At 32.5% G+C, this 72089-nt stretch overlaps 4 protein-coding genes across 4 annotated transcripts in view; 2 read left to right on the top strand and 2 right to left on the bottom strand.

The window, feature by feature from the left end:
* Positions 1–5063, bottom strand: part of LOC114379251 (putative multidrug resistance protein) — a 7191-nt gene extending 2128 nt beyond the window's left edge. Inside the window, exons 1-6 of the mRNA XM_028337879.1 lie at positions 4448–5063; positions 3607–3661; positions 3275–3462; positions 2547–3004; positions 1912–2452; positions 1–1282 (exon numbers count right to left, since the gene is read on the bottom strand). The exon at positions 1–1282 is cut by the window's left edge and continues 670 nt beyond it. Of these exons, the coding sequence (XP_028193680.1) occupies positions 1–1282; positions 1912–2452; positions 2547–3004; positions 3275–3462; positions 3607–3661; positions 4448–4627 (2704 nt within the window). The 5' untranslated portion in view covers positions 4628–5063. The remainder of the gene's footprint in view (positions 1283–1911; positions 2453–2546; positions 3005–3274; positions 3463–3606; positions 3662–4447) is intronic.
* Positions 5064–14410: 9347 nt separating this feature from the next.
* On the bottom strand, positions 14411–23412 carry LOC114378219 (trafficking protein particle complex subunit 3-like). The gene is made up of 5 exons (XM_028336775.1): positions 23252–23412; positions 22918–23015; positions 22383–22482; positions 15363–15545; positions 14411–14710 (listed from the first exon to the last, which is right to left on the bottom strand). The coding sequence occupies exons 1-5, from the start codon at positions 23306–23308 to the stop codon at positions 14588–14590; spliced, it is 561 nt and encodes a 186-aa protein (XP_028192576.1). The 5' UTR covers positions 23309–23412; the 3' UTR covers positions 14411–14587.
* Positions 23413–43944: 20532 nt separating this feature from the next.
* Positions 43945–46590, top strand: LOC114380305 (protein translation factor SUI1 homolog 1-like). The gene is made up of 5 exons (XM_028339315.1): positions 43945–44169; positions 44900–44986; positions 45313–45518; positions 45597–45650; positions 46350–46590. The coding sequence occupies exons 2-5, from the start codon at positions 44950–44952 to the stop codon at positions 46392–46394; spliced, it is 342 nt and encodes a 113-aa protein (XP_028195116.1). The 5' UTR covers positions 43945–44169; positions 44900–44949; the 3' UTR covers positions 46395–46590.
* Positions 46591–53510: 6920 nt separating this feature from the next.
* On the top strand, positions 53511–56935 carry LOC114380540 (thiamine thiazole synthase, chloroplastic-like). Its single transcript, XM_028339648.1, has 3 exons — positions 53511–53982; positions 55413–55901; positions 56522–56935. Exons 1-3 carry the CDS (start codon positions 53575–53577, stop codon positions 56675–56677), a joined length of 1053 nt encoding a protein of 350 aa, XP_028195449.1. The 5' UTR covers positions 53511–53574; the 3' UTR covers positions 56678–56935.
* Positions 56936–72089: the final 15154 nt, after the last annotated feature.

Below are 72089 nucleotides of genomic sequence, written 5' to 3'. Positions count from 1 at the left end.
ACTGCCTAATACTATCCTCTTTAGGCCCCACCATTGTGGATTTGAAAAGTGCCAACATTCTTTTCTGAGAGCTGAAGGCAGTTATGGTTCTGTGGTTTATAACAGCTTCACTTGCAAGTTGGCTTCCCTCCCTTTGTGCTTTACGAGCTTTCTCGGCCATACTCTTCATCAAGACACTTCTCGAGTAAAAGCTTCCAATGACTAATGGCTGCACTGCAATCATCACAAGGGAAAGCCTCCATGTGAGCACAAGTCCTAGAGTGTAGGCAAAGATAGACCCGAAAATTGCTTGGGCCAACAAAGACATTCGATCACCAACAAGGGAACGAACCAAGTTGGCTTCTGAGGACAATCTTGCACAAATGGATGCACTTGTGTTATCTTCATGATCAAACCACCCTATTTCAAAAGTCATCAGCTTCTCTAGTATCTTCTCTCTTATTCTTTTGGTCAACCTTTCTCCCATGACTGCAAAGTTATAGTGTTGGAGAATACTAGTGAAGAAGTTGAAAACACCAATTCCTAAGAAAACAAGGGCCAGCACTTTAGCTTTAGACTTCATCTCAGAGCTATCAGTTTCAAAATAAACTGATATAAGTGTTCCTACACAGTATGCATTTACAGGTTGTACTGCTCCTGACCCTATTGCTCCTAAGATTCCTAGCATTGCTCTTCCCCACTCAGGGGTATTCATTTTCAGCAAACGCCACTGCGAAGGAGCTGGATGATTTGTTCTTTTCAAGTTATCTTCAAAACTATCATCATCAGGGTCATATTGGATAGAATAGGAGTAGGGTGTTCCCATGGAAAATCCCTGACTGAAGGGATACAACATGGGAGTGCCTACAGTGCTTGATCTGAAACTTACAGTTGGACTTTGTGGAACGCTCATTCTGTGGGAGCTCTTTCCCTCTGTTAGAAGATTGGAAGGTTTGGATTCATCATTCTGAGTTGTTATTTGCTGCAACTCTACCATGTGAGCATACTCACCATCAGTCAATTCCATGAGCTCATTATGTGTACCTAATTCAATGACTCTCCCTGATTGAAGGACTGCAATCAAGTTAGCTGTTCGAATTGTAGACAAGCGGTGAGCAATGATGATTGTTGTCCTTCCTTTTGAAGCTTGATCAATTGCTGCCTGTACCACTCTTTCAGATTGAGCATCTAGTGCACTGGTAGCTTCATCAAGCAAGAGGACCTTTGGATCCCTTAGTAAGGCTCTTGCTATGGCAATGCGCTGCTTCTGCCCACCAGACAGTTGAAATCCAAACTGCCCTACCTAGGAAATCCATTGTGGTTTGCAATAACAAAGCTTTAATCAAAGCAGATTACATAACAAAAAATTGATTAAAAGTTTGTTCTCTACATCTCACATTGTTTTTTATTTTAGCACATGAAAAAAAATTATATTTTGGTCCTTACATGAAAAAAATGCTTGTATAATAGTACTTGTCGTTTATTGAAGGTATGATGGTGCATGATTTTGCTCAGTTTTCCACTAAGATAACATGGGGATACATGGGATTAAATTTTAGTCAACTCTGCAAAGTCTGACACTCTAATAACTTTGGTAAAAAGTAAGAATCAACTCGTAAACATTTTTCATGTAAGGACCAAATTGTAGAGTTTTCTTATGTAAAGATCAAAATGAAAAATGGTATATAGTCTTGTTTAATACAATATTCAAGATCAAACCATTTTGATGAGCTCAGGTGAAAAAGTATTAGTTGGAAACCTTTAAATAGGATGATTAAATTTCAAAGAAGCATACTTAAACTAACTGAAAATTTTAACTCGAACTTAAACAAATTTATAGAGATTTTGTTCTGTTTCCTTATTTTCTCTTCCATATATAGTGTTAATCTGTTTCCACACTTTTTCTGAGCTAACAAGTTGAGATCAACTTACTTGAGTTTCATATCCATCTGGTAACTTGACAATGAAATCATGTGCATTAGCTGCTTTAGCTGCACTAATCACACTTTCCATTGAGGCTCCCTCTTTTCCAAACAAAATATTCTCTTTTATGGAAGTGGCAAAGAGAACAGGCTCTTGATTTACTAGGCCAAGTTGAGATCTCAACCACTTGAGCTGAAGCCTATTAGTCTTGTGACCATCCAAGAGTATTAATCCCTCAACAGGGTCATAAAACCTTTCAAGAAGTGCTATGATGGTAGATTTACCAGAACCACTACCTCCCACAAGGCCTACACTCTTGCCTGCTGGGACAGTGAGATTGAATCCCTGCAAGACTGGTGTGTCTGGCCTAGATGGGTAACAGAAATAGACGTCTTGAAATTCAATTTCTCCCCTCACATATGATAAGGCCTTTCCTTTCTTATCTTCAGAATCTATACTTGGCACGCGATCAATCATTTCAAAAAGACGAGTAACAGCAGCAGTTGCCTCTGTGATGGCAGTTAAATTTGGAAGGGCACTTAAAATGCTCCTGAAATTTATTAAGTTAAACATATATTATTATGAACATGTCATATTAATATATGATATAAAACTAGAATATGAGAGATGAGAAAATCACTTACAAGCCTCCCATGAGGACATTGAAGCCAGCTACAAATACATGGCCACCTTGTTCTCCTTTATTAGTGATCAGAAAAGTTCCAACCCAAGCCTGAAAACCCCAACTTATATAAATAACTCCCATGCTTCCCAACATCAACCCCTTCGCAAAACCTTGCTTTATTCCAAATTCCATAGTTTTTTGAAGTGCACTGCTAAATCTGTTTAGTGTTTGATTCTCCCCAACATATGAATAAACAGTTCTTATTGAAGATATTGCCTGTTCTGCTATCCCACCAGCAACCCCATAAGACTCGATCATTTTCATTACAAGATCCAACATGATCTTCCCAAATACAAGTGCCGGAACAATGAACATGACAGACAGTGGTATGGCTGCCAGTGTAAGTCTCCATGAAAGTACAAATGCAAAGATGTGGCAGAATAGGAATGTTGACATATAAGCTAGGCAGTCAGGTATCTACACTCAGAAAAAAAAACGTATAAATTAATAAAGCAAAGAGATAAAGAGTTCTATTTTATCAGATTTTGAAACTTATCTATTAAAAATGCTACCAAATTAATTAGATTACAAATTCAAGTGAAGATCAGATTCATTGGTTTCCTTGAGAGCAATTACTTATGGAGAATGCTAACAAGTGCCCTTAGAGCCTACTCAATGGAAATATCTATGACTATAATTTCATTCCAAGAAATTTTAATTAAGGGAAAGGTATAACTGTAGAAAAACCTTCTCACACAAGACAACTTGGATTGTATTTGCATCTGATGAAATGAGTGAGACAACTTGGTAGGTTGTTGAAGAACCAGCAATCTGAGTGTCAAAGAAGCCAACTTCTTGTCTTAGGACTGATTTTAGGTATTCCATTCTCATTCTGGAAGCCTGTCTCTCAGCAGTTCTTGTCCAACATATTCCTTCTGTAGTAGCCAACATCAATAGGTATAAAGCATGAAAAGTAGTTAGATTTACTTTCTCTAATGCTAGACATGCTATTTACATAACTTCAAAGTTGATGTGAATTCTGCAAGGAAAGTAACTAAGCTACCAACTGTGCAGCTTACCAATAAAAGCTGAAAGTCCAACTCCAAGTGCAGCACAAAAAAGCTTCAACGCATACTGAAAAAAGGCAAGTGGCAATTTCAAAAACTGTTGAGTAATCATGTCTCAAAAATCAAATTGTGGAAAGACCTTGCTTAAGTGGCCTCCTTCCTTGGATGCACAAATCAGTTTGTATGTGCATGCTCGACTTGCACTATCAGTGTCTTTAAATAAAGTTTCATGACTACTTAGTATGTGTTTGGTTTAACGATGGGAAGTATGAAAATTGATTTTACCACTTGACAAATGTGATTTTAGTAAGAATACAAATGTTTGGTCATTGTTAGGTAAAATTGATTTTATCTTCAAACCTTGGTTTGCCTAGAAGTGATAAAAAGTAGCTTTTACTTTAGATTGAAAACTTTACGCCAAGTTTTACAGCAAACTTGCTTCCATGGTAAAAACATTCAAACATAGCATGTGTTTGGTTCAGCATTAAAACCACACAACACGTATTAAAAACGTGAAAAGATTAAAGTGGCAAAGAGTTACTTCGTTGTTAACATGGAAAACTGAATCGATTTTACTAAATGCACCACCAGACCAAACATGTTGATAAATCACTTCATTTCAAAATTATCACTAAAAAAAACTTCATTTCAAAATCAATTTTAACTAAAAAAAAAACAATTTTGCAATTGCTAACACAAGCACACACCCAAATCAAATAACTGTCAAATGTTAGCAAAAGCAGTTTCATGCAAAATTGTGTACTAAACAGTGAACATGATGATGTCTTTATGCCACACGAATTGTATGTGTAGTCTGTAGCAGAAGACTCAAGATTTTATTGAGCAAGCTCACCTTGTTCACATCATGCTTTGTCAAATGACTATTCTTGTCGCCATAGGCGTTGATTACATCACTAAGAATGTACATCATGAGAGGGGTTTGTAGTCCATCTCCAAGGCATCCCAAGGTCCCAAAGAGCATCAACAACTTGTCCACTCCATCTGCATAACGAAACATACTATTGTTCCCCATTTCCCCTTGACCCTCCCTATGGAGAGATACCCCTTAATTTATTTTTCAAGATTCTGTGAGGTTTATCACCAATCTCAGTGAAAACATATAGAAAGACTAATATATACTCGTTATATTCTCTTAGCTATGCATAATCAGCAGCCAAAAATGACTCTTGCTATTGTCTTTTTACAACCAAAGCCGGAATCGATACAACATGAAAGAGTGGAATTGGCCGGGCTAATACATTATTCAAACTTGAAAAACATTGTTTGTGTAACTTGATATGCGATGTTTGTTAGTTGTTGTGGCTCCACCTAGTTAATTACCCCAGCAAATCATTCTATCAGGGTCACTGTTAACGTGTCTTCTTGCAGTTTTAGATACTTGCAAAGAATCATTCCCGTTACAATCGTGGATATGATGTGTTACCAATTGGACCTAGTCAAGTATTGTTGCCAACTTAATAAGGCAATGACTCGATATTTCCAAGGCTCGTTTATTGGAAGTGTCTTTCTGCCTTTGCATTGTAATGTAGGGCCAATCTCACGTGAGGGGCCCAAAATTTCCTTTTTGTTGTCTTTGATATCAATCAGGATCTACTTGCCTTCAATGGTGTCATTCTAACGAAAACACTAAAAAGAGATTATCAATTATTCATTCATTCAATCATAAAAATATTTATATAATGTGCTAGAGAGTGTAAAGATATTTTATAATAAATATTTTAAAAGTTATACTATTTATTAGAATCAGTCTAATGGTGGGCGTTTTAACATTGTTGTCGCTAATAAATCCTAAAAAAAAATGAAAGTTATATACAGAATGATTTGTAATTTGTTGATAATATTAATGGTATATGAAAATTAAACTCATATCAACGCTTATTTCAAACAACAATGAAACACACCACAATCTCCACTTTTTTGCCATTTGTAATTAGGGAAAGTACTTAGTAGTAAAATATGCTGCCGGCCTTACTCAGCAAGTGATACTCGAGTCAATCTTTGTTGCATATCATATTCTCTGTTTTTCTCACTCGTATTTTTATATTGGACAGTTTCGGGTTCAGAACAAGGAGAATTTGCATTAGGAGATTCCCTTAACGTCATCTTTAACAATTTAATATTTGTAAGCTTTCTAAATTTGCTTAGAGACGAAGTCCTTTAAGCTACTTAGAAGGATTTAATTTGGTGCCTTGTATTTTTTTTTTATTGTGGTGTGTAAAGTGTTGTTTTGTTTTTGTTTTGAGGGTACCAAGGTAACGGCTCAAACTGGTTGTAGGTGTAACATCCCATTTTTTTCATAAATAAATTTAAAAAGTTTTTTTAGTAAAAATAATATAAATAAATAAATAGAGTAAATAATAGGTCGTAAATGTCTCTAACTATAAATAGCAACATGCTAGGTCTCAGCCCCCTTTACCTCTCATTTTGGTTTTTTCCCTACTCCTCTCAAAACTCTTTCTTTTTTTCGCAGTCCACAAAACCTATCTCAGAAAAACGATGATCTCGGACTTATTCACCGTTGGATCGTCGTGAAATTTTTGTATCACGTTCGCAACCCAATTTCAAACATTCTCACCGTTGGGAATTGAAAAATCATGTCTGAGCTTAGAGGAAAACCCTTCGCATTGTAGTCTTTTATTTTCCCGCAGAAACCCAAAACTGTCTCGGTAAAACTACAATCCCGGTTTCGTTAACCGTTGGATTTTCATGAAATTTGGATATGTTGTTCAAAATTCAATTTCGCACACTCTCACCGTTGTGATTTACTAAATAATATTCGTGGTAGGAGAAAAAGGAATCGCATGAATACAGTACAAGTGGAGGCTTCAATCTCTTCTCCGTTTCTCTGACATTTAAGAATTCTATCGGAGCAGTCGGAGGAAAAACTTGAGGAATCTCATGGAACCGCTAGAGATGTCGCTATCTTTGTCGGAAGACACGTGAGTCCGCTCAGAGGTAAGGGATGAGTTATTCACAATTGGAAATTAGTGAGAACATGTATAGGGATCCTTAGAGATATCAATTGGAATGAGTTTTGGGGTGTTTTTGCAATTTTCATTTTATCCTTATAATTATTACAGTGAATTACATATGTTTGACAGACTAATTTTTGTGAAATTGATATGCTATTGTGTTGAGCGTGAACCCTATAAATCGAGTACTTTTTCTAATTAATATGAATTGATGAAATAAAGTAAGGAGAAATTTAGAGAGAGATATTGATTTTGTATTTTCTCTTTTTCTTGATGTTTAGGTTTTTATATATAATTTAAAAAAAATAATATCATAATTGAAGCTGATCAAAGTGTTCATATAATTATTTAGAATTTATGCATTGAAAGCTTACTTTGAAATTTGTGATTCAATATGATGTATGCTAGTTTATAGATATAGAGGTAGTTATTTATATTAATAATTTATGTAAATAATATTGTAAAGTGTTATAGTATGATTCCAAAAATTATTAAGTGTTGGAGTTTGAGAATATTATGGAATGTTATGAGATGGTTGATGTGATGTTATGAGATGTTAAAGTGTGGACATGATATTCGATTGTGAATAAGTGGATGTGTTAACACTTGATGTTACAATGTTACATTAATTATATCGTGAGCTATGAATTATACAATAATCTGACCAGTGTTTATGCGCAGTGTTAAATAGAAAGTATAGGTTCCTAGTTAGGAACCAGTGTTAAATTGTAGCGCAATTGTATTAAACATGTTTGAAACATGAGTGTGAGGTCGTGGTATTGTATAATTCATGAGCAGTGTTTATAAATGAAATATGTGATGAATTATGGAATAATATGTTGCCTTGAGATTATAATATTGTTATTGAGATTGAATAAAAGTGTAAAGTAGAACATGTGTTGAATTGTGAGATACGTGAAAACATGTGATGGTGGATTGTGACATTATGAGATGTGAAATCGTGAATGAGTTTTGGTTGTGAATAAGCATGTGATTAACTCTTGATGTGACATTATTTGTGTTGTAAGCTGTGAATTATACAATAACCCGACTAGTGTTATCTTGAGAAAAGTGTAAATGCGCAGTGTTAAAGATAAAGTGTAGGTTTCCTATTTAGGAACCAGTGTTAAATTGTAGCGCAATATGTTGTACGTGTTTACCACACGAGTGTGAGGTCATGGGTATTGTATAATTCACGAGCAGTGTCTGTGTGCTAAAATGATTTTAGGAGTTGGACCTGAATCAGGAGGGAGAGGCCCTGACGGACTCTTCAGAGTGTAGGCCTTGGGGATCACCGGGTTTGAGTGCTCCTTTAAGCCTATGTTGATCCCATATGGTTGGAGCATTCTCGCAAAACATCGTGACCCTGACTGGTCTCCCTATGATCTTACTTAGTGAGAGTGACCTGACAAACCCATTGTGTGGTGTGTCTTGTTATGTACTCCTAAGCGCCCCAGGGTGGTTTTCACTAACATGGTACCACATTGCATATAGGCTTGAGTCTTAGCATAACTGTCTCATGCGCTTGCTAATTGTTTATTATGAAATTGATGTGTTATTATGTCTTGATCAGAGCGTGTGATTATTGTGTAATGTGATTGATGATTGAAAAGTGAACTTTGAATGACAAAGTGGTGGAATTACGTGTAACTAAGTTTTATTTGATTTATATGACATGTATATCTAGTTGTTTTGTTTCTCTATTAGTTAGGAATGTGATAACTCACTCCCCGTGTATTGTTTGTGTTTGGATCCTATGATGATCTTGAACTTTGTGTTCGGAGGAGCAGATGACTAGATGAATTGCTTTAAGGAACCATGTGCTGAATGACGCTCTGATAGGATGTGGCATTGGGGTATAGGGTTTTATAGACGGCCTTGTTTGAGCCGAAGTGAATTTATTATTTATTTAGAAAAGTTTTATGATGATGTTAGAAAGGTGAATGTGAGTCTGCTACCCTCTTGAAAGGCTTGTATTTAAATATGTTTTAAAAACTTGAATTAAGTTTAATTTTTTTTTTAATCATTTCTTTTATTATTAGTACATATATGTGTGGGGTAAAGGGTGTCACAGTAGGTATACCTGAGGAAATCATTTTTATTTCTCTTTTTATTGTCAAATGGTAGCTATAGTATTCACCAAGTGAAAAAAGATATTAGCTAATAAAAATATTCAAACAGTAGCTAATTCATTTAATGTATTAGATACAGATTTTTTTATTCTTTTTTTCTTCACGTTCTTTGAAGAGAGATCCTTTTTTCTTTCTAAAATATTTTACCAGTTCATTTGCTTTCAGTAGTGATATCCTTGAGGATTTTCGTTAGCCAAACAAGTCCTATTAGATACAGATTTTTCTTTTTTTTTTTCATTCTTATTAAAACTTTTACGAGTATTCTTTCAACTCTTCTATAGTTTGAAAAGATTTATGTGACATTCCTAAGAAGTTTTTTAAAATAGAAGTACTGTGATATGCTTAGCAAAAAAATATAAATAGTTCAATTAAGTAATACAGAATAATACAAAATTCTCTTTTGCGTTTTCTTAATCAAGATTTGTTTATCATAATGTAATTATAATTTTTTTACTGGAGTGTAATTATACTGTTAAAAACATTTATGCATTTATTTGATTAGAATAATTCTTATGCTTCTTTATCCGGACTTAAATATAAGTAAAAAAACATATAAAAAAAGGTTGTTGGAAGTAAAAATCTAAATGAAAAAATACTTTAAACATAACATCATGAAATAAAATAAAATAAAGTCAGTTAAAATTTACTAATAATTTAATGCATCATACATAAAAAATTTAATTATTTTTCAATCCAGATGGGAGGAAGTAGAATAAGTTGTCATATTCATTTTTCTTTACACCCTTATTGGAAAATGGGATAATAGGAAAATGAAAATTAAAAATAAATCTTTAATGCATAAATTTATTTCCTCCCCTCACATTGTTTTTAACAACTAACCATTAAAAAAGAGTTATGACACACTCGATCTTAACTAATTTTATTTTCTAAATTTTAAAATTTTGAAAATAGATTATTTAAAAAAATAGAAAATAGAAAATAAACATTCAAATCTCAAACCACCTGTATTCATGTTGAGATTCTTATTATTTAAAGAATACGTATCGAAAAGAAAAATATTCTACAATACCATCGTATTTTCACTTTTATTTAAATAAAAACAGAAAACATTGATTTGTTATTTTCAGATTTTGACCTATTTTTAAAAATATTTTCTAAATTTTAAATAAACGTACTTTTACTTTTATTTAAATAAAAATACAAAACACTCAAACCAAACATCACCTAAATTATTCCAAAATCTTCCCTTGATTTTTAATTAAAAAAACTCCAAAATATTTACACACCTCTCACATTTTGAGATACCAAACCACAAATTAAAACACGAGATTGCGCGAGAAGAACAAATTTAAAATTACAATCATGTAAAAAAATATACATTATTAAAATTAGATTTAAGACAATCTTTAGCATCTTAATTAATTGTTTGACCAAAATTAACTCACTCTCACTAGATATGTCCCTTGCGAGACATTCGTTGATTTTTAGAAAAGCAAGAATTAGTACATGACAATTGGAATCTCACACACCAAAAGAAGAAGAAAAAAATAGATGACTGAAGATTATACTTAAAAGTGATTTTTGTAACATCCTATTTTTCATAGACTAATTTAAAAAGAGTTATTATTTGTAAATAAATAGAGTTTTATGATAAGATTTTTGTAATTAAAATAAATAAAGAGAATAAGTATATTAAAATAATAGTTTCATAAAAGAAATAATAAAAATGAATATTTTATTTATTCATTTGATAGAGAATAAAATAGAATTTATTTTTATAAAATAATAAAAATAAATAAAATAATAATTTGTGAGTACCCTAAATATAAATAACGATATGTTAGGTCATACGGTAGCTTTTACGATGATTTATCCTCCTCAATTTTGTTTTCCCTTTCTCCTCTCCAAAATCTTCTCTTTTTCCCGTAGACCATCAAACTTGTCTCAGAAAAACAATGATCTCGGACTCATTCACCGTTGGATCGTCGTGAAATTTAAACACCAGGTTCGCAACCCAATTCCAAGAATTCTCACAATTGGGAATTTCTGTATCATGTCTAGACTGGGAGAAATACCTTTCGCATCGTAGCCTTTTCTTTTTCCGCAGAAACCCAAAGTTGTCTCGGTAAAACTACGATCTCGATTTTGTTAACCGTTGAATTGTCGTGAAACTTTTATATGTTGTTCGCGATCCAATTCCGCACACCTCAACCGTTGGGATTTGCAAAATAATGTATGTGGAGGGAGAAATACGCATCGTACGAAGCATTATAGAATGGAGACTTCAATCCCTTCTCTTTCTCTCTAACTTTTGAAAACTCTATCAAGGCAATCAGAGAAAAAATTGAGGAATCTCATAAAATTGCTAGAGATGTCACTATCACTTTCAGAAGACACGTGAGTCCGCTTAGAAATAAGGGATGAGTTATTCACAATTGGGGATTAGTGAGAATATGCGTAGGGATCCTTAGAGGGTCAAATTGAGATTTATTTTTGGGATGTTTTATTATATTGAAATTCTTCTGGTGTGATTATCTGAAATTATGTGAGGGATTTTTACTCCCCGTGGATTGAGAAATATTCTTGTATAATTTGTTTGTGTTTTGAATAATATTAGTGTAATAAATAGTTATATTAGAATTATGAAATTATGATTGGAATTGTACATAAGTGATAAATCAAATATATGATGAATTGTAGAATAACATATTACTTTGATATTATAATATTGTTATGGAGATTGAATATAAGTGCAAAGTTGAATGTGTTAAATTGTGAGATACACGTAAATATAGGATGGTTGATTGTGACATTAATTGTGTTGTGAGCTGTGAATTATACAATAACTCAACCAGTGTTTATATTGAGAAAAATGTTTATGCGTTGTGTTAAAGAAAAAGCGTAGGTTCCTAGTTAGGAACCATTGTTAAATTGTAGCGCAATATACTGTATGTGTTTAAAACACGAGTGTGAGGTCGTGGATATTGTATAATTCATGAACAATGTCTATAAATAAAATATGTGATGAATTGTGGAATGACATGTTATTTTGAAATCACAATATTGTTATTGAGATTGAGTAAAAGTGTAAAGTAGAACATGTGTTGAATTGTGAGATACGTGAAAACATGTGATGGTGGATTGTGAAATTGTGAATGAGTTTTGGTTGTGAATAAGTGTGTGATTAACTATTGATGTGACATTATTTGTGTTGTAAGCTGTGAATTGTACAATAACCCGACCAGTGTTATCTTTAGAAAAGTGTTAATGTGCAGTGTTAAAGAAAAAGTGTAGGTTCCCTATTTAGGAACCCGTGTTAAAGAGAAAATGTAGGTTTCATATTTAGGAACCAGTGTTAAATTATAGCGCAATATGTTGTACGTGTTTAAAACATGAGTGTGAGGTCGTTAGTATTGTATAATTCACGAGCAGTGTCTGTGTGCTAAAATGATTTTAGGGGTTGGACCTGAATCAGGAGGGAGAGGCCCTAACGGACTCTTTAGAGTGTAGGCCTTGAGGGTCACCGGGTTTGAGTGCTCCTTTATCGCAAAACATCGTGACCCTAACTGGTCTTCCAATGATCTTACTTAGTGAGAGTGACTTGACAAACCCATTATGTGGTGTGTCTTGTTATGTACTCCTAAGCGCCCCAGGATGGTTTTTCACTGACATGGTATCACATTGCATATAGGTTTGAGTCTTAGCATAACTGTTGCATACGCTTGTTAATTGTTTATTATGAAATTATTGTGTTATTATGTCTTGATCGGAGTGTGTGATTGTTGTGTAATGTGATTGATGATTGAAAGGTGAATTTTGAATGACAAAGTGGTGGAATTATGTGAGCTATATTTAAGTAAGTTTTATTTTGTTTATATGATATGTATATTTAGTTGTCTTACTTATCTATTAGTTAGGAATGTGATAGCTCACTCCATGTGTGTTGTTTGTATTTGGATCATGTGATGATCTTGAACTTTGTGTTCGGGGGAGCAGATGGCTAGGTGAAGTGCTTTAAGGAACCTTGTGCTGAAAGACTTCGAGACACAATGCACTGATAGGATGTGACAGTGGGCATAAGCTTTTATATCATTTGCATGATGTTAGTTTATTTTATTTTATCTCAATGATTTAACAAAATATTTTTGTAAATTTTGACGGTCTTATTTTGAGCCAAATATGTTTTAATAAATTTTAATTGATAATAGTGAAGTGAATGTGAACCTTTTACCAGTGTGAATTTGGTTATATATATATATATATATATATATATATATATATATATATATATATATATATATATATATGTCGGCGTAGAGGGTGTCACAATTTTAAATCTTGAGGAACATTACAATTCAAATGTAGCAGGACATTCAAATTATCCAATGACTACATATAATACACGAATTCACAACTTAAATCGATTTGAATAATGAAATTTGTTTGCTAATTAGTACTATCATCTAATAGCTAAAATATTCATAGTTATAAAACCCGATTCGAGTCGGCCGGTCAAACCGGTCCAACCGAAACCCGATGAGTTGGTTCACTATTGGACTATTCATACATGTGATCTGGGATGACCCAGCCAAACCCGATAGATTTTGAGGAAACCTGGTGACCCGACCGATTTTTAAAACCTGGACTGGGTTTTGCACATTAAATGGAAACTATGGTCATAACCTTCAGCTTCTTGCCATCAACAAGCACGTTGAGGCAAATGCATCACTCTATCTCCTCCATCGCGCGATTCTACCTCGACGACACCTGGTGCAGAACAATCGACAGCCTCTTGATCACGTCAGGTTCGAGGTCCAGCTGCTCTCGTTGCAGCGCCGACAACAGCTGCATGTGGTGCCAATAGACATCGTCAAAGCAATAAGGAAGGGGCCATTGTAGTGAAAGATCCGACATGTGAAAGACCAATTAAAGAGGACTTGTCTCCGTTATCAATTTGGAAGAGTTTGCCTTTGGATCTCTAACTCATTTTGTTTATTGAAAACTAAACTTGTGTTTTAAATATGATAATGAAAATGCCAGTGATGTTACAACTGAAAACGAAAGGGGAGGGGCATGGGTCCACTATAGAATGCCCTAGAAGAATCAGAAAACAAAGTTTTTTTTTTTAATTATGTTTTCAATTAAATGATGGAACATACTTGCCATTAACAAAAAGTAACTATTTTTAAACTTCAATTTAAATAGTGTAAGTGCACTACCATAATGTCTATGTTAATTAGGAGTATATTATATGACGCTCTATTCCCCATCACTTACCAAAAATATCCATTTAAATAGACTTTAAAGTGATAAGTTAAAGAAAGACAACTAATTCTTCTAAATATACTCATTCTACACTTTTAATTTAACTAGTTGTTATTTACTATCTCTTTTATTACTAATACACTTCACTTTTGTTATTAATTTTAATACTTCAATTATTATTTTAGATTTTAGAGTATGAAATTATGGATGAACTTTTTTTAGTTAAATAATATTAGTTATATACTTATATATAATAGATACATATATAATTTTAAATTTTTTAATGTAGACCGGATCAAACCGAGCCAATTACTAGCCCACCGGTTGAACCACTGGCCCACCACCTCGACCAGGTCAATGAGCAAACCAGGTCTCATGACTTTAAAAATATCTATATCAAGCCCATAATAACATATAATGAGGAAGATAATAAGAAAAACTCAAAATCTATAGGGCCCTCAGAAATCATAATAGATCGTAGCTCGCTGTCAAAGCCAATATGATAATCATTTAATTAAAGATTTTCTGTTGTATTTAGTGTTTTATCATAATACACACAGGACCAGTCAGAATATGATAATCTAATAATGCAGAGATGATGAAGTAATGAAAACCTGGAGTATACAATACTACAAAACAAATTCACTCGTCATCCTTGTATGGATACTCTTCTGGGACATGCTTGAGAAGTTTTACCTGCAACTCAAACACATCATCACCGCGAAGCACATCACGAAGCCAAGTTACCTCAGTTTTCATTGACACCTGTACGTGGATGTATGAGAATCATGTTTACAGAAAAAGAACAAAGCTTATGGCATAGGGAGAAAAAACTTTAACGCTTCATCATGATACCCAATTCCCAAGATATAACAGAAAACAGAACATTACATGCCATGCCTCATTTTCCTCCAGGACAATTTACTATCATAAAGTTTTTTAAGTAATTTAATTAGGTTGAGTTCAGTGACATGGTTCTGGTCAAGCTAAACTTGCCCATAATGTGGAAATTTTCAAGCAAAACATTGACTTTCTTGATCTCTACAAAAGGGAAGCTAAAAAACATTGCATTCATAAAATATTAAATGATTTATATAGAATAGAACTAGCAACTCAAAGCAAAAATTGATAAAAAATAAAAAAAAAAAAAAATTGCCCTTTCCATGTACACTGTGGTACATAAAGAAATAAAAAATAAAATAAAAAAGGAGTAATCCATTTCATGTTTGAGAAAATACTCAAATTTCAGAAGACCACAGAGGAAGGCTGCAGTAATCAAACTATTATATTTTCCCAGTTTCCCAAGTGTTAAAAGCGAAAACAAAAATGAAAAATACAACTGATATTTGATAAATTGAAATTCTAGAATGTTGAAGCAATTGATGTAACAAATTAACAAATAGGAACAGAAACTTACCATATCTAAGGCTCCTCTGATGACTCCACTTAAGATGTTGCAATAGTACAAACCTTGGCAGTTGTCAGGAAGCTCAACAAAATCTACCAAAGGATTATCCTCCAAAACAATACTACAACATGTTCCATCAGCATCCCAATTGGTCACAGATGCAGTAACACCGAGGAACATTTTAAAACCAACCTGTAAAAAGCAAAATTAAAGTTGATTAAATAAAAACTTACCTTCTCCCTTAAATACACTTTACTAGTAATATAATTAATAAACAAACAAAAAATGCCGATCACACAACCAAAAATCAATTCTTAATCTTGTAAACATCATACCAATCAAAATGTCATCCAACTGTTTCATACTGAAATTAAACATCAATAGCCCAAACAAATCATAACATGTGACAAAAGTCATAGAAGTACAATGGAACGGATTGCAAAGGAACTCCATGTATGGTATCCTTCTATAACACTCGGCCAAGTGAGTTAATATTGACTAGATAGTTGGTGATGACTAACCTAGGTTGAAAAGAGATTTGATTAGAAAAATAGGCAATCAACATTCTCAAAGCAAGTTTGGGCACCGATTGTTTTTTTGAAGTGATTGAATTTTTTTCTTCCAAAAGCTTTTTGTTGGAAGTTGCAGAGAGACTGAGAGAGTTTGTTTTCCCAAAATAAGATAATCTGGAAACCCACTTAATGAAACTATGAAAGCACAGGACTGGTCAGGTTGACACACTATATTAGTCTATACACAAAGAAAGGAACATGTCATTATATCAAATGCTCCAAGTCATAACTCTTTAATGACTTGTAATAGTTTTAGGTCCTTACTCTATATTCATATTCAGGTTAAAACACACTCCAAAAAAGAGACTACTCCTCCACACATACACACTGTTAGGGAAAGGGAAAGAGCGAGACTGGGCTTCGAGGGCCAGTGTCCTCCTAACACAGATAAGAAAGTTCTTAAGATAATTTCATTGCCATTTCCTTATTACATGATGCTGTATATACAGCTATTATCATAACAGAATTTGGAATTTTGCAGGATATGCACTAACAGAAAGGATTCTGCTCTATGGAAATGGTAGGCAAAACAGGGGACAGGATTGCCAGGTCACCACAAGCCGTTACACATAATCGTGGAGGTATTTGGGTCTTGTGCTTTTTTTGTTGGGCCTTGCGATTGGCACCCTTCTTTCGTATCATTCCCCATGGCTTGGAAAAGCACCTTGTCCTCAAGGTGGACGGTGTCCTTCAATGGCGTCCAATCTTCCCACGTGGTCTCTTCGGGTGGAAGGCCCTCCCACTGCACCAATACCTGGACGTCCGTGTCCGTGCCTCTGCACGTATCCAAAATCACCAAAGGAGTAATCAATGTGCTCTGCAGTAGAGTGATGGAAGGGCTTGAGTAAGGAGCAATGGAACACGAGGTGAATGCGAGCATCTTCTGGCAACTGTAGCTTATACGCAGCTTTGCCCATGTGTTCCACGATCTTGTAGGGCCCGTAGAATCGTTTCGTAAGCTTGGAATAAGTTCCCGAGACAGAGGATTGCTTATGAGGATGTAGTTTGACCATGACCCAATCTCCTTCCGCAAAGGTGACGTCCCTGCGGTTCTTGTCCGCCATTTTCTTCATGAGGTCTTGAGCTTTTATCAGCTTCTTGCGCATAACGGAAAAAGCTTCCTCTCGGGTTTTCAAAATATCATCCACTGTGTCTAGCTTTGAAGTGCTCGTAAGGTATTGTGGAATGGAAAGGGGCTTCTTGCCGAAAGTCAACTCGTATGGGGACAAACCCGAGCCGGAATGGATCGAGGTGTTGTAGGACCACTCGACCCAATTTAAAAATTTTTCCCTCGATGATGGCTTCTGATGCATGAAAGCCCGAAGACATTGCTCAATGACCCAGTTCAATACCTCCGTCTGACCATCGGTCTGCGGATGGTAGGCAGAGCTCATCCTTAAGGTCGTGCCACTCAGCCGGAATAAGTCCTGCCAGAAATGACTCATGAATAGAGGGTCGCGATCGGAGATTAAGCTCCGAGGCATGCCATGGAACTTACCCACAATGTCCATGAAGAGCATGGCAACTAAATGCGCGGTGTGCTGGGTAACCCAAGTGGATGCCCTTCAAAAATCGATCCACCACGACCAAGATTGTCGTATAGCCCCGAAATGACGGCAGACCAACGATGAAGTCGAGGGAGAGGTCCTCCCAAGGGCAGAGAGGGACAGGCAGAGGAGGCTGGCCTGCTTGTTGGTCTCATACTTTGTATGTTGACAGTCGAGGCACTATGCGACAAAGCTGGCAACATCCTTGCGCATTCCGGGCCAAAAAAAATCGTCATTGATACGGGCGAGAGTTTTCGTGATCCCCATATGCCCTCCTATGGGAGACGAGTGGTACTTTATGAGTAAGGTCGGAATGAAAGAAGATCCCGCCGGTAACCAAATACGACCTTGGTACAGGATTGAATCCTGAGCAATTTGATAGTTGGGAAATTGATCAGGATGGAGGGTAATCTCCTGCCGCAACTTGAGGAAATCAAGATGATGTAATAAGTGAGTCTTCGATTCACTGAGAAAAGTCATGGACAGAATCGAGAGCAATAGCAGGGAACCATCCATGATCTCCAAGAGCTGAGACAGGGCATCAACTGTTATGTTTAACTTACCCGAACGATATTGAATGGAGTAATCGTACCCCATCAATTTAGCCGAATACATTTGTTGTTCAGGTGTTTGTATCACCTGTGTCATCAACTCTCGCAGGATACGGTAGTCGGTGATGATGGTGAAACGGTGTCCCAAGAGGTATTGACGCCATTTCTTCACTGCGGCGGTTATGGCAAGGAGTTTGCGCACATAAGTGGAAGCACGAAGGAGCTTAGGTGGAAAGGGTTTACTGAAGAACGCGAGTGGATGGTTCTTCTGAGACAGCACTGCGCTGATGCCGACACTGGGCGCATCCATTTCCACTGTAAATGGAAGTGCGAAGTCAGGTAATTGCAAGACAGGGGCATTAGTCAACGCCTACTTTAAGTCAATAAAGGCACGTTCTGCCTCCGGTGACCACTCAAAGGAATCGTGACCCAGCAATCACGTTAGAGACGCCACAATCGAAGCGTAACCGCGAATGAATCTGCGGTAAAATCCGGCGAGGCCAAGAAAACTGCGCAAGGTTCTAGCCGAGTGTGGGGTAGGCCATTGACGAATTGCTAGGGTTTTCGCCGGCACCGGTGCTACCCCTTGAGATGAGACCACGTGTCCCAAATAGTCAATTTGTGTTTGTGCAAATGAACATTTGGACAAACGCAGGAAGAATTGCTCCTTCATGAGAATCTGGAAAGCTTTTTCCAAGTGTTCGACATGGTCCTCGAGAGTCTTGCTGAAGATTAGAATATCATCAAAGAAGACAATGATGAAGTGACGGAGATACGGCCGGAAAATGGCATTCATCGTTGCCTAAAACGATGAAGGGGCATTGCATAAGCCAAACGGCATGACTCTGAATTCAAAGTGGCCATGATGCGTGCGGAAAGCTGTTTTGGAGATGTCGTCTTCATGCATTAATAACTGGTGATAGCCATGGAGGAGGTCCAGCTTAGAAAACCACGCCGCGCCACCTAATCCATCCAACAGTTCATCAATGGTGGGAATCGGAAAAACAATCCTTCACCGTAATCGCATTTAGGGCACGGTAATCTATACAAAACTGCCAAGTGCCATCCTGCTTCCGAACCAAGATCATCAGAGAGGAGAAAGGGCTGGTGCTTGGGCAAATCAATCCATTCTGCAGCATCGTGTTCACCTGAGCTTCAATTTCTTGCTTTTGGAAGTGAGGGTATCTATAAGGCCGGACATTGATTGGGTCTGCATTTGGGATGAGGTGAATGCGATGATTGGTGGGTCTAGAGGGTGGTAGGGACGAGGGTGTCTGAAAAAGGGAAACAAAGTGGGTTAGAAGTGTCTAAATGGATAAGGGTAGGGTGGTAGGGACGAGTGGGGTGGAGGGGGGTTTTGTTGGAGTAATGTGGAGATGAAAATAGGTGCTTGTAGTGTCTTTACGAACTAATCGGCGAAGCTGATGATGGGTGATGAGATGTAAGGAAGCATCAGTGTCTCCCAGGAACTCCACCAAACGCCCTTCTCGCATGAACTTCATTGATAATTTGTTGTAGTCCGTTAATACCGGCCCGAGAGACTTTAGCCATTGCACACCCAGAACAAGGTTGGCTCCGCACAAGGGCAGAACGTGAAGATCAACACAGAAGGTAATGTCCAGAATCGTAATCATGGTGGCTTCGCAAAGAAGGTGACAATCCAACGTGTGACCATTACCCACCATCACCCACAAGGGAGCTGTTTGACACGGTGACAAGCCCAGTTGCTTCACCACACTCTCCTGAATGAAGTTATGTGTACTCCCCCTGTCTACTAAGATCATCACGGGGAGGAGAGCGACTTGGCCCACCAGACGCAGGGTTTCAGGGGCGAGATGGCCCGAAAGGGTATGAAGGCTGATTTGGGCCTGAAGCGGGTCAGTGGGATCGGGCGGGTAGGGTGAGGGCTCCAACGAAGGAGCAGCGTCTTCAAAAGGCTCCTCATCGTCCCCAATAAGCAAAAATGCCTTGGAGGCACACTTGTGGCCACGATGAAATTTTTCATCGCAGTTGAAACAAAAGCCACGTTCGCGCCGCAATGTCAGCTCCTCCGGAGATAGGCGCTTGATGAGAACTGCGAGCCGAGACGGAATCGAAGGTGACGCTAGCGGCACCGAAGAAAGTGCCACAGCCACCGGGGGCGCGGGAGGTGTTGGTGAAGAAAAGAAAGATGATCGAGGGCGTGGTGGCCGACGACCGTCAAACAATTTCTCCTCCTGGAGACGGGCCAACCCCGCTGCCTGGACCAAGGTGAGGGGCTGCAAAGCCTGAACCTCACAGCGGATGTCGGCCTAGAGTCCTGAGACAAAACAGCTCAAGAGGAACTGTGGCGGCAAACCCACAATCCGGTTGGCCAAGTGCTTAAACTCCACCAGGTACATCTGAACATCTCCGCGTTGTGAGTTTGAATAAAGACCCATTAGGGTCGTCATACTGAGTGGGAGCAAATCTGGTCTGTAAAGCTTGTAGGAACACCGGCCAAGAAGTGAGTTGACCATTCCTGGTCATCCACTAGAACCATACAAGGGTCTTGCCATCCATGTAGAAGGAAGCAACGGTCAGGCGGTCGTGTTCCGGGGTCGAGTGATATTCAAAAAATTGTGTGACTCTGAATATCCAACCCATCAGGTCGGAACCATCGAAACGTGGGACTTCTAGTTTCAGGCAATGAGCAAAGGATGGGGACGCGGGAGGAGGTGGGACAGCTGTGGAAGAAAAAGGTGAGTGTTGAGGGGAGTCTGGGGTGGGAAACTTGTGGATGAGTTCTTCCAATTTGAGGGTCATGGAATGAATGGTTTCACTGAGGGATAAGTGGTTCTGTGAGAGCTTGGTGATGGCATCCTCCAAACGATCTGAGTTTGCTTTGGAACGAGTGGACTCAGCCATGAGCAAGGACAATGAAAGCACCAATGTTAGGGAAAGGGAAAGAGCGAGACTGGGCTTCGAGGGCCAGTGTCCTCCTAACACAGATAAGAAAGTTCTTAAGATAATTTCATTGTCGTTTCCTTATTACATGATGCTGTATATATAGCTATTATCATAACAGAATTTGGAATTTTGCAGGATATGCACTAACAGAAAGGATTCTGCTCTATGGAAATGGTAGGCAAAACAGGGGACAGGATTGCCAGGTCACCACAAGCCGTTACACATAATCGTGGAGGTATTTTGGTCTTGTGCTTTTTCTGTTGGGCCTTGCCATTGGCAGTGGCACCCCTTCTTTCGTATCACACAGCCCCTCCCCTCCCAAAAAAAATGCCACAGATATGTTGTGCAGGCTCGAGTGCAAATCTGTTAGGAAACCGCAATGGAAATAGAGAAAAGAAATGAATGATCTTATTGCTTCACTGAATATGAACAGAACAAGGAGGAAATCCCTCTTCGAAGCATTTCCCCTTCATACAGGGTTTCCCTGAACATTTGTTCAATTCCCAAATGCTAACAATTCAGAATATGCCCCTTGACCTCCCTCTTCTACCTTTTCCTCCTATTTAAGCTAATTCCTACCCCAAACACTTTAACTGCTAAAACATAACTGTTCCAACTAACTACTCAGGCCATAGGAATACCATCATATTGAAGTTCAAGTCATGGTTGAAGCCCTTTCATCTTATTTAAGGTAATTCCTACCCCCTAATATTTGAATCACGTAAATATACTATTTTAACTAATTACTAAGGCCCAACCAAAATCCTATAAACTGTAACCAAGAAATCCAACTACAAACTCAAGTATATAACAGTTAACTAATAAATATTTTATGGAGCAGATGCGGCTCACCTGCATCCATTCGACCACTAGTATTTTTCAATCACACATATTTGCAAGAAAACAAATATTCATTGCAATAAAATAATAAACCAATTAACATACTTCATAGGAATACAGTTCATAAAGATGTAATATATGAAAAAATTTAAATTAATTAAAAGCATGGGAGAAAGTGAAATAAAAAAAGAATTACCTTTTTAATAAGAAAAATAAAACAAATTTGTGGAACTTGTCCACTTAAGCTTTAGCTTCATTTAAAGAGCAATGGTTAAGGAATCAAAAGTGGAAAAAATTCCAGTAAAGTGTAACATCTAAAATATTAGGAATGCACTCTAACCATGATTTCTGATAAAAAAAAAACATTTTATTTATTGATTTCTTAACCAGCAGCCTTAGAGCACTCATCAGCAAGATCCTTTTATAATACTACCAACAACATTAAATTGCAAGTTACTTTCAGTAAGTTGTACATTAAATAACACAGATCAAATGAACAAGCAGAGATGCATAATCTCTGAAGTATAAAAGAATGAATTTTCTGACATTTTATCTATAGCAAGTAAAGACACCAAAAAGACAATACAATACCTTTGCAATAACATCAGTCGTCTCTCTGAAATCGTTGCATCTGGAGACATTAGACTTGGCTAAAAACTCATCAATCAAACGGATTCCAATATTGTAACCCCTGAAAACACCAACCAAACACCAAAATTCACATTTGTAAATATAAGTAATCTAAATATGAATAGGGTAATTATATTCCTAAACCCAAATTCTCTTTCATCTCCTTTTTCACCCCATTTTTAATCTGGTTTGATCACATCTTTTACTTTCCAACTTCTAATTTCCATTTCTATAACTCTCTTCCCTACAAGAAACTAGTACATGGTCCAGGACCACCACGTGTCCATGGTTCCGGCTAATCTCCATGAGACACTGAGTTTCTCTATTTATAAGAAAGGGTAAATAAAACTCAATTATCCACTCCAAACATTCACCTTTATACATATAAATACACACTGAACCAAGGAATCACAAAAATAAACTTTTTTTACACAAAAAGATTAAACTAACAACATTCAGCGAATTCAAAAGAAGAAAGAGTGATTCAGAAACGTACATTTGATCAAGCTGCTTGTTAACCTCCTCAGCCTCTTCCAGATCCGTGAGCAATTGACGCACAATTGCGCCATACGTCAAAGTAAACAGCTCCGCATTCTGCACAATCCAAACCAATTAGGCTACTATCATATGAATTCACTAACGATTCCATTAACTTCAGCAAAAAAATAAAAACAAAATTGACGCTTTTTTCGTGTAAAGTGTAAAACAAAATGGAGGAATCGACAGTTTGGAGTGGAAATCGGGGGAATATGGGAATTTAAAAGGTTTCACTTTCTCGAAAACCAAACGGGGCATAACGAGGGTCTTGCTTTTGGCTATGGGTTGCTTACGACGCGTTCGACGTTGGCGAATATGGCATCACCGGATCGAGGAGCGACGGGAGGCATCGTCGGAGTTTAGTCTGGTTTGCTGCGATCTGCGTAGTGATGACGAGTGAAGCAAAAGATGCGTCTTTGGATCAATGCTCACAGGCCCAGCGGGCTGACACTTTAACCATCAATTCCATTTGTTTTTATTTTCTCTTAATTATATAATTAATTCCTTGATTATAATTAAAAATTTAATTGAGTTTCTCTGTTACTAAAAAGTTCAATTAACTCCTTTAATTGTTTAAAATACTTTAATTGGATTCTTTAATTATTTAAAAGTTTAATTAGATTTTTTTAATTATTTAAAACACTACAATCAGATCCTTATGTATAATAAGATAGAGAAATTTTGATTGGACTTTTTTAATAACTAAGAGACCAAATTAAAGAATCCGATAGAATCTTTTAATAATTGAAGGACTTAATTGAAATTTTTTTAAATAATTAAAGGATTTGAATGAATTTTTTAAGAATTAAGAGACTCAATTGAATTTTGTTAAATAATTAAAAGAACCGATTGAACTTTTTAATAATTGAGAGATTCAATTGAACTTTTCATTATAATTAAGGGGTCAATTATATGATTATGCCTTTTATTCAACAATTTAATTTAGGGCTAAAATATGTTTTCATTCTTTTAATTTTGAATTTAATCCGTCCAAATTTTTTGGTCTGTTTTTTGTTCATGTTAAATTATAATGTGTTACTTCTTGCCCGAAGTGAGGTTTGGATTTATAAACCTATGTGTCTAATATTTGCCCACTAAAAAATGGATATATGTAGCTTCATTTTTTTTCCTTTCTCTTTCTTTGACCCCAACATTCCTCCCTCTCGACCTTAACCATCTTATCTCTTCCTACCTTCACCGCCACCACCATCATCTTTCTTCCTTCTCTCCCTCCCTAACCATGTCCTCACCGTCGTTATCATCAGAGAGTTGGTTAGGAGGTGAAGACATATTCCCCACCCCACCACCTCCACACCCCATCATTGCATGTGTTCACTGTAAGAATTAATGTCTCATGCGAGAGACATGTAACTTATGTAGGGACTAATAAATATATAATCAATGATTAAGAATTAAATTGTAATTGGGTTAAATTAAAAAAGTTTCTAGAAATAACTATTATTTGATAGGAGTGGTGATTTAAAAGAGGTTAATCCCATTAACATGAAACAATATCTCCTTCCTGGCATAAAAGTGTTCACTTAAAACTCTCACCAATTATCACGAACATAGAGAGATAGAAAGAATAGTCAAGGGAAAGAAATTTTGTTTTCTTCCTCTTTCAAGAAAATCAAGACGCATCGAAAACTCGATAGAGATCTCACTATGGACAAAGGTATGTCTTACTCTCTAATGATTGTGTGAGAATCATAGGTTTCAAAATTTTACTGGTTTCCTATAATTGTTAATCTCGAGAACCCTTAAAATTTACATGTCGTATCAAAGCATGTATTGTGAAATTATATGATTCTCCATGAAAGATGTTTCTCCCCAATATTTATGAATTATAATTATGAAATTTAGGAATTTTCTACATTGGTTAATTATTATCGATGGTATGCTTTTTGTTGTTACATATTTTTCTATTGCTATGTGTCGACTATAGGTGTCAAAATATGTACGATGGATGAAAAGAAGAATCACACCAAGATTTGATCATAAATATGATAATCAATGTTTTGGTTTAGGGATACATACTTGGATTCATATTTCAAAGTCATTATTTTAAAAGGCCAAAGTTTTTTTCTGATTCTTGGGAGCAAATATCTAGTACGTGAAATAATTAGAATCATGAAGTTTTATTATTAATTGTTTCAAAACTTTGATTCTCCTACTTGAACGTGATTAGATTTATTATTATTGGTTATTATATGAATTGAATGATATATGGCCTACAAGGTGATAAACGGAATGGTTATGAATTGTTAATGACAGTAAATATTAAGTATGTGCAGATTGTGTATTTATTTTGGAATTAAGTGTATGATGGATTTGTTAGTAACCAAATCTATAAAGTTATTTAATTCCAAATTAATGATTATTTTAATTACTCGTAGAATAATGGATGTTAAATTATATGATTATTGGTTTATATGTAGATTGAAATTCATTGTTATAAGGCATTTATGGATCGTTCAAAGCTAGATTAGTTGTTCTCATAATCAATGAATATAGTTGTAGGTAATTTGTGTGGAACATTAGTTTATTTATATAGCCAAAGGTAGTAGGTACTACTAATTGGTGCATATTAATTGTCAAATAATGTTAAAGAGTTTTATTAGCATCATCATGTTTGTATGTTGTGTGTTGGTGTATCACCCAAATGAGAGCATCACTATACATTGATTGTTATCTAAATGAATTATATGTATTACATGTGTTTTATGTTTCAAAACGCTTATATGAATTTTATTATGCAATACATATTCCCAATTCATTGAAATCTCATGAACCATCTTAGTCAATTTTTAATAGGCTTAACTTCTCTTACTAGAATGAGCAAATCCAATTTCATCTTAGTGTTTTGGATCTTGATCTTGCTATATTGGAAGAGAAGTCTGCTACTATTACTGATGCTAGTAGCAATGAAGAGAAAACCCATTATAAAGTTTGGGAATGATCTAACAAACTCAGCCTAATATTCATGAGAATGATTGTTGTAGACAGTATTAAAACAATTCTCCTTAAGATCAATAGTACTAAAGAGTTTATGGGGTTAGTGGGAGAGTACTCTCAAACAACTGATAAGTCTCTTGCTTGGACATTAATAAGTTCACTGACCACCATGAAATTTGATAATTCACATACTATGCATGACCATGCCATTGAGATGACAAACATTGCAACAAGACTTAAGACCTTGGGAATGACTGTGAATGAGAACTTCCTTGATAAGTTTATTTTGAACCCATTATCGTCTAAGTATGACCCGTTCCTAATGAGCTATAATACCATGGAAGATAAATGGAATGTGCATGAATTGCACGATATGTTAGTTCAAGAAGAAACAAGGTTTAAGAATCAAGGAAGTCACTCAATCCATTATGCAAGCCATCAAGGGAATCAAGGAGTTGGAAAGAAATTTGTGAAGAAGCATGATAAAGGCAAAGGGTCATTAATGACCAATGATGGCTCTATGCAAATCCAAAAGAAAGGATCAAAGAGCAATAATTTCCATTTTGTGGGAAATATGGACAGTTCTAGAAGGATTGCCCAAAACGTAATTCTTGGTTCGAAAAGAAAGCTGAGCTTAATGCTTATGTATTTCCAATCAAATTTAACTGAAGTTCCGCATAATACATGTTGGATTGGTTCTAAATGTACAACTCGTGTTTCTAATACTAGGCTCAAATGAGAAGTTCGTCTTCATGGGGAATAGACTGAAAACTCCAGTTGAAGCAGTCGAGACTTATCGTTTAAAACTTGACACTGGACATCATTTAGATTTACTAGAAACTCTTTATGTACCTAGTTTATCTAGGAATTTAGTTTCATTATCTAAACTTGATGTTACTAGATACTTTTTTAATTTTGGTAATGGATGTTTCAGTTTATTTTAAGCATAATCATCTCATTGGTACTAATGTTCTTTGTGATGGTTTATATAAATTGAAATTAGATGGTTTGTATACTGAAACTGTTTTAACTCCGTATCATAATGTTGGCACTAAACATAGTTTATTGAATGAGCGATATGTTTTCTTGTGGCATAAATGTTTAGGTCACATTTCTAGAAAAAGAATGAAAAGATTAATAAATAATGAAATTCTTCCTAATCTAGATTTCACGAATCTAAATATTTGTATGGATTGTATTAAGGGAAAACAAACAAAACATACAAAGAAAGGAGTTGCAAGAAGTATTCAACTTCTTGAAATTGTGCATATTGGTATTTGTGGATCTTTCGATGTTAATTCTTTTGGAAAGGAAAAATACTTTATCACCTTTATTGAAAACTATTCATGTTACGATTATGTCTACTTACTGCATGAGAAATCTCAAGCAATGGATGCCTTAGAAATTTACTTGAATGAAATAGAAAAGCAAATAGACAAAAATGTGAGATTCATTAGGTTTGATAAAGGTGGTGAATATTACAAAAGATACTTTGAAATTGGGCAACACTCAGGTCCATTTGCTAAACTCCTTTAGAAGCATGGCATTTGTGTGCAATACACATTGCCTAGTACACCACAACAAAATGATGTATCTTTGTGGAAGAACCACAAGAAGTAGCATTAAGGAAGTCTCAAAGAGAAATGAGACTAGTTATTTTGAATGACTATGTGGTATATTTACATGAAACAGAAAAAGACTTAAGCATTAATGATAATGATTCAGTTTCATTTTCACAAGTTGTAAGCTGTGATAATTCTGAGAAGTGGTTAGATGCCATGAAAAAAGTGCTAAATTTCATGGAACATACTTGTGTTTGGGACTTTGTAGAATTGCCAAAGGTTTGTAAGAGAGTTGTTTCTAAGTGGGTCTCCAAGATTAAGTGGAACTCTCATGGAAACCTTGAACATTACAAAGCTAGACTTGTTGCTAAGAGATTTATTAAGAAAGATGACATTGATTGTAAAGAGACATTTTCACCGATCTCACGAAAGGATTCTTTCATGATTATCATGACATTAGTAACCCATTATCACTTGGAGCTACATCAGATAGATGTGAAAACTATCTTTCTTAATGGAGATTTAGAGGAGAATGTTTATATGAACTAACCAATGGGGTTCTCAATTGAAGGAAAGAAACGCATGTGTACAAATTAAAGAAATCAATATACGGTCTTAAGCAAACTTCCCGCCAATGATATTTGAAGTTTAATGATACCATTGTTTGCTTTGGATTTTAGGAAAATATTGTTGATCGGTGTATATATCTGAAGGTCAGTGAAAGTAAGGTTATTTTTCTAATACTGTATGTTGAATATATCTTGCTTACAACTAATGATCTTGATCTTCTTCATGAGACTGAGAAGTTTTTCTCTATCAACTTTGAAATGAAAGATATGGGTGAGGCAAGCTATGTGATATGGATAAAAATATTCCGAAATAGATCACAAGGATTGTTAGGCTTGTCTTAAAAAGCATATATCAATAAAGTACTAGAGATTCAGGATGGAAAAGTGTTCAGCATCACTCATTCCAATTTAGAAAGGAGAAAATTTAGTTTCGCACAATGTCCTAAAAATGATCAGGAACAAAAACAAATGGAAGCAAATTAACTCTAGAGACAATCATGTTTTCTAGGTCAAAGTGCAAATATCAAAAGTTGTATATTATCAAAAGCACATGTTGGGGGTAGCTTTAGTCAAGGGTAGATATTAAAAGCTACACATGACAAAGGGATCATTAGAAGATATGTTGCAGAATTGTTTAGTAAAGACAAAAGTGTTTGGAGTATTCAAAAGCACGCACTAAGTCTTACGAGTTAGAAGACATGCATTAGTGTTCGGAAGTATTGATTCTAAAGCTAAGAGTTCTCCATTATAGTTGAAAATATTTAGAAGAATGGAACTCAAAGAAGACAATAAGTCCTTGATAAAGACAAAAAATTAGAAGATTGAAGATTATAGCACAATGCATTGCAAATACCATATCATCTCTAGAAGACATGTTCCAAACCAATCTTTAGAAAACTTTCCATGATTCAAATTCAAAAATCATGAAGAACCATTAAGACCGCACAATGAACACATTACAAATTTGAAATGCACAAGCTATCATGATGGTTAAGAATAACAAAGGTGAAAGAAGTAGCTTGAGACGAGTTGTAGAAGACTTAAAGGAGAATCAATGAGCAAAGCAACTAAGTGTATGAACATGGAAAACTCATGCAACAATTTAAAGTTTGAATTCTACCTCCAATAACTATAAATGACTAGCTATAGAGCTCTATATATTGATGCAAATTCGAAGGAGCAACTTGCAAGGAAGGAGTAACAAATAGAGATGGTAAGGTTACAAAATAGTTTATCTAGAATACCCAAATTAGAAGAATCCTTCTTAGCCAAAAATACTCTAGGCGAAGCAAAGTAGAGCCAAATCCTTAGGAGTGTCTATAAACATGTTCGTACAAGGAGCCTTAGTAGAAGGCATCCCTAACAGTGTAGTGTTCATCCCCTTAGCTTAGAGGAAAAAGCTTAGAAGCAGCGTTATGAAACTTAGCTCAAACTAGTCGATTGACCTTGTTGACCTGGAAACCAGTCATGTGGCCAGTTCGAGCTTCTCTATGGATTGGTTATGCATCTAACTCAATTTGTACCATGAAGACTCATCGATTTTTAAGAAAATCAGTGACTTCGACACATGCATAACCAACCAAGTTGAACATATTCATAAAAAATGAAAAAATGGAGGAAGAGCTCACTTGAGCCTAAAAAATTCTTCAAATGTAGGCAAAATAGTAGAAACAAAAGTTGAAATAAAGCCATATTTGACAGTCAAATTGTATTTGATGGTTCCAGTAAATTGAACTCCTCTATGGTTGTAGTCTTGTGGATGTTTTGTTCCAACTTCACCCTTGTGGTTTCGGTAGACTCTCATCTGAAATAAGTATTTGATGGCTTTGGTAAAGTCCACTAGATAATTATCTAGTTTTTGAAAACTAGCAAAAAAATAGAGGAAATGATAGGACATAATGAAAGTAAGTTTATTGAACAATGTATAAATGTTGGCACACTACATGAGGTGGTCACTGAATGAGAACATTGGGTTGTGTGACACCACATGTGAATAGGCACATTGGGCTAATAAAACCCAAGATGTAATTATAAAATCTCCTACAATTAGAATCGAACACTTGACTTAGTATTTTTTATAAAACACATTAACTAGTATGCCATAAGATATATGCTATATATATATATATATATATTTGAAACATGAATTATATAATATGAAAATATATTGAATATTTATTATAAGATGAAATAAAACATGCAACCTTCAATATATTAAGCACTTAACTTACTACTAAGCTAACTTCAATATATATATATATATATATATATATATATATATATATATATATATATATATATATGTTGTAAATTATTTAATTTTTTTTAGCATAGACCAAGTCATGCGAGTTAATAAGTGACTCACTGGGTCAACCCATGACTTAGAGACCCATTACCTTGACTAAGTCAATAATTATTTCAAGTTTAATAACATTGCTTAAAATGGTAATCAAATGATTGTTGTTTCTAAAGTTTAAAGTGAAAAAAATTGTGTCATGTAAGTCTAGTAGCAGTTGCTATTGAGGGTGTGAAGCTTGAAAAGACTTTTTAAAAGAATACTTGAGTGAAGCCTGAAGAGACTTTTTGAAAGAATACTTTGAAGAGTCTATGGAGGCTTAGAGAATTCAGAGTGGATCCTATAAAGGTTTAACATATTGGTTTGGATGTTACCTGTAGAGACAAGCAAAGAATACTAAGTGGAACCTACAAAGATTTAGAATACTTGTGTACAAGCATGTGGAGGCTTCAAAAGAAAGAATGCCATTGTAATGTGTTTAGTCTTAATAGTGAAAGCCTACATGTATAGGTACTGGATGTTGCCTACGTTGGGATGAACCAGTATAAATTCCTCCGTGTGTTGTATCTTTTTTTACTATTTCTTTTTTACTTTTAGATGTATCCTTACCTTTAGTTTTGAAAAAAAAAACCTTGTTTACAAATGCATTACTCTAATATTTTATAAAAAGTTTTATACAAAGTAGATTTCATATTCAAAAACAAAATCTACCCTGGATCAAAAAAGTGAAAAACCAAAATCTGTGATTTTAAAGGTAACTTCTAAAGCAATAATATTAAGTTTTAATTGGAAGCTTTACTTTATGTTATCGTTTTATTCAAGTAGTTGAGAAGGAAAAACCTTCCTCCTAAACAACTTATAATTTTAAAGTAAGAAGCTTGAGAAGAAAAATTAGAAGCAAGTGTATTTTGTACAGAAAATACCCTAGTCATATCATATGTCACTATTTAACCACCCTTTTGGTGACCAATTGATCCACCTCAAACTCAACAACAACCTTATTATAGACTAACACAACAAACATTCTTGTGTACAAAAACAACTCTAGAAGTAATAGTCCCTTAACTAATCTTCTAAGTTCCCCACTTATAGGGTTATGCTTGGACATACTCAAATGTCCCTCTCTAAATACTTACTTAAATAAAGTTACACATAATTTGGAGACTTACGTACACTCTTTAAGATGAATAAAAAGTTGGCTTTAATCCTAGAGTGTTTTGGTTTAGGAAGACTCTCTATCACCGGTTAGATATTCTCTTTGAATAACTCAAAAAAATTTATCATACCCCTCTTGGTTGTTTTTCTTCCTTACAATTGACTCTTTTTAATGAGTCTTTTTATAGGCCTTGTACTAGTCGTTTATGATTGTTTGAGGAAATTTCAAACTCATTCAAATATTGTATTGATTGTTCCTTTCACATAACTATATTTTGATTGTTTTTCCCTATCTATTCTAAAACTTCTAAACTATTTTCTTGATGTATTATCTACTCCATTTTTTGCATACAACTAGCACAATTTAAAATTCAAACTGTGATAATTGGTGCTTCCTATTGTCTAGGTATATTTCCATATGAAAGCTTCTAGTACATGTTATGGGTGCTACATTTGAAGATTGATCTTTAAAGAATGTTTCTCGTGGTAGCTTCTGGTTATTACAAGGCTTGTGAGATAATCTTTGTGCTTCTAGTTGCTTTGTTTTCATCAAGTAATCTATGCTTCTAAACACTTGCAGATATGATTCCAAGTTTGCTACTTCTAGTGTAGTTGCTTTTGAATAATGTAGACATTTGTGTCCCATTTATTCTTCAATTTTTCATCTTCTAGAGATTCATCTTATCATTTGGAGCTTTTGTTCATACTATCAATTGACTGGATACACCTTTTGATTATGTTTCTGGTCATATACAACTTTTGACTTTGTTGTACTTTGATCTCTAAAAGCATGAGCTATTTTTCATGCTTATGTTTAGCTATCTTCTAGTAGTCTTACTTTTGATAGGGAAGATCTTATGTAAGTTGGCATACTTTAGAATGATGCTTCACGCCTTTCTTCTTGTTTCTTGATCAAGTTTTTGTCTAATAATTTTATGCTCAAATCATACCATTAGTAGCTTAATTTAGACTAGAAGACTTAGAATTTGCTTCTTGATAGTTTGTTATCATTAAAAATTTAACTTCAAAAGAGGTTTTGCTTCAACATGCATGCATGCATGTATGTATTAAAATAAATGGAACACACTAGAACGGGTGGTTGAACAATTTGTTAGTGAAAACTTAAAACTTTTTCTTAAATATGAAACCTTTTTTAAAACAACTATGGCAAAACACTTAGAAAATAGATTGATTAAAAGATTGTTCAACACAATTTTTAGCCAAATTTTATAAAATAAAGTTATAAGCAGAGATCACCCAAAAAGCTAAAAACATTTTCTCAAAAAAACAAATTGATCTAGAACTTGTGCATCCAATATGTGTTGAAATGAACTCAAGAGAAAACATGTTAGAACACTTGATTATACTGGTTCACTCAAATCTTGAGCTACATCCAATTCTCCTTAAAATCTTTGAAGGGTTTCATGAATCAAAATTGATTAGAAAATAAGTATTATACCCTATCACTTCTAGTTTACACAAGTATTTTCTAGGCTACTTTTGGCACACCCTCAACTTCCCCTGAAATTGATAAACACCAAGTATTCTTTGATCACTAAGTCATCCATGGCTTTCTAAGCAGTAGTTTGAATGAAATACAATTTCAAATCCACTTTCACAAACATGATATACAATGAAGAAATGATTACATAAAAACTTTGCTAAGTAGAGTATAGCACACTAAGCACTTGTGTTTGATCATCCAAAGAAAAATTGTTTCAGAGCAAATTTAATAGCACTTAAATATCATAGATTGCAAGAATAGTTGTGTGTTGTGCTTTATTCTCCTTTTATAGGCTTCAGAAAAGCATTTCGTTTAGGGAATCCGAGTCTTCATGAATTTTTCCATTATCTCATAGCAAAAAAGATGCAACATGATATCTTAGGGTGGAGAGAGAAAAAGGACATAGGTACTATCCTTTCTGTATAGCGAATATTTTGTCTCCACTACTTCTATAAAACGACTTTGTAGAGAATATGCTATTTTTTTTTGTATCACCTTTGTACACACTTTAAATTCAAATGATAAGCAAAATTTGAAAAGTTGAGAGACCGGAAAAGGTATAAAACTTTTCAAGTAGAATCAACCTTGTGATGTCTACTCGTGTATTGTGTGGGTATTGGATAATAGAAAACTTAGATATAAATCATTTGTTTAGGTTTCTTATTCCAATATGGATGTATAAAGGATCTCAACATATTTGGTGTTGGTTTATTATAAAACTTTGGACACTTGTTTATTTATAGCGTGTTGGACGGTGGATAATTCTTTTAATAAAACATCAAAGAGTAAGACTATATTGGATGCTTTAAAATATTATCACAATAAGCATAAGTTAAGATTTCAATACCAAACATAGCTTGGAATATAACACTCCTTTAATACTCAATGAAATCCATTAGTACATCAAATTTTAATTCATTTGTTGTTAGAGTCAAGTGGCATGTACATATGCACATGACAATGGCAAAATCTTTTCCTACTACAAATAATCCAATACACCAAAGGAAAAAAAAACTTTATATTTAAATGATATTTTCTTATTAAGAATGAAATCAGGGTTGTGCCTACAATATTTTGGGCCTTAGGCAAATTTTACTTTAATATGATTTATCAATTTTTATTTCATTCTTCTAAATTTTTTAAGTTTTAACTATAAATTTGTTATTTAAAAGTTTAATAATAAGGCCATTTCAACATCTCATTGTGGTAGTTCATTTAATCATGATCTTGCGACATACTTGATCTTAAATTGAACATAAAAAAATTGGAAAACTCTTTTTTACAATGGCAAAAAATGCAAGAATTATTATTATTTTATAAATATTACATGTATTGAAAAATAACTATTTTAAAATATTTAATGTTTACTCTAATGCCTTATTAACAAATGAAAATTAATTTTTCATACAATTTTATAAATGAGTTATTTTTTGAGTAAACTTCAACAAAATATATATATATATATATATATATATATTTAAATTGCATATCTTATTAACAAAGTAACTGCTAATAATATAACTAATAAAATTTGATGTAATTATTATTATTATTATTATTATTATTATTATTATTATGTAAAATAAGAGCTTGGAAAGGCCTAAGATGGATGCATTATTCGTCTTATGGTAAACACGATTTTGAATGAAATAGGTGTTCCCAAATAAAGTAGATATAATCTAGTCACCATCTCTAGATCTGTCTTTTTAAGTGCACAATTACCATTCTTGATTTGTCAATTTTGTGTTAGAAGAATGTGTTTGCTTCAAAATGCTTGCTTTGTGAACACTTTTTGTGGATACTCATTTGGTGAATTAAAATTGTGTCTTCTATAGCAATATGAAAGGAAGATCATAGATGTCCTAAAGCTAATAAAGTTATAGGAAAAACCCTAACAATTTGCATTTCAACTTATGATGATGGTCAAGTCTAGTTGAATATTTTTGTTAGTAAAATTTCCCCTTCTATCAACCATTTAATGTTTTTTTATAACATTAAGGAATTTAATATTCTTAAATGATGTAAATTGGTTTGGTCAGACATTAAGTGGTAAGGAAGTTACTAGTGCCTTTACTTATCGTTTCATTCATAGCATTCAAAATGAACCTGGATTGACTTATGACAACTTGTTTAGTGTCATATGTAGAGAATTTTATATTTTGAATACATTATCAATAATGGTGTATAAATTTTTTGTTATGGGATAAATTTCAAATTTATCAGATTTTCATATACATTTTGTAACGTTTATTTGATATTTTAGTTAACTTGAGACCTTGTTTTTAATCAAATTAGCTTTAAATTCAGTTTTTACTTTGTCTTAGGTAGAATTTTAGTTTTAGTTATTTTTAATGAATTTTTGATAGTTTTTCAACGAAAACAGGTCATTCATGCAGAACTCTAGAGACCCAAAATCAATAGAAAGTTCAGAAAGGAGAAATTACAGAAATTAAAGATAAAAGTTAGGAAAATCAAGAGTAAGATATTTTTCAAGGATTAATTAGCTGAAGAATAAGATAATTACTTGAACTAATTAGAGATATTATTTGTTTGTAATTTCCTGTGATTATATTCTTAAATAAACCTAGCTATAATTGTATACATAGGAGACTAGACATTCATTGTAATGGTGTGTAGAAGTCCTGAACAGTCCAAGATTATTCTATTAGACATTCTAGCTTTCATTGTATTATTTTTATGAGAGTAATTCCTTCCACCTAGGAGAAGAAATGATGAACTTTGTTTTGTTTTAATGCTATCAATTTAATATTTCATCTTGAGTTCTTTATTTGTTTTTGTACTAAATGCTTTTATTTGATTGATCATCTTATAAATGAATTTAGGAAAGACTTTCACTTTGGCAAACCTTGTTGAAACCCGAATATGAATTAAGTTCTTAATTGTGATTATCTCTAGGGATAGAATAATCTTGGTTAAGTCTTACTAATTCTCGACCATTTATGTTGATTGCTTGTGTTGGTATGTCCAAGGGATTGAGTATCAGACAAGTAGTTTAGAATTTACAACCATGTGGGAGTTGGAATAGAATACATTAGTGAATTGAGGATGAGCAAGAGGGATAAGTAGATAATTGTGAAGTTACAGTGGATCAAGCGAATTCCAAGTCAAAACTTGGACATTCATTCATCAAGATCAACGTCACCATCCAAGTCTAGTATTTCTATCTTTAGTTAATTATTTTAGTCATTTAATTTTTATTACAATTTATTTTATGGCAATCACAAAAAAAATACAAAAACCTAGTTCTTAGTTAAATAATTACATGAAATCTCTCATGTATTCAATTGGGAGACGACTTGGACGATAATTGAGTTACTACATCATGATTGGGTTATACTTGGCCTATAAGTTGAATCTAATGTGAAATAAAACCCTAAACATTACGTTATCAATATGTTTTACTTAAATTTTTGTTATATTATTATAATAACGATAGTAATATAATAAGGAATAAAATAATCTTTATATTAATTAATATTCAATATTCTAGTAGTATACATTTTTGTTTTTCACTTATATTTCCCTCAATCCCTATCTTTCTCACTTTACTTTCATTGCTTTCTATAAAATCAAATTATTTCCTTCTCTCTCACTCTCTTACACACACACACACACTTCACTCATTTCTCTATCTCTAATATTATCAAATAATTTCTTTTTCTTTCTCTAGCAATTTGCTCATTTTTCTAACACACAAATAAGGACAAAGCACTTCCCATAGAGAGATACACTTTCATCGTTTCTTCTCGCAATACCCCTAAAAAACACACCATCGAACCTTCTTCTTTTTCCATTGTAACATGATCACACTCTCATCCATCGCAAACCATCATTTATGGTTATGAATTCCCCCCATCTAGCCACCATCATCGTTATTGCCATCACTACGATTTCATTGATTCTACAACTCCTCTGCCTACCACCCCCAAGATCACTTCACTGGTTGTTGCCCCTCGTGGATACGTGAGCTCTCGGCGTACTCAATATCAAATTTTCTTCCTTTCCCAATAAGCCCTTACTTTCTCCATTGTTGCCACCACCCGTAAAGCCATTTTTCACCCTTCAATTTTTGGATTTGAAGAAGGACTTGTGTGTTGGAGCTTTAGGGAGGGAAATCAGAGCAACAAGTGGTCCTGGAGGGGTGATAAGTGGATTTCAAGGTTGTGATTTTGATAGAAGAAGTCAATGGCTTGCAGGAAAATGAAGAAGAGTTTGAATTGAGTACAACGAGACGTTCGCAAAAGTTAGTGAATAATCTATTTATGTTAGATACTTCGATATTTACTGAGTGAAATGAATGATGAGTATGTATTTTGCGAACAGTTAGTGTCATTTTTATGTTTTGGCTTATATTTACCTTTACATGACTTAACGATTGTCATGAAACTTAAGAATCAGACCAACAACTATTTCCTTTGAGTTGATATTTCCTTTATTTAACTTTATTTTTTTCTTAAGATTAAATTATTAGAATTTATTTTGTTAAGTTCATAATTAAACTTCCTTTGACTCTTTCCCCCCATTTCTAGATCCTTGAAGGGAAAACATATAATCTAAACTACCCTTAGATTAATGTTTTAAATGGTTTAAACATGTTAATATAATTGTTTCTCAAGAAAGAGAGAATGGGTATTTTTCTAATACCTCATAGTATATCTTACTAACAGAATAGGCTCTATGCATCCGTAAAAGATCATATCTAAGGTGTGTTGAATTATTATCCCAGTAGGAGGTGTTATTTGAAAGTTGAAATTCAATTAATGCATTGACTCTGAGTTTCAATTGATTATTTCTAATTTTTGGGTTAATTATTATCCCTTCATATCTTTTCTTAAATATAATTTAAATTTTCTTTATTTGGAAATTGTCATTAGTCTCGGATCCGAAGCCTACAATCCCTCTTTAAAAATACCATAATTAAATTGAAACCATAAATAAGTCATACGAGAAAACTTATTGTTGATGATATTGGAGTAGGTCACTTCCTTCAAATCATCTCTAACAATTGAATATATATCGTGTAATCTTCTTGCAAATACCAACCGACAACTATCCTTCGTGGTTATGTCATCCTTATTATTGTTTTTCATTTCTCCCATGTGCCTATACAAGTGCATAAATATTTAATGTTGGTTCAATTCCAAATGCAACTAAGTCAAATTCAAGAAAATTTTGTAGAAAATTTGTAGAAAAAGAATGCAAAGAGAAAAACAAAAAGGAAGCAAAAGTAAATTTTAATGACCTAAGTCATGGTTGTATTGTAGTAGCTAAATGAACTTTATTATGCACAAATCATATATGGGTCTTACCACACAATGCTTTGCAATCTTATAATTGATGGTATCCACACACTATAGAAAGCTAATTATACTTGTTCAGGCAGATACTGACAAGTATACTATGATTCATGCCTCTAGTGATATTTTTTTTTGAAGAATTTTTCAAGAAATTTGGACATTAGGATTTTGTATCTAATTATCTTGTTGGTTTTTTCGCTTGTAAATGTGAACAAACTGGTACTGTGAAGAAGGAGCATATGAAGGTTCATGGTTTCTGAGCAATTAGAGTCTTCTTAAATATCAAGTCTTACTTACCTGACTATGCGATGAGCATAGATAATTTGAGTTGTGTATGTGATTGTGCTATTTCCAAGTGTGTTCCAATGTTTAACCATGTGATGTAGGATAATGGATTTAAGAAGATTGTGTGTTGTTTGATTTAAAGACATATATGAAAACAATTTAATGGAGTCTTATCCCATCTTATTTCTTTTAAAGGGTCCTTAAAATTTAAATCGATAATTTTAATAAAAGAAAGCTTTGTAGCTTTGAAGTGTTTTTGCTATTGTATGCTCATTGCTGCATCAAAATACGCCTTTGGATAATGAAATTCATACCAATTTTAATATTATAGCTAATTTTCATGGCGCAAATTCTATTTTAATTTTACACTTACATTATACTTATTGTTTAGGTATTGAGCATATGAAAAATTCTTTAGAAGGTAGGTTTAGGGGCTCATTAGTTTTCTCATAAGTCATAACTATTTCAAGGAAATGGATATTTTTTATAACAACCGAAAGGAAGAAAATTTTTAAATTGTCATTTTATAATATAATCTTACTCGTTTCTTTTATTAGTGTCTTTTTCACTAATTATTTATTGAGATGCTAACCTTATGACTTGACATGTTTCTTTCTTCTTTGTTAAGGAGGTATTATCCCACAAGTACTCCATGATGATTGTAATTTAGGTTGGCTCGGTGTTAATTACCAACACAAAGTTGAGCTTAGAAATGATCTATTGCACCATTAACTTGCTATTTCTCGAGGAGTGCTTGTAAGTTTTGATGAGATGTCATCCTTAACATGTGCTCCATAGGAATTTGCTGAAACTCAACATTCTCAAACTTTCCCAACAATAACTCTTTTACCAAATAATTTCGTAATAGAGGCTCTTTTACTTGGTAAGCCTTATTTATTTGGGAGATGACATAAACTTTTCTCCTAGACTTGTAATCATTTATGTGTTGAATATACATGCTTCATACTTGGCTTGATTATTGGAAGTGAGGAAAGTGAAAATAAGGGCATGTTCAAGAATGATTTCATCATTTGATTCCAACAATATACCTACTAAATAGAAGAGTCATCAACATATAATGTCCATACTAGGTTATTGAAAAAGAACCCGATGTGAGCTTAGTAATAAAGTCGACTAGAGCCTATGCACCATTTGAGAATGAATAGGGTCAATCTATAAGGGAAAGCATTTGCCCTTGGGCTAAGGATAGGCATTAGGCATCTCATCCCTACAATCCAATTTTCTTAGCATGATTTCTAAAACCCTAGAGGGCAAGGTGAGTTCTTGGTTGGGGTAGTGGTGATCTTCAAGGAATCCCTATAATTTTCACATTGTCTTTTAATTGTGAAATTTAAAGTGAAAAGTAATTACATATTTCTCATTAACTTAAAATTTATGAAGTTTATAAAATATATTTGTTATGATACACCAAAATAGTCCCACATCTAGTGGCAAACCTTGCTTAATATTTTGAGGGGGCCAAAATAGTTAACTTATATACTTAAAATTTGAAGTCACATAACATTTATCATTCAAATACATGCATATATAAAAATATATAAATTAGAGCATATTATAGCAACCTCCCTTTAGGTTTACTCAAATTACCATGCACCCCCTTCTTTTTTTCCACCCTACAACCCCCCATAACTTTTGTCTTTCTATTACATTAACACCCCCTACACTTCAGACGATATTAACTTTGTTTAATTTAAGGGTTATGTGACACGCATGTGTATTTTTTTTTCCTCCTGAAATGCCCCTATATCATCTTTTTCGTTAAACACCTTAAGATATATTTTTTTTTTTTGCAATGAACAAAAATTTCACAATCTTTTCTCATTCAATCAAATAGTCAACTAAAAATTACACAAACATATACAATAAAATCAATAATTACACCTTGATTTGAATACGTGAAGAAACAAATCCAAATCCAAATCCAAATAAATAATTAAAATCCAATATTCCAAATATGAATATGTAAAGAAAAAAAATCCAAATCCAAATCAATAATTAAACCAAGATTTAAATATTGTGTCTTGCCTAATAGACACAACTCCAATACGATGCATAGTAAAAATCATATCAAAATTAAAAAATAAAACAAATTTGAGCTTTCCATTGTTACCATTCAACATATCATCCCATCATCAATCTCTTTGCCAAATGGATATGAATAAATAAAATCAAATAACAAGATCCAGAAGACAAGTAAAAGGTGTTGCAACATCAAAGGCATTAAGAGGTGGTGGTGGAGGTAGCCAATAATTGCATACGATGGTGAAAGGAGGTCAACTCATCATCGATCTCCTTGTATTGAATATTCTAGTGGTAGTTGCAGGCAATGCTAATGGTCTTCTTGTGATGTGTGACCTTGACAAAGAATAGAGAGATCTACAAAAATGGTGAGCGAGATATGTGAGAACTCAAGATCTACAATGAGATCTAACTTCCTTCTCATTGGTATCACCATCATTCCCCCCATCCTCCCTTGTGTTGAAACCTCCCGCTTTGAGGAACAATGTAGGCATCGAGCACCAAGGCAGTGGTGCTGACAAACCCCGTGATGTATATGGCTCCATTCTTGACCACATCAATGTTTGGTTATTCTATATGTTAGATTTGTTGGAAACAAAAGGGAGGGCATTCTTGGATTTGAAAAAAGAGAAGAATATGTTAGTTAATAGTGTAGACGAGGGGAGACCAAAGTAATGTAAGAAAAAGAGGAGATGCAAGTGTAATTTGAGTAAACCTTTGGGAGATTATTGTAATTTGTTCTAAAAATTGATACTAAAGTATTGTCATTACAAAAAAAATGCAAAATGAAATACAAATTAAAACAATACATACCTATAACTATATAGTATTGCTTCTGGTTCTTTTAAGTCTTTGACATCATCAATAATCAAATATAAAAATTGAAGCTTTTTGTTATTTTTTTCCAATATAAATAATCATATTGCATGCAAGAAATTTATCTTTCATAGTATTAAACAATTTTGTTTTGATTATTTTTATTGCTCAAAATATCTTTGTTATAATTGTAGAAACTGAAAGAGTCAAGATAAGAAAAATCAATCAATCAATCAAGTAAGTTGTATAATTGTACTTGACTTTCTCGTTCTTGATAAAAATTGACACAATTCACGCATGTTTGGGAACAAAACTTTTTGTTGAAGAAAGAAGTTTTCACCTTAAACTTCTTCTATAAGCAATGCAAGTTTATCAAATCAACAATTCTTCTTTTTTTCAATAATTTAATATTTTATTTTGAAAAAATTGAGTTGAGCACCTAAGCTTGGGTTAATGTGAATGAAAAAATTGAACTTACCTTTATAAATTATTAGCAAGCTTACATGTTATCCAACAACAAACACTTGTATTAAGATTTGTCATTACCCACATTGCTTATGAATCGAGGTTAAGAATAGTTTATAAATACCCTCATTTTCTTAAGAGCAAAACTATGAGGCTCATCCCAATGCCAAAGTTGATAATACCTTAGACGCAGTGATCCTACCCATGCAGTGGACTTGAGGTTGGAACATTTGTGCTAGAAAGAGAGGGTCTAAGCCACACATGATAGTATGAATGATTTATTTTTGGGGTTATCATGGCATTAGTGTGGAGTATCCACTAACTTTGCTCACAACTAATCTTTGCTGAAGAATCTAATTGATCATATTAGTGGGGTCTCTCCTCTCAATCACATTTTTTTTCATTCACACAACTCAAATCTAAGATCTTGCTTAAGGAGATTGAGTCTAATTCTACTCGGACTAGTGACATGTTGGTAAACAACTAGAAGGATTTGTTTTATTTTTTTATGATGAATTTTTTTTTGAGTTGAATCCTGGGAACTCATCAAGATCAAGATAGGTCTTAAGGTTCAAAGAGTACTTATAGAGGTACTTATAAATTGACTATCAATAAGGTCATCACATCGGTAGCGAGAATCAAATCCACTTCCTTTTTGGATATGAATCCATTGCTTACCAACTTAACCAACCTTTGTTGGTGGAAAGATTTGTTATTGGACATTAAAAATTTGTTACTTTAGCATATAATAATATAGTATTATGATTAAGTAGTCAACAATCAGAGGAACGACAACAAAAAAGATGAAAACTTCACAATAAAAATCATCCAAGAAATTTGGTTATCTCAAATTTAGGTATTGTCATTTTTTATTTATTTATATATTTATTTATTTTCTAAGACTGCGTAATTTAGCCAACATTTAATTGAATATTTAAATATTCGTTTATATATTTCCTGTGTATATTTAGTTATATCAAGAGTTAAGAAGAAATCATTTCGATCTTAAAAAAAGAAATTATTTCAATGATGATAATAATAATTATTAATTGGGTTGCTTGGATTTCACAAAAAAATATAAAAAAATTGACCAAACCCAACTTGTTCAAATTTGTATAAATTTGGTCATGGGTTTGATTGAACCCAGTGAACACTCTTTGGTTTCATGTTACAGAATTGATTTTGAATTTAAAATTGATTTTAGATAAATCTTTACATGTTTAATTATTTCACGTCAAAGAATATTTTATCATTACTTTTGGATGCATAATTGATTCTAAATTAAAATAACTATGAACAACTTTTGTGTTGGATCAATCATTTTATACTAAATTTTATTCTTAATTTAATTTTATAAGAAAAATATTCAAACAAAAATTATATCACTTTCAAAATTGATTTCATTAAAAAAAATTAAATTACTATTTGGGCCCAGCCTGTTAAAAAAAATTAGTATAAAATTATATCATTTTATACTAAATTTTATTCTTAATTTAATTTCACAATAGACTTCCGCGAATTGAATATAAACCTTGAAAAAATAATTTATTTTACAGTTTGAACTTCTCCTATCCATCCAAAATGCATAAATTGGGGGTTTCCAAGATTAAATGAACTATATTAATCGGTAAAGATGTGCAAAAGTTAGTTGGGTAAAAAAATCGAATCAAATTGGTTTCAAATTATTTTAACCCGTTCGATTTAATATCTAAATAATCAAACTAATTTAGAAATTGGTTTAAGATTAAATTGATTTTAAAAAATTGGTTGTGATCTGAATTAGTTTTTAACCTATTTTAAACTAGGTTTTAGAGTCCAATTTGAACTCATCTTCGAATTAGCTTTTGAATTTATTTTTTCAAATAAAAAATATTTAAATAAAAATTAATTCAATTAATCAAGCTAATTTTATAGAAATAATTCAATTAACTAGATTAATTTTATAAAATAACATAAAAAAATTCAACTTAACTTCGATTAGAATCCAATTCAATCGGAACTAATTTTTTAAAACAGACCCAAGTTCTAGTGGCGTCACAAACTCTCTGTTTTCTCCATATCATAACACGTGACACACGTGCCCCTTGCGATATTCTTTATTAAATACCTGTTCTTCCAACCATAACCACACCTCACCCAGTTGCAGAAAGAAAAGACCATCAAAGTTTCACTTCAGCCTTATCCGGTTTAGGGTTTCGGTTTTTGACCCAACCTTTGACGTATCGAAACCTTAAGTTTCGGATCAGGTAATCTCCGATCATCTTTTCTTCTCAGATTTGATTTCTCTTCCGTGCTAATTTTAGGGTTCGACTTTCGCTCTATCACCCATGATCTAAGTTCGTCTCAATTTTCTTTGCTGCTTTTTTATTCGGTTACCATACAATTTTTTTGGGGTTTGATATATTCTTGATCAGATCTTTCAGCTATAAATCGCATATTTGTGATTAGTGAAAGTTGTTTTTTTTTCTAATTCAATATTCCATTTTAATTTTGGTGTACGGTGATTTTTGAGGTATGGGATTTTTTTTTCTGTGATAACTTTTTGACGGTGTGGTTGCTAGATTGTCACTATGAACTATATCAATTTTAAGTCAAAACCTGTAATCTAGGAAAGCATTCAGTTTTGTGCTACTGAGATCTTTTGAATTTATCTAAATTCAGTATTTTAAATTGTGAAAAAGTTTAAACTAATTGTGGATTTTATTTAATTGCTTTCATTTTAAATCATTTAGTTGCATTATTTTTGGGGTTTTTAATTCGAAACAAAGGTAATTAGGTAAACAATTTTTAATACATGGGATGGTCAATGCTGATATCTTCTTTCGTTTGGTGTGTTGAAGATTATTTTGATGCGATGATTAATGACACTGGTTTTACTTTTGTAATTTGTTAATGACACTGGTTTTACTTTTGTAATTTGTTAAAGCGTGCTATCATAGTAATTCAATGTAGCTAATTTGTTGATTGTAATTTCAGGTCTGAGCAATCTGGTTGGTAGAACCTTTGGTCTTAGAGAGTCAAGTTTTATGTCTGAATTAGACGATCAAATTCCTACTGCCTTCGGTATGTTGTGATCTTTTTCCAGGGAATAAATATCAGTATATATGTAAGATTAACATAGTGGGTTTTTTCTTTAAATGTTTCCTCTCTTAGTTTTATTGTGGTATCTGTACTAGCAGAATAGGGTACCTATTGTTGAACTTCACAATTTCTGTGTCAAACTATTCTAACTTTTATGTCTTGCTGTAAGTAATCTGTATATCTTATAGGTACTTAGTGACTGATTGTTACCAGTTATATTTAGTGATTGAATGCAATATATATATATGTGTGTGTGTGTGTGTGTGTGTGTGTGTGTGTGTAATGTGTTGTCTGCCCTCAATTTGTAGATCCTTTTGCTGATGCAAATGCTGATGACTCGGGTGCTGGGTCAAAGGAGTATGTGCATATTCGCGTACAGCAGCGAAATGGAAGGAAAAGCCTGACAACCGTTCAGGGATTGAAAAAAGAATTCAGCTATAACAAGATACTTAAAGATGTTAAGAAAGAGTTCTGTTGCAATGGAACAGTTGTTCAGGACCCAGAACTAGGACAGGTATGTGTTGTTGACATCCTCCTGTCAAACAATGATTTATCCCTTGTTAATTCAAGTTACACATGTATGTGGTTGTAGGTTATTCAACTTCAAGGTGATCAGAGGAAGAATGTTTCTACCTTCCTGGTCCAGGTAACTATTGCCTCATGTTTGTGCTATATAGTGTGTTGTCCTAATTAATTTCTTCATTTTAATTTTCATATTTTTTCAAGTCCTCTTCTTGCTTTGCTGTTTTTCACAATGGTGTTTCAAGGCTTATTTTTGGAATGACTCATTTTAGAGAATAAGCTTCTTGATTGTACCTTTTGGTTTTATTTATTGGTCTTGGGAATGACATAGTAATAGCGTAGGCAACTGGATATCCTTTTGAACAATCTTCATAAGTAATTTTGATGTTGCAATCTTAGTTGGACAGTCTTTTGACAAATAATTTGGCAGTAAAATCCAGTGATCATATCCAATATTTTTGAATTATATATGGTGAATGTGCACCCATGCCCTATTTACCCCTCTAAAAGAGTAGAAAATTTATTTAACTTGAAGTTTTTTGGTCTTGTAAGAGAGAATGCAGAGAGAAACGAAAAGGAAGCGTAAATCATGGTTGTATTGTAGCTGAATGGACTTTATTTAGCACAAATCCTAGTTGGGTCTTGTGACAATGTTTTGCAATCTTATAATTGAATTGATGGTATATATTACCCTGTAGAATGCTGATCATACTTGTTCAGTCACATTCTGACAAGTACACCTTCATTCATACCTCCAGCGATATTAAAAAAAATCCTCTATCTAATTATCTTGTTGGATGTTTTCACTTGTGAATGTGAACAGGCTGGCATCGTGAAGAAGGAGCATATCAAGATTCATGGTTTCTGAGCGGTTGGAGTCTCAAGTGTCAAGTCTTACGTGCCTGCCTATGTGTTGGGCATATATAATCTGAGTTGTGTATGTGATTGTGGTATATCTGATGTGTTCTTATGTTTTACCATGTGATGTGGGATTATGGATTTCAGAACATTGTGTGTTCTTTGCTTTGAAGACATAATATGAAAACAGTTTAATGGACCTCGTATACGATCTTATTTCATTTAGAATTTAATAATAATTAAAAAAAAAACTGTAGCTTCGAATGCTCGAGCTCTTGTAAGCTGTCGCTTCAAATACCCCTTTTGAACGAGATTCATACGAATTTGAAGGTTATACTTAGGTATTGAGCATGTTATAGTTTCTCTAGAACGTAGGTTTAGGGGCTTCATAGTTTTCTCACAAGAAGTGTCTAATTAAAGTTTAGAGGTTTCCTTAGGAAATTTACGTACTTTTAGACCCTTGATTGGAAAGGGTTACAAACTTACAATAATGATGCACCGATGGATCGGATCACATGTTCAACTAGATTACTACCCTACAAGTGACTAAGAAAAGTTACATGGAATGTATTTATCGTTATAATTCACACTAAATACTGTGAACTAAATTTAAAAGTGTAATCGGAAACCTAGTAGCTAACTAATCAAATGCCCGTCTAGATTGGTGTTTTATTTAGATAGTACTCTTAATTCATTGACAGTGACCTGGTTCCCAAGAAATTCGATGCAGGATAAAACAGGTAAATAATTATGATGGTTTTTTATTTTTTGGAAATTATGATGGTTTTATTGAGACAATTACTCTTGAAGAAAGTGGAGATATATTTCAAAATTTTAAGAGGTTTAATTTGAATTTGATAAGACATTTTAGTTACTTTTTAGTTATTTAATAAACGGGTTATTTTATTATATTTTTTTCTTGAACATTTATTAGATTTTTTAATTTATGTTTATTTTGTAGTTACCTTAACATATAATTCTATTAAACATTTGTAATTTAATTTAATAAGATAATTTTTTAATTTCTAATTAAATTTTAACTACAATTAACTTTTTAACTTTGAGCTAATTTTTTAAATTAGTTTTTTCAAACACAACCTTATTTATTGAAACTGTTTTTGTATGTAATGTAGAACTCTGCTACATATAATGTGGAGTTATGAACCTAAATTATCCATAATATCGGCCATGATGAAAAGAAGCATTTCAGGCTGAGCTAATCTCGCTAAATGAGGTCCGTACACAGAACTTGTAAAGCCATATTAAGGAATAAATAGTCTTTATGCTAAAGCATAGTGGGAAAAAAGTTGATAGAAATAAGGAATATCTAGCTTCAGAGATTTGTTTTTCCTTCCTCAAAAAGACACAACATTGATTATGAAGTAACATTCTCATGTGCGTGTCAAGCGTGATATATGTCTAACGGGGTGTTGTTATCGAAAACTTATGACTCACTTCATAATGAAAATCGGACCAGGAAGTTTTTTTTTAAAGAGGTTTTTAAATTCCGAAATTTTAAAATTCTGGAGCAATTTGATCGGCTAATTTTTTTTCCAGGAAATTGAAGAATTTAAAATAACAGCTGAAAAGGATAAATTTACCTCATTAACTCTGATTCGGTAATTTCACGATTTTTCTATTTTGTCTTTTCATACAAGGAATATGGATTAATTCGTATGAATCCAATTTGCAAGTTTTTTTTTTAATTTTTTTTAATAATATGTTTTATGACTAATGGTCCAAGGAAGAGTCAAACATGTAATTTTCAAATTATTAACATGATGTTTTAGCCAACTAAATTAATAATCCAATTATGATATAAAATAAATAATGTTGTAATATATAACATCAAAATTTCTAATATATATTCAATGTTCATGTAAATTTAAATAATAAATTTTGTGACAATTAATTTTGATATAACTTATACAAATAATTTAACTTATATATTTTTTATAAAAAAAATTTACTATTAAAAAAATTAATTTATTAAAAATAAAAAAATACTTATGGATAATGTAATTCGTTATACAAATGATGTAATCCATAAAAATAAAAAAACACTTAAAGATATTTTTAAAATTTTATTTTAATATTGGATATACAAGCAATATGCCTCATGCCCCTGTCAAAGCCCTTCTCTAGTTTAGGTTGAGTGATTAATCATTTAGGCTTTTCGCTAGTTTTGACTGTATATAATTTTTTCACAAAAAAATAAAGACTGTATATAACTTTAGCTCTACTTATTATTGGATAGATTATTTATCTTACCAACAAAAGTATGAATCAGTTACACTGAGAAAAATAAGCTCTAAGAAAAAAAACTAAAACTATTAAATAAAAATAAATGATATAAAAAAGTAAAACAAAAATCATAAAAATGAACTAAAAATAACATTAACTATTCTTTTCTAAATGCTCTACTAGACAACGATTTGGCAAAAGAAGACAGGCAAAAGATATACTAGCTATGGATTCTATAAATCAGCAATCCTTTTCATGCCACTCCATATAGATGGATCCGCATGCAAGATATTCCAAACGAATCTGAACCTTGAATGGCCATAATGACTCATCTTGCAAGAACAATACATAAGAAGACATCAAAGAGGTTGAAATGAAAGATATATAATCCAAAAACTTTTTTACTTTTTTAATTAAAGCCACCTTCATGATTTCCAAACAATCCGTGATATCTGTCCTTTTACAACGAAGATAGTGAACCAAATAATCTTTCATTGGTGGGCATGTCGTGACAAAAAAGATGGACCTTTTTGGTGGCAAAATATCACAAAAAGTGTGAGAGAAAATCATGGAACCCCATTAAAAAGTGGAATTCGTATACCCAGAGTCACATGGACTTCGGCTAGTATTATCGAGCATGCTCTACTTCTGAGTTGGGACCGAAGAAGCCACTTGCTCTTCTTTACCTTGTTGCATGAATGACACTTGTTGCACTTGGCAGATAATGACAGAATGATCGACATTTCAGGACAGAAATTTACATACAAAACTAAGATGTAATGTAACTTTTGGTATTATTCTGCAATTAGAATTAGAGTTTTATTTTAATAATTAATGTAAATATTTAATAAGTATTACAAAATTACTATAATTATTTTCATAGATTTTATGTATTATAAATTAATGAGTACTAAGAAAAATTAAATATTTAGTTAATCATTAAAAATTAAATAACCAATATATATAGAAAATAGATAAAAAGATTTATCTTGACATCATCCTTTCCATATTATACTTACCAAAATTTCAAATTAGGACATGTTAGGGTAGACGTGGTCAAAGTGGAATCTCAAACTTTAAGTGTCTTTTTGCTTGAAGAGACATTTTTATTAAGAGGACAAGAAAAACAACCTGCAAAATGAAGTACTTCGATGTTCAAATAAATATGAGTTAGGAGATAAAATAAGTATATGCTTAAATGTAAGTTCAAGTAAGCGACAAAGAGAAATGTGTTCAGGCTTGTTGCTTGTGTGTCGGTGTGTAAAATTGTGTTAAGATTTGATGGAACTTGATATTTATAGGAGTGAAGTGTAAATATAGTCTTGACAGATAATTTCCAAGTCATACTAATATTCAAATATTAATAGGTTAAAAATAACTTGTCAGTTAGGAAACTTAGTTGCTGAGGGTTGAATCTGAATGTCTGTGCTCCTATTACAGAATTAACGTGGAAGGTTGACACGTATATCAGAATGTATAGGATATTACATGTATTTTGTGAACCCTAGACAGTACACAACATATTATTATTATTATTATTATTATTATTATTATTATTATTATTATTATTATTATGGAGACATTAATGATAAATATTTATCAATTTTTTTAATGATTAATTTTTATGAAAAATGTAACTAATCTTTAATAAGTCCCCCTTCTCAAATAATACAATTTTTCATGAGATTGAGTCCAATTTCTTTTCCTCTCTTCCGAACGGGTTAGTCATAGTCCGAACTCCTTTACTTCTTATATATATATATATATATATATATATATATATATATATATATATATATATATATATATATATATATGGTGAAGTAGTTAATGTAAAATTATTTAAAATTAATTATCTATATTATTATAATAATGATTAATGTTAGTTAGGATAAAATTATGTAAAATTAGTTGTATTTGTTATTATTATTATATATAATGATTAAAATGATAACTAGAATGAAATTGTGGAAAATTAATTGTGTGTTTGTTATTTTATTATAATGGTTAAGGTTATTATTATTTAAAATAAAATTAGTTTCAATTTTATGTGTAAAAATAGTAAATATATTTTTAAAAGTTATTACTTATTCAAAGTTAAACATCTACAAAATTACAAAAAGGAAGAAATTTTTTAGCCCTCCTCTCTGAATATATATATATATATATATATATATATATATATATATATATATATATATAAAGAAATTAACCTTTCTTAAAATTAAAAGTTAAAGCCAAAATTAAAAAATAATTTTTTTTTATTTTGGTTTAAAACTCTGTTTAATTATCTAATAATTAATTATCTGATTTGTATATATAATTTATTTATTGAGGAAAAAAAGGGAGAATGGATATACAAATTTTGAAGAAAAAAACATTTTACTTAGACTTTTTTTATAAAACTACTTTTTTTACATAAAATTAAATTCTATTTTTGAAATAAAAAAGAAACACTATTGTCATGTCTCTTAAGAAAGGCTAGTAAAACTTGATGGAAATTCTATGTATTTTTTCAAAACTTTGTCTCTGTGTAAAACAAATGGCCAGTAAAACTTGAGGCAAATGTTATGGAAAGGCTTACAATATTTGTACATCTATTTTTTCATTCTATATGTTTTTTTTTAATTTTTTCTTATTTTCTATCACATTATTTATTATATTTTTTTCTCTCTTTATTTTTTTCATTTCTTTTCTATCTCTTTTATTCTACTTCTAAACAAAATTAGGTTTTACTTGAATATTTTCTTTCCATAATTATATCTCTTTGTAAACCATCTTTATAAATGTTCATTTCATTTACATTTAATCTCATTTCCGATTTGCACTTCATTTTTCTATTTTTCTTTAAGAAAATTTTCAACGTCACTTATTGTATATTATTTTCTCTCTTACTTTTTTTTTCCTAATAATTCTAAATTTTCTTCTCTTCTAACATTTCCATACTAATCCACCTACTTTCTTTGCATGTAAATATTAAATATATTTTATATTTTCAAAATACTAAATATACATACCTTTTCATTTAATACTTTTTTTTATGAAGAAGTCAAATAGTTTGTAGAAAATTATTAAGATATTGTCTATGGTCCTTGAGAATTAAATGAGAATATTTTTATAATCTAAAAGGGTGATGTAATAATATAAGGTTTTACTGTATTTATATGTGAAAAAATAATCTAAATATAATGATTTATATTTGATTTTTGTGTGTGTAAAATTTCTTAAACTAATAATAATGACACTACTAGTCTTTACCAAGACAAAAAAATGAAAATATTTTTATTGTAATTATAAAAAATATGAATCCATTTAGATTATTAATCGCTAATTTTGTTTTATATCCTTAGATAAGTACAGAATTTATTAATGACATGTCTACTCATTCTCCCTGTAAGTAGATGTGATTATTGACCCGTTAAATAATTTAATCATTGGTGAAAAAATTACCCCTTAAATTATGTGCCTTTTCTTTAAATATTATTATATTACATAATTTATTTAATTCTATGAATATTTTTAAAATAAAATTTAAATCATTTAAGACTTACCTAGTTTTGTTGACATAGATGAATTAGTTATTTTTTTTTCTTATACAAAGAACCATGTTACCGAGCAACGCTAGTAATACAATATGTATCACACTCTTTTATTAGTTAAAAATTAATAAAAAAAAATAAAAATTCTTAAAATTCTTATATCTTATTTAATAAATTTCCCCCCACAATTTTTAATTAATAATAAAAGCTATATTAAAAGAAATAAGTGAGTTTGTTGCTAGCCACTTGCTAGCTTTCCTATATTTACATGAACAAAGCTTACATATAATTTTGTAAGTGCTGTTGATATAATTTTTTTTTATTAAAATTTAAATTTTCATTTTAGCAATTTGCATTAACATTTGAGGACGTCTTTTTATTACACTTTATTATCAACATAAAACTTCAATTTTGATTCTATAGATAGCCCTGATAACACCCATGTAACTACATCTAAATATTATTCTATTTAGGGTGACAAATTGTAAAAATGCAAGATGGTGAGAAATTTATCCATAAAAAATAAAAAATTTAAATTAATTTCTAAATGAGCAAAATGGTGTGACATATTAATTTTATGAATAATTTAATGATAAATTGATTCTTAAAATTTGTAATTTAATTAATGACATATTGATTTTTGAAAAAATACAACTTACTATCTTTTCTCTAATTATAAGATATAGTTAACTAATTTAGGCTTATTAAGAAAATTACTTAATAACATTAAATTTTTTGTCTATAATTATAATGTTTTTTCAAATATATCTTTAATTTTATTGAGAATCTATTTATTTTCTCCTACATTTATACTAGAAACAAAGAGAAAGTTTAGGATGTTTTAGTAAAAAATAATTAATACACAAAAGAGATAAAATGAAATATTTTTTTTATTGACTTATAAATAAGAATCAAACAAAAGAAGTATTTTTAAATTGATGATTAAACATTACAAATTTTATAACAAAAGTGTCTCACAATTTTAATAACAAAATCAATTTATCATATTTTTACACATTCAAAGATTTTTTTTTTTTGAGAAATTAATTTTTCACCCTCACATCTTAGAAATCAAATTTACTATTTATCCTTCAATTTATCTGTACCGAGTTTACCGTTTACCCCTTGGTAAATGGTAAAGAAAACTCCACTTGCAGTCTTTGCACTACCAAAGTACCAATGGTACAATGTAACTGATAGATAAATCAACGCAAATGATCTCGATTCAAAAGTCAGCACCGTTGATTTTCAATGATAAGTTGCCACGTGTCCTCCATGCATTCTCTAGAAACCCGTTCTCCTAAAGCAGTACTTTCAAACTTTCCAATTTTGTTCAAGTCCCATCCATAAATATCTAACTCCGTTGTTTCCTCACTCACTCCACTCACCACTGAAACTGAAACAAACATGGCTTCTTCCACCATCACCTCCTCCTTCCTCACATCACACCCTTCATCCCTCTTCAACAAATCATCATCTTCATCATTCCCCTCCTTCCATGCCACCCCCACTCTCCGCCCCCACAGGCCACGCGCCTCCATGTCCGCGGCAGCGCCACCGCCGCCCTACGACTTCGGCTCGTTCCGGTTCGAGCCGATTAGGGAGTCGATCGTGTCGCGCGAGATGACCCGCAGGTACATGACCGACATGGTCACCCACGCCGACACCGACGTCGTCGTCGTCGGCGCAGGCTCCGCGGGTCTCTCGTGCGCCTACGAGCTCTCCAAAAACCCCTCCGTCAATATCGCCATAGTCGAGCAGTCCGTCAGCCCCGGCGGCGGCGCCTGGCTCGGCGGCCAACTCTTCTCTGCCATGGTCGGTAACTCATCCTATCAACCCGCGGCTTCCCTTTTTGTTTCTCTTGTTTTATTATTATTATTATTACTTGGAAACTTACAAGGCAATAAAAAAAAAATCTTTTCGAACATAATACCACTTCATTTTATCCTTCCTTTTTTAATTAAGGATAAACTTTAGATGTGATGACACAGTCACAGACTCACAGGTGTTGTTTTTCGCATTGGATCTTTAATAGAAAGCGAAATCTTATCGTGACAAATGGTGCCTTAATGCCTGTATTTTTTTATACTAAAAAAAAGTTTAATGGCTATCTGTTGCTAATGTAAAAATCATTTTATGTACATAGCCTCTCTATTTTTCTTTTCTTTTCTTTTCTTTTTTATAAAAAATATCTACTTGTATTTGTTGTTCTGTTTAAAAAAATGCAACTCATCATAAAACACTAATATACTTTGATTAAAATGTCTGTATTTAATATCTTATAATTTATGTTAAATTATTAACTTATTATAACAATTATCATTAAATATATTCAGCAAAAAAATTGAATATTGTTATAGGAAGAAAAAATAATCATTAATAACACTTTAAATGTTTAAAACATTTATAGTTTTCGAAATTAAAGAAAAGCTTATTTAATAATTTATAAATTTCTTAGCCAACGATAATTAAAATACTGGATAGCAACTTGATATTTTATAGGTTTAAATATTTTGTTAATCCTTACAATTTAGCATTTTTTTATTTATTTTATTCTTACAAAATTATATTTTTATTTTTAGTCCTTAAACTACTGATTACTTTGAAAATTAAATTTTTTTATCTAAAATGTCACAAAAATGAAAATTATACAAAATAAATTTAATTTATAATTAAGGACTGAAAATAAAAAAAATAATAATTTTATAATGAAAAAAACACAAAAATCCTCAATTATAAGGACTAAATATATTTAAGCGTATTTTATAAAAAAGTGTTAAACTAATATAGAAATACACTTAATAATATGAACTAGTAAAAAAAATTAATATTTTTATTTAATAAATAGAGAAATAATGGAAATTTGTTAATAGTAGATTTAGAATTAGATTTAATAAACAGACAAATAAATGTTAAAATCAGTTAATTGGTCCGGTCAAAAGTCAAATTGGACCAGCATTTTTTCAATGAAAAAATTTCACATATATATTTTTTGTTATTATTGTATGTTAGCTTCAAAAAAAAAAAAGAGTGTGTATATTGATTTTTTTATTTCATCGTCCATTTTGATTACACTATTTATAATTGTGATTTCTGAATTGTTAACTATGTGATTTTTAAGAGTATATATATATTAAAGGGTATGAAACAAATAATGAAGAATGTGATCGAATGTGAAGATACATGAATAATTAATTTGATGACACAAGATCATCTAATGGTGTATGATGATTGTGCAAGTGCAGGTAGTGCGTAAGCCCGCACACCTCTTCCTAGACGAGCTTGGTCTTGAGTATGACGAACAAGACAACTACGTGGTGATCAAGCACGCTGCATTGTTCACTTCCACCATCATGAGCAAGCTCTTGGCCAGGCCAAACGTGAAGCTCTTCAACGCCGTGGCGGCCGAGGACTTGATTGTGAAGAACGGGAGAGTTGGTGGGGTGGTGACAAACTGGGCCTTGGTTTCAATGAACCATGACACTCAATCCTGCATGGACCCCAATGTGATGGAGGCTAAGGTGGTGGTGAGTTCTTGTGGCCATGATGGACCCTTTGGCGCCACTGGGGTGAAGAGGCTCAAGAGCATTGGGTTGATTGATAGTGTGCCAGGGATGAAAGCCCTTGACATGAACAAGGCAGAGGATGCCATTGTGAAGCTCACTAGGGAGGTTGTGCCTGGCATGATTGTTACTGGGATGGAAGTTGCTGAGATTGATGGTGCTCCAAGGATGGTAAAATTCTATTATCACTTGATGATACTCTTGTGCCACTTGTTCAATTTGGGATTTTTCTTTTTAATTTTTTTAAGGATGATAAAATTTGAGATTGATGATATTCATAGACACTTCGTCTTTTTTGAGAATTGAGATTGCTTTCTTTGGCATAGACATAGAGATACTTTATGTGATGGGTTCAACAGCAAACTAGGACTGAAAAGGAATTTAAATTGGTTGCATCTATATATTTTGGCCCATTTGATAATTAGAAGAGGAGAGAAGTAAACTTGACCATATATGAAAAAGAAGAAAATCTTGGTTAATTGTTTTCATATAATATAATTCTCTAGTTTTTTTTTTATATACTGTAACTTAACTGGTTCGGAAAACAATTAATGTCTTTTTTCAAAAACAGTTTTTTTTTTTAAAAAAAATTGTTTATCTTTGTTGTACATTCAAAAGCGTTTTTGTCTTTTGAGTACATTACTACTGTTTTTTAAAATATTTGTCTGTCCAGTATTTGAACAGAACTCTTGAAGAAAATAGAAAAATATGTGAAAATATCTCCTAATTTTTGTTTCTAGACATAAAATGAAGTATCTAATTGTTTGAGCTTTGTTCAATTGTGAATGCAGGGTCCAACATTTGGAGCAATGATGATTTCAGGGCAGAAAGCAGCCCATCTGGCTTTGAGATCATTGGGACTTCCCAATGCTTTGGATTCTGTAGGAAACGTTCATCCTGAGCTTGTCCTAGCTGCTGCTGAATCTGCTGAAATTGCAGACGCTTAATTAATGTTGCAACAAATTTAAGTTAAAATATCAGTGCTTGCAACTAGAAATAATACTTGTAGTTAGGGAATTAAGCTTTGAAGGTGTTGGTAGTGATCTATTGGGGTGGTTGATGTGACTCTCTACGAAGTTTGTTAATAATATGAAGGTTTGAAGGTATGGGTAGGGTACCATCCACACCTTTGTCTCAAGTTTTATATTTTGTTCAATTTATTTTATTTTAAATTTTTAAAAAAGACAATGAAGTAATTGATGCGATATTATTGTTCTCATTTTATTTGAAAAATCTCTAATAAGGACCTTAAAAAGGTATTGATCGAAAATGATTAAAAAATGTCCTTTTTAATTAAAGGAGTATTCCTCTAATTTAAGTGTATTTTTTTTGGATATAATGTCGAATTTAAATCCAATTCTATGTGTAGTTGTCTTACACTCTTACGGTATAAGAATGCCAGTTTTTAAGTGCATTTTTTTATAAACATAAAAATGTATTAGATGAGAACATTAAGGAAAGAGAATAAAAATATATTATTATTTAATATATATGTTTTATACTATTATTATTTAATATATGAAGATAGGAATATATTCATGTTGAAATGAGGATTACATGTTGCGTATGTTATCAAGTGTCAACAAACACTTGTAACGGGGAGGGCCGACCCTGCTTTGGTGCGGTTCACAAAATTAGTAGTGTATATTTTGTTTTGCACGCGAATGAGCTTTGAATTTAAAAGATTTTATTTAAATTACTTAGTAATATATTTTTAAAAATAAATTTTAATTAAAAACTGATAATGCTTTTGCAATTTTTTTTAGAGAAATATATTTTAATATTCTAGATAAATTTTTGGATAAATATTATTTTTTTTCTTGAATTTGTTGAGTGTTGATAGTTAAGTCTTAAAAGATAAAAATTAAAATTATTTTTAAATTTATAAGAGTAGGATAAATTTATCTTCATATGAATTCTCTCCATTCATCCAAACTAAAGTACATACATGACACCTTTGAATCTATTTCTCTTTAGAGTGTCAAGGGTGGTGTTGACTCGTTGGAACTAAATTGTCACTTTTATTTTCTCATTCTCTACCATTGATTCTTCTCTCGCCTCTTTCTTCATAAAATTCGAGTTTCCTCTAACGGATTTTAGTGGTTTGATCGAAATTTTGTTGTATCTCAAAGCCTCGTGGAAGCATGAATAAGAGACTAAGAGATTATTGTTTTTTTGCAAATCTATGATTATTGCTTGATGGTTTATGTTAGTGGAAGTGATAATTTTAATGATAATGTGATACTAAGTATGGTAACTTGAAATGTGAGATGTGTGCTTTGAAAAATAGCTTGATGAGGGAAAATGTATAGATAAAATTGATATGAAGGTGTGGGTAATGTAACTTAAATGCATTTGTGTAGAATAATGGAAATAAAGCTATAGATCATAAGTGTGTTTGATGCTTCTAAAATAGGTTCAAGAATTATGAAATGAGTACATGTTCATGGTTTGAGTATGTGGTCTAGAATATGAAGAATAATCAATGAATGATGAGATATTGTATGATTGGAAGTGGTGTATGTCTCTTGTGTGAGAAGGATAATTGATGAATGATGAAGTTGTGCACGATGAGGTATGATGTGAATATTGATTATGAATATTGCTTAATTGTGACATATTCCATGCTTTGGTTTGGGTCCAGGGGTGTCTGACCCTCAACATTTTAGAAAGCTTATGTTTATACATTGATTAAGTGTGATGAGATGCGGTGATGAGATATTGTGATCCTATCCGCACTTGGTTTGGGTGTTAGGGTATTCGACCCTCAACATTGTAGAAAGTTTATGCTTATGAATTACTTTTATGGTAATGATGTTGGCTAGTTTGTTGGTGTGAGAACTGGACTTATCCACTTGAGGGACTATGGTAATGGTACCCTAAGGGATTGAAAAGAGCCAACACTTTTTCCTCTCATTGGATGTGTGATGACAACTTGTGAAGTCGAAGACTTGATGAAGGCATCATATACGATAAGGACAAAAGAAAGGAAAATTGAATAGAATGAGAAGTAGATGTAAGTTGGTGACGAGTGTGAGACATGATTAGAGAGATGGAAGTGCTTGAGGTAGAGGGTTGCTTTAGACTCGGTTATAGCATAGTCCTCTAACGCTCGTTCGTACGTACCATGTAACCAAAAATTCGAGGACAACGAATCTCTACACTATGAGAAAGTGTGAGGAAACGTTGAGAAAGAATAGATGACTCACACTAGGCACATTGAGGGATGATCCAAACGGTTCAAAAGAACCTAGGGGAATGAAGAATGGTGATAACCTGACTAAGGATAGCGAATTCGGTTAGCGCGAGGGACTCGTGAGCCTTATTTGACACTCCTGATTAGAACGGAACCATATTCATGGTTGAGAGAAGAGCATCACTTGTTTTGGAAAAAATGTGAACTCTAACCATCATCTATAAAAGTTTTATAAGACCATTAAAGTAGGAGAAGCTTAATAGTAGGTTGGGACCAGGATAAATAAAAATAAAATCAAAATAAAAAATATCACACTAGAACAAGGGGTTGAATAATGAATTAGATAAAGATGAAAGTCTTTTCGTGAAGAGTATGGTTTTCTCAATTAGATATGCTGAAAACAAGGTTTTGAATGTATCATCCAATGTATAGAAAAAATAGCTTTGATGAAAACAGAAATAGACTATCGTCCAATGCTAGTGAAAAAAGTTTTTACAAAGGTTTTCCAATATAGACTTTTGTGACAAAGTGTGTCAAAATAAGCACAAGAGAATACACGTCAAATGGCTTTAGAGAAGTAGAAACACTTAAGTTTATACTAGTTTGTTCAAACATAGTTACATCTAGTTCTCCTTTACAAGCTTATAACGAGTACTATCCATCAAAATTAGATTACAAACACATATCATGTCCCGCCACTTCTGGCTACAACAATATTCTCTAGGCCACTTCTGATACACCCCTTAGATTTTCCCTAAATCTAAGAACACCAAGTATTATTTCACACTAAGCCACTCCTGACTTTCACAAGCAACAAAGGTTTGAATGAATACACATATTCAAAACACTCAGAGTGGATAAACACTTAGTGTGAATACACTCAATTAACTTTGTAAAGTAAAGGATGACAATTTAAGCACAATGTAGTATCGTCCAATGACTTGACAAAATCTTAGCAGTTCAAATCCACTCGCTTGTTTTTCTCTTTGTTTTCATGTATTGATATCAGTGCTTGAGTATATTTTTATAGACTTCATAGAAGAGATCCATTATGAGATCTAAGAATTCCTTGATATGACCGTTATCTCACAGTTGGGGGCTTGTGCAACGTGTCGTTTGCTTGAGGTAAGAGAAGGAATAAAAGTACAGACAACTACATGTGCGCATCTCTCCAGCGATAACGACCTCTGAGGAATATGCTTTATTGATTTCTTCTATTATCTTCTATTTTGTCTCTACATACTTGAAATTCAAAGTTAACATGCAAAATAGGAGAGGCAAAGAGAATGTACAAGAGAGTTGATACGAGCACTTCTCTTTTTAGATAATTTGAATCCAGTATGTGATTAGACGTCACTTATACTAAATATAAAATGCCTTGTGTTAAGTGAATAAATCTATTGGACACACTTTTAAAGGTTCAATGTATAGACATTGGTTTTCACAAGTGATTGGATGGTTATTTACAACAACACGTTGGACACTAGATATAACTCTTTTAAAAAGCAAGTCCCAGTTATGAATGGACAATAACTAATAAGAGCATAGGATATAGTATCATTACCACATGTGCTCATACATGATAAGTCTTGTTTTCACAAGTCACTTATACTAAATATAAAATGCCTTGTGTTAAGTGAATAAATCTATTGGACACACTTTTAAAGGTTCAATGTATAGACATTGGTTTTCACAAGTGATTGGATGGTTATTTACAACAACACGTTGGACACTAGATATAACTCTTTTAAAAAGCAAGTCCTAGTTATGAATGGACAATAACTAATAAGAGCATAGGATATAGTATCATTACCACATGTGCTTATACATGATAAGTCTTGTTTTACTTAAGAGTAAACCATTAGCCTATCATAAATTTATATTTTTTTAATCATCAAAATATTAGGTATGGATGGATAATCTAATTATGAAACACTAGGTATGAAACATGTATTCCCTTCCTGTTTCACTTAAGAGTAAACTATTAGCCCATCATAAAATTATATTTTGTAATGATCAAAATATTGGGTTTGGATGGACTGTCCAATTACGAAACATTGGACCATCCAAACCTATCAAAAATGCGTGATAGACATATGAACCAAGTTACTATAAGAGTTTTGTTTGTTAGTAAACCACACATAGTGGTTATATAGGTTTGGTGTATGATATCTTTTTGTTTGTGACTTCTAAAGGAGAGGATAACTGTGACACCCTCTACCTCTCACATATATGTTAATAAAAGAATAAAAATTTAAATATTAATTAAAAGTATTTTTAAAAAATTTTTAAATACAAGCCTTTCAAATGGGTAAAAGGCTCACATTCACTTTCTTCTACATCATATTCAAACTTGTCCAAATAAATAATAAAGTCATCTCGGCTCAAAGAAGGCCATCTAAGTTTCATACAATTAATATAGAACTTATATCCTAATGTCACATCCTATCAGAGCGCGGTGTTCCCGTGTCCTCTAACATGAGATTCTTCATAGTCATCCACCTATTCATCTGTTCCCCCGAACACAAAGTTCAAGATCATCACATGATCCAAACACAAACAGCAAACCGGGAGTGAGTTATCACATTCCTAACTAATAGAGAAACAAGACAACTAGATATACATATAAACCAAATAAAACTTACTTACACGTAATTCATGTAATTCCACCACTTTGTCATTCAAAGTTCACTTTTCATCCATCAATCATACTTTTCAATCATCAATCACATTACACAAGAATCACACGCTCTGATCAAGACATAATAACACCTCAATTTCATAATAAACAATTAGCAAGCGCATGAGACAGTTATGCTAAGACTCAAGCCTATATGCAATGTGGTACCATGTTAGTGAAAAACCACCCTGGGGTGCTTAGGAGTACATAACAAGACACACCACACAATGAGTTTGTCAGGTCACTCTCACTAAGTAAGATCATAGGGAGACCAGTCAGGGTCACGATGTTTTACGAGAATGCTCCAACCATATGGGATCAACATAGGCTTAAAGGAGCACTCAAACCCGGTGACCCCCAAGGCCTACACTCCGAAGAGTCCATCAGGGCCTCTCCCTCCTGATTCAGGTCCAACCCCTAAAATCATTTTAGCACACAGACACTGCTCGTGACTTATACAATACCCACGACCTCACACTCGTGTTTTAAACACGTACAACATATTGCGCTACAATTTAACACTGGTTCCTAAATAGGAAACCTACACTTTCTCTTTAACACTGGTTCCTAAATAGGAAACCTACGCTTTCTCTTTAACACTGCGCATTTACACTTTTCTCAAGATAACACTGGTCGGGTTATTGTACAATTCACAGCTTACAACACAAATAATGTCACATCAAGAATTAATCACACACTTATTTACAACCAAAACTCATTCATAATTTCACATCTCATGATGTCACAATCCACCATCACATATTTCATTTATAAGCACTGCTCATGAATTATACAATACCCCCGACCTCACACTCGTGTTTCAAACACGGTTAACACATTGTGCTACAATTTAACACTGGTTCCTGAATAGGAAACCTACATTTTCTCTTAAACACTGCGCATCAACGTTTTTCTCAAGATAACATTGGTCGAGTTATTGTATAATTCATAGCTCACATTATAATTATTGTCACATCAAGTGTCAAACACACACACTTATTCACAATCAAATATCATGCCCACAGTTTAACATCTCATAATATCACATCAATCATCTCATTTTTACATGTATCTCGCAAATTGACACATTCAACTTTGTACTACTCAATCTTCACTATAATATTATAATACCATTATAATAACTTATTACACCTTATAACTCATACACATCACACAATAATAATATTTGCATGATACAAAACATATATATGTATATGTATATAGTAAATTAAACAACATTGTTTTCAATCAAAGGATTTCTATAACAATTAATTTAACATTACATCAAAAGAAATTACCACTAGATATTAACCTTACAATTTTCTTTAATTTATTATTCTAGTATTACAATAATTATATACACATAACATGTTGATCATCGTCGTAGAAAAATTAGAACAAGATAATAATTTGTATAAAATAAGTCATTGAATAATATTATTTAAAATATAATTTACGTTAATAAAAAGAGCTTAATTTTTCTAAGGGGTTCCACACTCAACACAAGAACACATCAATTTCATAGCAATTTCTCATTGGGACATCAACTGATTCATCAAACATATATAATTCACTGTAATAATTAAAAGGATAAAATAAAAATTGCAAAAACACCCCAAAACTCATTCCAATTGATATCTCTAAGGATCCCTACACATGTTCTCACTAATTCCCAATTGTGAATAACTCATCCCTTACCTCTAAGCGGACTCACGTGTCTTCAGCTAGCAATAGCAGCATCTCTAGCGGTTCCCTAAGATTCCTCCAGTTATTCCCCCGACTGCTCCGATAGAATTCCCAAACGTCAGAGAGACGGAGAAGAGATTGAAGCCTCCACTTGTACTGTCTTCATGTGATTCCTTTTCTCCCTCCACGAATATTATCTCGCAAATCCCAACGGTGAAAGTGTGCAAAATTGATTTTCGAACAACATATCCAAATTTTATGAAAATCCAACGGTTAAAAAAACCGGGATCATAATTTTACTGAGACCGTTTTGAGTTTCTGCGGGAAAGGAAAAGGCTACAATGCGAAAGGTATTTCTCTCAGCTCAAACATGATATCAAAATTCCCAATGGTGAGAATGCTCGAAATTGGGCTGCGAACATAGTGCTCAAATTTCACGACGATCCAACGGTGAACGAGTCTGAGATCGTCATTTATCTGAGATAGGTTAGGTGGCCTGCGGGAAAAAGAGAGGGTTTTGGGGGAAGAGAGAAGAAACGAAATTGTGAGGCAGAGGAGACTGAGGAGTCAGTATGAAAACTGACCTAGCATGTTGCTATTTATAGCTAGGGGCATTTACGACCTATTATTTACTTTATTTATTTATTTATTATTTATTATTTTATAAAAACAAACTTTATTTTATTCTCTATCAAACAAATAAATAAAATATTCTTTTTATTTTCTCTCAAATTATTATTTTAATTAATAATTATATCTCCTTATTTATTTTTTTATAAAATCTCATTATTTTTTTAAAACTCTATTTATTTATAAATAACAATCTTTTTTAATCTAGTTTACGAAAATTGAGATGTTACAATAACTCATCCCTTACACCAACATTTTCAAGTTTGGATGATAGTGTCAGGACAAATTTTCACTTGTGGGTTAGCATCTTTGAGTGCTGGAGGATCACTTCGAGAGTTCTTCATAGGGTTCTCGTTAGTAGGATCACTTCTGTTGAACATATACTTTCTTGATGACAAAGTTATTACGTAGGACTTGGGTTGATGATTGTTCTGAGACTTAGGTTTTTCCACTTTTGGATATTGATATAAGTAAACCTAGGTTTCGGGAACTTTTGTATGTGTTCAGTCATCTTAGTTACTTACTATTACTTTGATACTTCTTTACTTATGTTTGGTCACCATGGAGGCTAACCTTGAACCTTTATACATATACATGATGTTATTCAAAGATGTATGGTTTTATATTTAAAGTTTAACTATTTATTATGTATATTGACATTGGCTTTAAATGAAACATCTTGTAAATATGTATGTCTTACATGATTTCAAAAAGAGATCGTTTTCTTTTCAAGTTGATAGTTTTTATTAAAAAGAAAAGGGTTGAGAAGCCCTTGTGAAAACTTATATTTCTAAGAAAAATTTACTCTATGTTTTTGTATTTTGTTATAACATTTATGAAAATGATTTGAACTCCCTTGTTTATAAGATGAATAAAAGGTATTTGAAGTGTATTTTATAAGCCTATGTTTAAAGGTGTTAGAATGTTTATTTTAATGATTTACATGTCTATCTTCTTTTTTCTCCTACTCAGGAACATGTGACATTGATGATTGAATATGGTGGGGAACTCTTCCTACTCCTCTTAAATCCTTATTTTCTCTTTGGATCGACTGAGATCATTACTTTAATTCATTGTCATTGTTGTGTCCATGCTTAGCTTTGACTACCTATAGGATGGATTATTGTTGTCACCCACCCTACCTCCTTGTAAGACATATGTGATCAAGTGATTGAATAATTTAAAAATAGTAAATTTAAAAAAATTACACTAACAAATAATTAAAATATATAAGGGTGTTTTTTTGTGCAAACAAATATTCAGAAATACAATATGATTTAAATCTAGCAGTGTAGAAAATACTAGAATAGCTTATAGGCAACAAAATAATGAGAATTTAATCATAATTAGATTGAAATGATATTTTGTATGTTTTGTGATTGTCAGTGAAGTTTTATCAAATTTTCAATTGCGATCGAGACACAAATAACATTATATGAAGGTGAGAAGTTTTTTTTTTTTTTTTTTTCATTTGAGATCACTAGTGTCATCATAAAATTTTTGAATTTTGTTAACTTTTGACAAAAATTTCTCTAAAATGTTTGTGTTATTTGGAAGTGCATCAATCATAATTATATTAGTATAGAAATCAAAATATATGTCATATTTGTTTTAAAACCTTCATATATTATTTTCGATCGGTAACTTGTTTCTAATTCAGTTTTTAAATTTATTGCGAATCAATTGTACTAATAGGTTAACAGGCATACATCACATATCAATAATATTTTTCCATCTCCCTCTCTGGTTGGCCATGCACTTCTAGCTTTTAGGAGAAGATTCAAACAACTTTTTTTAATATAAAGTTTTTACATTTAATCTCTTTACATTTTTACCCTTAAAATCCCACTCCTAGCGACACCATTTTTGTAATTTCCGCTCTATCTTTTCAGCCCATAAACTCATGTTACCCACTCCCCCTTACTATCTTTATTGTATTTGTTTCATTTGTGTGCTAAGAGTGGTGGATTCTCTCCTTGGGTGAGGTAAGTTTCTATTTTTTTCCTTCCATTTCTTCTACTTATTGTCTATATCCCTCTCAGTCTTCTATTCTAAAACTTAATATGGTGTTGTTTCCTTGATTTAATCTCTCTTTGGTGGTGGAAAATGAGAAAGATTCAAGCTTTGTGGAAGAAGAGTGATGCATGTGAAGTTAAAGTTTCGTTAGTTTTATGATTGTGACAGTTGTGGTGATAAGGAAAGCTAACTGTATTGGCTTGTTCGTGGTTGATTCAAATCTTGATGGCATATTGATGGTTTTGAATTAAAAAACTTGTATATCATGGTGTGATTTGGTTGATATATGAGTTTGTGTATTGAAGTTAATCGTTATCTAGAATTTTTGCATAGAACATGTCTCAGTATTACTTATAATAAGGTTTTGAAAATTGGACCGGACTAACCATCAGACCGCGAACCGACTGTATCTGGTTCCGATAGTCATTAGGACCGAAGAACATAAAATCGAATTACAAACCCGTAAACCGGTGTTAAACCGTGAAAACCGGACTAAACCGGTGGTTCTCCGATTTCAACTGGTTTTGAGAAAATACTTGCATTTGTGATCTTGAAAGTCACAGTCATTACTCTACTCTTGAGTCTTAGCCTGCTCCATGCTAAGTCGGAGCTGACACTGTTGCATGTTGAGTCGAGTGTTGCGTGTGGTGTATTTTGTACTTTGTAGCCACTGACACTGTTGCATAAAAAAAGAAGTGTATATACTCTATTTGACTAAAAAGTTAACAATAATGGACTAAACACATACTATTTTAAAGTTATTAAAAATGAATTTATAATTTAATTAAAAATAAGGCGCTATGTTGTTGTCGTATTGCATGAGATGTGCTACATTGATGAACACAATTGACTAATTCATGATTTTGGATTTTTGTAGTCATTATTTTGGAAAAATAATTTTCTGACTAGCAAACTAGAGTTCTTAACCTTAAATTGATATCTAGATTTGTAAATTTTTGTGTTGTTTTCAATTTATTATATATTTTCTAGATTGTGGGTCGTTGTTTTGTCTTTAACTGATTCTTGGTTTTCAAATGGTTTTACAAGAAAATTCGTTATAAATTGTATATTTATCACTTTTGGATGATATATACTATAATTACAAGTCATAATTAGAAAAGTTAAGTATTGTTACAATATAATCACAAAAATAATGAGTAGCATAGATTTTTTTTTTTATAAATGGCTAATTTAAAGTATAAATAAAGATTATTTAACGAAAGAAAGTGGTAAAAGATTTAAAGAATAAAGAGATCCATTGTGATTTTGTGTACATCATTGAAGGACCTAGACTTATTCCTTAGGAGGATTGCTTTGTGAGGATCCCGTTAGGGTTAATACGGGTTCAGACTATGGAATTGGCACATGATGATATTAAGTGGATTTTGAGGATAACCATTGACGATGTTGATATAGTTGATGTGGCAGAAAGATGACGCTAACAATGAAATACATACATGACGCTAACAATGAAATAGATAGGGGAGTACAACCCTTTTCTTCCTGCAACCGTATAGATTTTTTTACACCTAATATTTTTTTTCCGATTTTTTTAAAATTATTTTTACTAATAATCATATGGATTCACACTCCATATAATTTAATCGAATTCACAGTTCATATGATTCTTATGAATTATCAATACAAATTATAAACTTGTATTCCCTATTTCTTTTTTTAAAAAAATATTTTTAATTTTTTTTAATAAATTTAATTATAGTTTTTTATAATTATTACATTAAGAAAATTTTCATTTTGTTGTCTTATTACAAATAATTTTGATCTAATAATATATTTGTTTACATATATAAATTTTAAATAAAAATTATAGGTCTAATAAAAATTTATATATGTCAAAAATTAATTATTAGATCAAAATTAATTATCACAAAATTTATTATGTAAACTTATATGTGCATTAAATATATATTAAAAATTTTAGTGTTATATATAAGGACATTAATTATTTTATATCATAATTAACTTATTAGATCAGATGTTAGAACGTCACATAAGCTCGATCTTTAAACTTAAATGGACTAAATTTTTTAGTCTAAGCCGAGGTTAAATGGGCCAACCAATGGACCTAATAAAAGCTTTTAAAAAAGTACATTTGTCAAGTAATTGAAATTTCTTTTTTCTTTAAGATAAGGTAGAGAATAATAATACATTAAAAAATAAATATAATTATAAGCATTCTATTAATATTAAACATTGAACTCTAGAATACCAAACATTTCTAAGACTACATAATAAAAAAAAGAGTAAAAATATAAGCGTTTAATTAAATAATAAACATTCAACTCTAAATAAAAACATCAAATATTTCCAAGACTAATATATACTAAATAACAAAACATCAAATTTTTAACACATCAAATGCCAAGTGTAAAATGACTAAAGTCAAAAGTGTTTCTTTGTTATACAGGTAGTCAGAGGGATTCACGGATTAAGCCTGTAAAGTTCATGAGTTTAACAGGTAGACATACTAAAATTTTTTAGGACTATAATCCGCACGAACACAGGCTTTGTGGTCTGGATTGTGGACTCGAGCTCATATACCCACCCACAAAAATACATACTTGATGAATATTATAAGTTTTCATGCCTTCATAGGGTTGGGCAAATAACAATAACCGAATCGATACACAATTTAAGGAAGGGAAAAAGGTAAAAATGGATGGGATTAGACAATTAATCGGATTTGAATGGGTGTAAAAAATAGCAATTGACAGGTATCATGGGTGGGCTCGATTTGAAAAAAAAATCCAACTAATGTGGAATTCCATTGAACAATACTTGAAAGATTGAAAATAAGTTTCCTTGAACTTATGGCTCACTATGTCTATAGGTTCCCTACATGTGTACCATGGAAGACATATGTGCACTCCCACTATTATATATGAGACTTTAAAAATATTTTTTTTGTCTAACACTTAAACAAACGTTGCTAAAAGTTTTTGACATCAATCAAAAAATGTAGTCAAATTATGAATAAATATTACTAATATGTTTTTGTGACATTTAATCATATGTTGAGTATAGTCCATGTTGCTAAAGTTTAAAAATGTCACAAAAAGACTTTAGCAATATGGGTTATATATGCAACATATGATAAAATGTCACAAAAACATATTAGTAACATTTATTCATAATACATGAGAGATAGATAATAGTGATGGTGGGTCATCACACAACATTCTCAAATTTCTAAGACAACACTTTTCTCCAAATTGTTGAGATTGTGTTGTCTTTTATGAAAAGAGAGTGTGTGCCAAGCACACATGTCCTTTGAGAGACGGTAGTGGAGGAGTTACCAAATATGTTTTGTGATGATGGAGTAAGAAATCATGTAGGAATGCTGATTTGAAATTATCCACCCATAATTATTCAAATTTGATTCAACTAACCTATTATAATCTGAAGGCTCAAACAAATAAGTGCAACTGTATTTTTCATTGCTCGAATTTTATCAGTTTGAGATTTTTCGACTCAAAGCCGATCGACGCCCACCCCTATGCCCTCATGCATGAATTTGTCATTTTGAAAATTTTTTTGAGTCATAAGACAATTAAAGACCCTCAATATTTTTGATTTGATACAAATAAATACTTAGTTTCAAAATTTTCGTTTGATACGCTAATAGATGGAAGCATGGTATATACGTCCAATGGATCAAACAACGGTAGGAAAACGTTAGTTCTGTGAAGCATTAAAGACTAGGTTAATATTTTTTTTCTATACCCTTTATGCAGAGAATGTTTAAACATCCTAATGTAATTCTAACCCCCAAGGGCATTGGATAGAAGACTCCAAGAAGATTGGGCCAAAGATGCAGGAGAAAGACCTAAGATTCTCATGAGCCTTAGGATAAATTTTGGGTCCATGGGCTAAGTATGAGCCCACTTTTCTTTATAAATATTAGAATATGTTTTCCTTCTTTTGGGCCTTGTATTTTGGCCTATGAATTAATGGCACCCTACCCTACAAGTTAAGGATACCCTAGTATATAAGGTTTTAGCCTTGTATTTCAAGATATTTTGAGTAGTCTTTGTAGTAGAGACTTTTTTGTATTTTCATGTATTTTGGCATGGGGTGAGCTTAGCTATTGGAGGGGTGTGAGTAGCCCCCCTCTAGCTTCTCAAGGAAGCTTTCTTCTTTTCCTTGCTTCTCAAGGAAGCTTCCCATTGTGTTTTCATGTATTTTAGCATGGGGTGAGCTTAGCTATTGGAAGGGTGTGAGTAGCCCCCCCTAGCTTCTCAAGGAAGCTTTCTTCCTCTAGCTTCCCAACAAAGCTACCTTCCTTGATTCTCAAGGAATTTTCCCATGTGTTAGGCTATAAATAGAAACATGTGTAACATTTGTCACAACTTTGATGAATGAGAAACTTGTGAGACACACTTCAAAGTTCAACTTCTCTCCCTCTTCTCCTTCAATTTCCACGCCCCTGTCTTTCTCTCTCATTCTCTTCCTCCATTGAAGCTTTTTCTCTAAGCTTCTTATCCTAGACACTCTCTTGGTGGTGAAGCTTTTCCTTCCATCGCTTATTCTCTAATGGATGACGCCTCCTCTCATATCTTCTCCTTTATCTTCTGCTGCAACTCCATGACTGAAAATCATCATTGAAGGACCTTATTGTAGCTCAAAGATCCAGCCTCCATAGAAGATTCTCAAGCAAGCTTCCATCAAGTGGTATCAGAGCACAAGAGCTTCAACTAGGTGCTCCTTAAACCTCCATTAATTTTCAGCCTTACCTTCTCTGCCATTGTTGTTTCTTTATTTTTCTCCATGTATCTCCCCACATGTCTTGTGCAGAATGTTGTTAACATGATTTTTTATAATTTCCACTGATTAAACTTGCTATAAAAGCTAGATTTGATTTTCCATGGTTCAAATTCCTTGTTTTTGTTCTTGAACCATGAATTGTGTTGAGTTTAGGTTCCTTTGAGTTTTGTATTGCTATTTTTTGTGGCTGAAACCTAAACCATAAAATTCTTACAAAAATATTAAAGTAAAATAAAACCTCCAAAATCTAGAGTGACATGTTCACATATTGTAGTTTTTTCATAGAAGTCATGTCTAGTCATGAAACTTGTCACATAAGATTTCTTATGTTGTGCTGAATTTTATTTTTTCTCGTTTCTTTGTCTAACTCACAGGTTCCTTAGAGTTTTGTATTGCTATTTTTTGTGGCTGAAACCTAAACCATAAAATTCTTACAAAAACATTAAAGTAGAAGAAAACCTAAAAAAATTCTAGAGTGACATGTTCACCTATTGTAGTTTTGTCATAGAAGTCATGTCTAGTCATGAAACTTGTCACATAAGATTCCTTATGTTATGTTGAATTTTATTTTTTATTTTTTCTTGTTTCTTTGTCTAACTCATTTGTTCATGAGTGTATGAAATTTTTTAGCCTATTATTTGATTTGAGTCAAATCTTGTATGTTAATTAGTCCTTAACATGTTCATGCATAATTCTTAGAGAGTCTTTGATTGTGAACCTTTTCTTGAACTTTTAGGTTTCCTTATGATTGTGTCTATTGTGAATTTGAGTTTTGGTGATTGAATTGTTGGCTGAAATTTTGATCCTAAGTGAATGTTGAACTCCTAAAATTGTGATAAACAGGCCTAGTGAGTTTAACATACATAGGAAAGTTGAAAGTAAACCTAAGACAATCAACATACCATGCTTAAAAAAATTGAAGTCTGAAATTGCTAGTGCTGGCATCTTGAATATACAAACTTTTAAAAATTATTGGGAATTGGTCACTGTGAATTTTGAATTGAAATTTTTACTGAATTTTTCGGACATCTGGAAAAAAATTAGAAAAAGAACCAAGTGATTTGGATAAAAGAAAAAAAAATCATACAAGTTGGCAGGAAAATCAATGTCGAGGAAAAAAAAGTGAAAGAGAAGTGTGCTTGTTGTTTTTGCTCAAAATTTGTTCTATAATTAGTGTCTATTTTAGACAAATCTTAGTTCTGAAATTTCAATTGAAAAGTAGTGTGAAAAAAAGTTTCAAAACTAAAGGTTTCTTGAGTCTTTTTTTTATAGTTTTTTTACTCTACTCTAGAGCCATTCTAGGTTTCTCTTTGAGTCCTAGCTTGCTTTTATGTGCTTTTCATTGCTTTAATTGTTGAATAATCCT

The sequence above is a fragment of the Glycine soja genome, chromosome 12, assembly GCF_004193775.1.
Source record: "Glycine soja cultivar W05 chromosome 12, ASM419377v2, whole genome shotgun sequence".
Classification (NCBI taxonomy): Eukaryota; Viridiplantae; Streptophyta; class Magnoliopsida; order Fabales; family Fabaceae; genus Glycine; species Glycine soja.
The sequence above is the reverse complement of the archived record's forward strand: the minus strand, read 5'-3'. Positions and strand labels throughout refer to the sequence as shown.

Excerpts from the sequence above, each read along its gene's own strand:
- LOC114378219 (XM_028336775.1), bottom strand. The coding sequence starts at position 23,308 with ATGCCTCCCGTCGCTCCTCGATCCGGTGATGCCATATTCGCCAACGTC. Across the intron at positions 23,016-23,251 it reads TCGCCAACGTCGAACGCGTC|AATGCGGAGCTGTTTACTTT; the intron begins GTAAGCAACCCA and ends TGGATTGTGCAG. Across the intron at positions 14,711-15,362 it reads TCAGAGGAGCCTTAGATATG|GTGTCAATGAAAACTGAGGT; the intron begins GTAAGTTTCTGT and ends ATCCACGTACAG.
- LOC114380540 (XM_028339648.1), top strand. The coding sequence starts at position 53,575 with ATGGCTTCTTCCACCATCACCTCCTCCTTCCTCACATCACACCCTTCA. Across the intron at positions 53,983-55,412 it reads GCCAACTCTTCTCTGCCATG|GTAGTGCGTAAGCCCGCACA; the intron begins GTCGGTAACTCA and ends GTGCAAGTGCAG. Across the intron at positions 55,902-56,521 it reads TTGATGGTGCTCCAAGGATG|GGTCCAACATTTGGAGCAAT; the intron begins GTAAAATTCTAT and ends TTGTGAATGCAG.
- LOC114380305 (XM_028339315.1), top strand. The coding sequence starts at position 44,950 with ATGTCTGAATTAGACGATCAAATTCCTACTGCCTTCG. Across the intron at positions 44,987-45,312 it reads TCAAATTCCTACTGCCTTCG|ATCCTTTTGCTGATGCAAAT; the intron begins GTATGTTGTGAT and ends CTCAATTTGTAG. Across the intron at positions 45,651-46,349 it reads TTTCTACCTTCCTGGTCCAG|GCTGGCATCGTGAAGAAGGA; the intron begins GTAACTATTGCC and ends GAATGTGAACAG.